Source organism: Apium graveolens, chromosome 6 (genome assembly GCF_009905375.1).
Source record: "Apium graveolens cultivar Ventura chromosome 6, ASM990537v1, whole genome shotgun sequence".
Lineage (NCBI taxonomy): Eukaryota > Viridiplantae > Streptophyta > Magnoliopsida > Apiales > Apiaceae > Apium > Apium graveolens.
In genome coordinates, this window is record NC_133652.1 from 298,652,513 (window position 1) to 298,724,601 (window position 72,089).

The window sequence follows — 72,089 nt, forward strand, 5'->3', positions numbered from 1 at the left end:
ATTTTTCTAAGTATTCCAAGGAATCCCACCTGGAATCAAAATTAAAGGACTAACCAAGTCAACCCCGGAGTCTCATCCCCATTTGACCCCGGGGTTAGGGGGCCACAAATTAAAAAAAACCCCAAAATTTTTCTAAGTACTTCAAGGAATCCCACCTTGAGCTAAAATCAAACGACAACAATAACTACTATACTCCCCCGTCCGGGTGAACCCGCATAAGGGAGTGGGGGGCAAATGATAGCCTATAATAATACAGGCCCGATAATAGGGGCCCATGGCCCAATAGCAAGAGCCCAGGAAGTACTCAGCTTTAACCTGGAAGAGCCCAGGACACGTGGCAACATCACCACCGTCCAGGCACCCGGGATCCAGAACGTTCCTACGGTCGGGATCTGGTAGTACTCTGACGCATCCCAGGCGTCCAGATGCCCTACAGTCCAAAAGGCAAACCTACGGTCCAGATTAAAAGGCCCAATCAGGGCCCAATAGCAAGAGCCCGGGAAGTACTCAACTTTAACCTGGAAGAGCCCAGGACACGTGGCAACATCACCACCGTCCAGGTACCCGGGATCCAGAACGTTCCTACGGTCCGGATCTGGTAGTACTCTGACGTATCCCAGACGTCCAGATGCCCTACAGTCCAAAAGGCAAACCTACGGTCCAGATTAAAAGGTACAAACCCCTAAACCCTAGTAGGAGGCCTATAAAAGGTAAAACAGAAGGAAGGTTACAGGTTACAATCTCACATACTCTCTCACTCACCTATACTTACATACACACACGTACACACCATAAATATACTCGCATAATTCCCGTTTTGCCCCTCTTCCCTTTAAAACCCTTTCTCATTCTCATGCCGGAGGTGCCGCGGGGACGCCACTCCCCTCCGGTTTTGTTTTGTAGGTTCCCACCCTACAGCTACACCACACGCCGCCGCCACTTCCGTCCAAAAGGAGTCTGAGTCCGGGCTCGGCAAGTAAAAGGGCCCTGGGGCGATTTGGGATTATCAGATACAATAAGAAGAAGAAATCCAAAAAGGTTACAATAATGTAGGGACTGTGTTAGGGCAGTCGAAGAAGAAATTCCGTTTTAGTTCAAGGGGTCAATATCTGTTTTTTGTACTCGGCGGATTCAGTGGATCCTTGATAACCCCCTTTAAACGGATGTAAAATATTGGCACAATCTAAATAGCAATGGTAGGTGGAACTGGGGGTGATCCCGGTCCAGGTTTGGTTCGGTTTTTATGTTAAACGGGAACCAAACCACGTAATTGCGGTTTTGAAAAAATTCAAACCAACCCGAAACTTGTAACCTAATAAAACCAAACCACTCGGTTCGGTTTTATTCGGTTCGGTTTAGCGGATTTTGGTAATTTATTACATTTTTTATTAGTAAACTCGAGAAATAAAGTAACATTTATTCTTTCTTTATTTTTGCTAAGCAACATTTCTTTTATTTAAACTTTTCTTCTAATTTACATAATTAATAATATATATATTCTTTCATATAAATATATCACTCGTATTACTTGCAAATTATTAATGTATAATAACATGTTGATCAACTAATTGCAATAATAAATGTTCAATGTAAAAGAAATAAAAAAGTATTCAACATTATTTTTATAGGAAAGTAACAGACAATTTATTAAAAAGTACGATAATTTTGTGATTATTTGATGAGATTTAACACAAATTTAGTTATTGATTATAGGATATAATTGTTTTTCGTTATATAATCATAAATGTAAAACTCTGTGTGTGTATATATATTGATGCGGTTCGGATCGGAAGAGAGTTGGGTTAAGCTCAAACCAAAACCAACCCATTACCCGCGGATTTTTAAAGTAGTTGAACCGTAACCGCAAACCACATTTCGGTTTCGGTTTGGATCGATTAAATATCGGTTCAGTTTATGCGGATTATGCAGTTTAATCCGAACCGTGATCACCCCTAGGTGGAAACCCGAATTGGTTACCGAAATCGTTCACAAATACTCATGTATTCTCTCCGTCCCAATTTATCTGTCATGTTTGACTTTTTGTGGTCAAATTGACCAAATTTTGACCGAAAATTTCATATAGTATATACTCGAAAAAAATTATAAAAATTATATCATTAGAAAGTACACGTAATCTACTTTAATACATATTCTTCGGTTTTTCAAAATAATGAAAGATTGATATTTAATTTACGGTCAAAGTTGAGTCAATTTAACCACAAAAAGTCAAACACAACAGATAAATTGAGACAGATGGAGTATAATCGTAATTTTCTAATAATAAAATATAACTTATGTGTATAAATATGTGTACATAAATTAAAATATACAGAGAATGTCATGTCACATCATTCGCCAAAATTTCTTTTAACGAATTTTGGATACCTATCGCTGCTCATGCTACAGCCCCCGATAATTATTCCAAAAATATCTTTAAATGACATATGCCTTTATTTTATTAGTGAGACTAATTTTAATATACGGGAGATTCATTTTATTAATGAGTAAACAACCAATAGTATAATTACAACTTGACATTTAAAAACACTTTCGGGAACGATTTCGAGACTTTATAATTTATACAATCTAAATCATTTTTCAGGTAAAATCAATTATAATACCACGACCCATAAAAATGTTATAATTTGTACTGCTTTTCTGAATTATTTTCACAAAATCGGATTTAAAATTTGAGAAATATTATTGCTTTCACAAAAATTTTGAATTGTCAAATTCTGCATAAATTCAAAAACTGTTGCTATAGAAATTTTAACAATATTTTTTAGTTATTGTAATTTAACTATTCAATGTAAAAGTTAATAGTATGTAAATTTTAAATTTGTATATTTTTTTACTAAATAGATAAAAATTTGTTCACTAGCAAATAAATAAAAGGAAGAAAACATAATTATTTATAAAATCTAACATTTATGACGGGACATAGAGGAGCTATGGGCAAAAACTATGTCGACCGTGTATATTTTTTATATCGAAACTTCTCGTGATAAATACGAAAATTTATAATTTTGGTACATCTTAATTATTTTTTTTGTAATAGTAGTTTATCCTCATGCATTCAATCCTAATCTATCAATTAAATTAACTTAAAATTATAGTTTTAGCATTTATTATATATCCACGAGCACGTAATAGGAAAAAAAAATTACTCCCTCCGTCCCCCTTAATTCTTTACATTGGGGGACGGGGGCTCGACACGCACTCTAATTATCTTATTAAATGTAGTTTTCTTAAAAAAAATTAAATTTTTTTTTCTTCTAAATAAAAGTATGATGTTCAAATTTTAATAAAAAAAATATTAGAAATAAACTATAGAAAAATATTTTATAATTACCTTAAAATGCGTGTGAAAAAACTGTAAAGCAGTACATAATAAACGATGAACAGAGGGGAAAAGAAAGGCAAGTATGAAGCTGGTTAAGCTAACTTGCGCTGTTGTGTCAGTTTACAGTTAAACCTCGATTAAGTAATATCCGATAAAGTAATAACCTCGCTTAAGTAATAATTTTCATCGGTCCCAACTTGGGCCAATGTTGTAAAGTAATATTCTCGCTAAAAGCATAAGATAATAAAAAATTCGAAAGTTATTAAGGGCCCAAGTAATATGTAAAGTAATAATTCCATAATTATATATATATATATATATATATACTGTATAATGTATATGATTACAAAATTTAATTCTTATTAAAATATGAATCTATTGTAGCTTGTTTCTTCTTTCCACCAAAGCCAAAATTAATCTCGTCCTTGACTTTATGTAAAGCAAAAATAACTCCTGGTATGTTTTGCTCGTGTTGTAACAAGTAATTGTTCAAAGTGGTGAGTGCTTGAAATGCTTCCTTTGATGACACGCTTGGGATGACATTGCTATCGTCGGGTTCAGGATCAGTCCCTTCATCAGTGCTCATTACCGACTCAATGATTTCTTCATCCGTAGGTGATTCCATAACCGCATCATTCTCGTTTGGATAGTTTAAGAGATGCTCGACATCCATCACATTCCTATATCGTAAATTAGAGATAACTTCATTTAATCCTTCGACACCTTCATTTATTTCTCCAAGTTCTTGTTCATCATTTTCTTCTGAACGAATCTTGCAATGCCGAAAACAATTTGCAATTGTGGTTGTTTTCACATCAATATTCCAAGCCATGTTAGCAAAACTAATAGCATTCAAGATATTAACTTTTTGGATATAAGTAATCATAATAAAAGTAATTTTAGATCAAATACATTGCATGTGATTAATTCTAGTTTTTATATGTACATTATATATTATACTGTACCACGTAAACATAAAAATTCGGTAAAGTAATAAAATATTACTTTATCGATAAAGTAATAAAATATTATTATATCGATAAAGTAATAAATTCGGTAAAGTAATATTTTTTCCCGGTCCCAAGGGTATTACTTTAAAGAGGTTTAACTGTATTATAAATCTCAAATGAGACTGTGGGAAGGACATGTGGGTCCCAATGAAAGAAGACGAGACAAAACCTCGAAGTACGTGATGAGTTGTAAGATTGATGAGGGCAGTTCCTCGTCATTTTTGTAATAATGTGTTAATGATGAGTGCAGTTTCCAATCTTTCGTCGGAGTCTGATAGAAGGTTGTTTCATGCATTTATCGTCATTTTGCCTGCCTGACATTAATGATATTCCCAATATATATAATCTGCGAGGTCTTGACTTCTCTAAAAAAATTGAGAGTTTGACTCATGAATTGAGCAATCAAAAAATAAAAGGGAGAAGATACACGGCGTCCCCTCCGAATACTACGACTACTAAATTGTTACTCTCTCCGTCCTGCTGAATTGTTTACATACACTGTTTGCACGTATTTCGAGACTTCAATAAAATATAATTTCATAATATTTTTTTTAATTTTATTTTTTTGAATAAAAATTTAAGCATGAAACTTTTTTTCAGAATTCTTTTAAAAAAAAATATATTATGGAAGTATACTTTAAACGAGCATTGAAAAGCGTGCAGAAAAGTAACGTAAACAATCCTTGAGACGGAGAATGTAAATTAAGAAACATAAAAAAAAATCCAAAAAAAATCATAAAAGGCTTTTTCTCTAGCCCATAAGTATTCAAGGTCATGTGTGCATTAAAACTACTAGAATTATAAACAGAAATAATTTTTCATGAAATCCAATCCCCTGGACATTGGACAGGACCATAGTTGTCACCAACTATAAAATATTTCACAATAAACAAGCCATAGAAAATCATTTCATACCCAAAAGAATAGCCAAATCTAACATTCTCGGCTCTTTTTAAAACTTTAAACAAAGTTCGGAAATAACATGGCAGAAGACCGAGTGATTCTTGTAATGTTTTATGAATTATAGAAACGAATCCTTCTCCAGTAGCTTCACCACTTCTTGCTGGTTGTTCAATTTGGCCACATCAATCGGGGATTTACCGTCCATATTTTGGAGAGTACTGAAAGGAATATATGTAAATTTATTCAGATAAATATATAAAAAACATGACAACGTGTTGACTGGATAATAAGCTTACACAGCAGCTCCATTGTCCAGCAGAAGTGAAACACATTCCTTCTTGCCGTAACCAGCTGCATAATGAAGAGCAGTGTTCTTGTTCTTATCAAGCGCATCCACCTTTGCTCCAGCATCCAGAAGGACCTGAGCACATTTTACCTGAAATATAGCAAGGCTTAGCACCAAAATTAATCTAGACAGAATATGTTAAATGCTAAATGATTTACAAGAAAAGGTGTAAGATAAACAGAGGAAACACGCTCAGTAACATGGACTATGTAGCACCATGTCGTGATAGGAAACAAAATTAACGCAGTGATGTTCTTTAGGAATAGTTAACAACCAAAAGGATCATTTGCTAACATACATATACAAATATGGTACAAGCCAAATGAATCCTGGTTTCTATCTGGTCGGCTCTCCCATGTCTTCTCAAAGACAAATTATTTATGATTACTCTGATCAAGTAGAAAATTACAATTTTCCAAACGAGAAAAATCACTTTAACCAATGACTAAATGCTGGACGGGATAAGACTATTTCAATTATGTTCAAGTGGTACTTTTTTAATAAACAACATTCTTCCCCTACCTTGGCCAAGGTTGCGGCTCCAGGTACTTACTAAAGCATGGTCTTCTGTAACTATTAAGCCAAGAGGAGATGCAATTGGATAGCTGTCTGAGCAAATGGTGTATGCTTTTAGATAACTCAAACTATAAGGGTAACATTTTATAGTTTATCACTCTCGTGCAGCAAAGTTTGTAATAATATAAGCAATGTTAGAACTTTCAATAAACATCTCAAATATTTAATTGTTAGATATGCATGTAAGAAAGTATGGGTCAAAATCTAATAGAGAGATAGAAACTATCTAAATTTGTGAATCTCCAATCTCTATGCTAAATCTCACTTCACCTTATCTCAATTTATATTGATCATAAACTCATGTATGCACTATATGCACTTGAGCTCTGGCCTTGATCTGTTAGTTATGGTTTTGTAATTGAGTAATTATATAGGTTTTTGTTTATTAGAATTATTACTGATTTCACTTTCCTAAATTGTCAAGATATAATTTAACAGCTAAAAGCTGTTCCCAAGGATGGTCATTCTAAAGCTTTTCAACAAATGATAAATGAAGCACAAATGATTCCTTGACTACTTATCCACAAAACCGAACAGTAACTCTAAAAACTGTAAAACAACACAGGGTACTCCCCAAGAGGCAAGAGCAATTAAATTTGTGAATCTCCAATCTCCATGCTAAATCTCGCTTCACCTCATCTCAATTTATATCGATCATAAACTCATGTATGCACTATATGCACTTGAGCTCTGGCCTTGATCTGTTAGTTATGGTTTTGTAATTGAGTAATTATATAGGTTTGTGTTTATTAGAAGAATTATTACTGATTTCACTTTCCTAAATTGTCAAGATATAATTTAACAGCTAAAAGCTGTTCCCAAGGATGGTCATTCTAAAGCTTTTCAACAAATGTTAAATGAAGCACAAATGATTCCTTGACTACTTATCCACAAAAACCGAACAGTAACTCTAAAAACTGTAAAACAACACAGGGTACTCCCCAAGAGGCAAGAGCAATTAAAAGTAATGATCAAGCCAATAAGGTTCTATTAGTTCTTTTGCAAACAAAAATTAGCTAAGACTACAATTCTGCAAACAGTCAAACAGAGGACCAAAGCAGCCTTTAAAACAAGAAACAAAACTATATAACATCCAAACCTCAGGCAAGTATATTTTCCGACAGATCGGATGTTTATTTTAATAATGAACGAAATATTTAGCATTTTGTAAGTGAAATTAAAAAGTAGAACAGACAAGATAAGCTAAACATGGGCTAAGCAATCCACAGGGTTTGAAAATCAAGTTACTAAATGCATAAAAAGCTTCATAGCATCAGACTGCAGGATAAAAGGAGTAAAATTGGCAGAGTAAGCTAGAGAGGGAAGGAGAGAAGAAAAGTAGTGTGCCTGGAGCTACTTGGAAGCTCAAGTAAGTTGTTAAAGATAATATCAATTTCTAAGAAAATCCTTACGAAGAAAAAACATAAAATCCAGCATTAATCCTTTATTTAAGTACTGCCTATCATACCTCGCCATATCCACATGCGAAATGTAAAGCTGTCCTTCCTTCCGAGTCTTCTTCATCCTTATCACCACCAGAAGCTAGTGCCTTCTTCAAACCCTGATATGAATGGAGTATGTAAATGTCAATTAACGTGTATGGATAATAAGATAAGCTCAGCAAGTATTATATGGTATTTTAGGGCCATTGTTTAATATTACACCAAAAATTGACAGAAGACAAGACCTAAAGGCTAAACCTAAAAGCTTTTGGTGACCTGGTGTTGGTATGGTTTAATTATTAAAACAAAGGACTGGTCAAGAAAAAATATTTCGTGGTGAAATTTGGTTGCAAACTGAGCCGGGATAAATATGATGAAAAAGTTGTTGGTGCACAACTTCTATGCTGACCATTCAATAATTTAAACAAGGATCAGAATCCTCATCCTTAATAAGTTTAAAATTTAAATGTAAGAATAATTTTTCTGTGAAACTTCAACCCAAATGCCAACCACATTTACCATCCTAATACAAAATAAAATTCCAAAATGCCAACCACATTTACCACAGAGTACTAGTCTCTCTCTCTCTCTCTCTCTCTCTCTCTCTCTCTCTCTCACACACACACATACACACACCCCTAAAACATACTACATTACTCATAACTAGTTTAAAAATTACAATCCAATTTCCCAAATAAATTCACAACATTTTTAAAATTAAAAAAAACAAGAAACTGAAACCAAAAATTGACAGAAGACAAGACCTAAAGGCTAAAAACCTAAAAGCTTTTAGTGACCTAGTCTTGGTCTGGTTTAATTATTAAAACAAAGGACTGGTCAAGATAAAATATTTCGTGGTGAAATTTGGTTGCAAACTGAGCCAGGATAAATATGATGAAAAAGTTGTTGGTGCACAACTTTTATGCTGATCATTCAATAATTTATACAAGGATCAGAATCCTCATCCTTAATAAGTTTAAAATTTAAATGTAAGGATCTTTACATATCTTAAACCAAAAAAAATGACTACCAAGAGAAAACAATTCCTTCAAATACAAAGACTTGCCAAGTTCCTTTTTCAATACAATTCAGAATCTCATGACTTTCTTGAGTGAGTTTTTCTAATCGTCCAATTTTTTTAACAAGGATCTCATCTTTAATGAGTTCAGAAAGAAGGTTTCCTTCTTCTATTAAGATAACTTTGTTCGTTTTAAATAAAAAACAACTTATCAAATTCTTCATATATAGGAAACGAAAACTCTAAAAAGCTTCAGAAAGTCGCGAATATTTTTAAGTAGCAAGGACTGTTTATTGACATAATTTTTTATGCATCCACTTCTTATGGTCGCAAAATATATAGCATGAATAGTTTTTGAACTTCATCCAATTTCTGCAACTAACATGTTAAGTCCAATATTAAGTGCGTATTCAATCTATAAAGCCATGTAATGCTCCAGAAAATATCTACAAAAAGAGAATCCAGAACTTTATTACCTCCACATCACCAACACTAGCAGTGTTGTGAACAATAGATTCATCCTCATTTCCTACTTCATCCGACTCATCTAATCCAGAAACTTCAGCAGAAGTAGCAGCATCTGCTGGAACAGCAACACCCATAGCTTCACCCAATTTCTTAAGAACGGCCGGGTCATTCCAGTACCTGAAAACACAACAAGAAAAAATTAAGAGAGAAATAAAAAAATATGCTACAAGGAGAAGCTTATTTTATTATTAGATTAAGTGTTAATAATGGTCGGATTACTTATTTATTTCATTCAGACTATTGCGGGGCTTCGTCTATACTTTATTTATACTTGGATGATCATGTTTTAATGTTTAATTATTATACGTTCAATTTTTCCCAACTATTTTTACCTTGTGCACATGGAAAACTCTTGGTGAAGTGATTATTTAGTAGTTCAATCACCCACGATTGCACAGTTTCTTTACTTTTACTTATTGTCCTACATCAATAGTATAACTATAAATGTACATCACATTGTACGGCAATAACATCAAGCTACTCTGTACTATCGTCAAATACACGTCACTATTACCTAGTAAAACAAGTCATCAAATTTTTAATTGCCACACTTCCTAATTTGTTGGCCCCAAATTGTTGTCCACATTCAGTTTATATGGTAATTTTAAGTGTTAAATTTCTTAATTTATATGAAATATACATATTTTAAATAGTTATAAGTGCATTTAAGTGATCGAACAAAACGTGAAATTTTATTCGATAAAAGTTTAAATGGGACAAGGAGTACATACATAACTAATACAATCTGGCAACATTTAAAGGTCATCCATGAGGGTACTATCAAAAGCCTTGTACATTTGACAAATCTAATACCTCAAAACAAAAAACACATATACATGAAAATCGACTAATGTTGTCAAGCGTTCATGCACTAAACACCATTTCCTCATTATATATATAGGGGGCTACTCCAATGGAAACCAATTTAGAATAGAAACTAGAAACCAAATAATTTTTTTTTTAAATTACTTCGAAATATAAAACATATGTTATGCAAATCGATCGTTGTGAGATGTAGAAAAATACAGTGAAATCGGATTTTAAAAAAAACTTACGGTTTGACGGAAAAAATCAAATTAAAAATGGAGGAGAAAAGCTGAAATTGGGTGTGGGAGGGTGCAGAGTAGTTGGGTGGGGTGAGTTAAGGGGGGACCACTAGATTAGGTTGATCTAATGGCTTAGATTAGTTCCTAATTTCTATTTTAATTTTAGTTTGTATTTGATCATTCCCCTATATATATATATATATATCTACAAATTTCACATATATCCATACGTTCTTGTGCAGTCTTGCAATAAATATGGTATTTCCTCATAGATAAACACATGGAACAAATTTCTATATCTCAACTTTGGCACCATTGATATGGGGAAAGCATAATAAATTATCGATTAAGTATATATACTGGATGATAGTTAAGAAAAGAGAAAACTTTAATTACCTCATCATTACAGCTGGACCTCCCTTTTCTATTTCATCTAAAATAGGTTTCAATGAAGGATCTTCTTTGACACGAGCAATTCGTTCTTCAAGCTGGTCTTTTTGTGCTGGATTAGCTAGGCTCTCAAGCATTTGTGACATAGATGGATCCTGGTATATACAAAAATTTAGTAAAAAATAATATAACTTGCGGCTCCAGTTATTTGACATTTCTTATAAGCTCTAACACAACATTGGAGCTAAATATACCTCCATCAAAGCACTACCAAGTCGTTCAGCCATTGACACAAATTGAGGGTTTTTCATAACTTCTTGCATACTAGAATAGTACTGCTGGGCATCAAACTGTGGGATTGCATTTGCATCGCTGACTCCAGGACCCTTTAATGTCTGTTCAAGTTGTGCGGCCATCTGGGTAAATGAAGGATCACTGGCTATTTGTTCTGCTAATTCCCTGACACTTGGATCCTAAAACATCACATTGTATGAACCTTAGCACAGAAGATAAAACAGTACAGTAAATATACATCATGTATTGGAAAAATCAGAATATTATCCTTTAAAGTCTCATAAAGTATCCGGATGGTCTTACATATCTATAACAGCCAAGCTTTTAGTTTTTTTTCACAATTCAAGAATATAATACATTAAATGACATCTTTTCTGCATTATTTGCCTCGTGAGCTTGCATTTGAACGCATTTGAACAACTACATGACCGACTATCATAAAAGGAAACTTAATCAAAATTAAAGGTATAAATAAAATAGCATTGATTAGTACATTGAGTAAGTTGGCCATATTTGAAAAGTCAAATGGATTTCCAGGAATCCCAGCTCCTGGAGCAGGTGAAGCTGTACTTTGCGCAGATTGATTCTCTGCAGAGCTCGATTCAGAGGTCTTGACGGTTGAGCTGGTCTTTTCTTCTAATGAGCATAAAATAAAGGTCAGATCTTTACAAGCAAATTAATAGTACAGAATAATTTAAACCAAGACGATATACTTATCACATAAGAATTTAAAGCCTACAAAATAAAAATAATAATCTACACTATAGTCTACACAAAGATTAAAAGGGCATTGTTGAGTTGACATGATTACATTCTATTTACTTATAACTAAAAATCTACTCAAGCATCGATCGACATACTTATGATCACAAAAAATTACACATTACAGGATAAGAAAACTACGCTATTAATACTCAAAAGGCATTTCCGAGCGGATATGGTTACATTTTATTATTTGTACCGGGAAATCACTCAAGCATCGATCAATATACTTATGATCACATAAAAATTAAACACTACACGATAAAATTATAATCTAAACTATGCAATAGACTCGATAGGCATTCTCGATTAGATATGGTTATGTTCCACACATATACCGAAAAAACTACTCAAGTATCGATTGATATAATAGTCATCGCATAAGAACTAAAAATTACATGATGAAATCATAATCTACACTGTACAAATCTAAAAAGGCACTATCGAGTGAAAATAATTACTGCCTTATTTACTATTCCCCAAAAATCAACCGATTTACGTGTTTACTTTAACCGAAAAAACCTACTGATGTTATCGATATAAACATGAATAGCTTAATTACATGTTAATTAAATCAAAAAAAGGTAAAAGAGAGAGTAAGAATGGTACCTTTAGTTGAGGATGCATCTTTATCAACGACCTAAAAAAACAACACACAAATTACAATATAATTGAAATTCAGTAATTATAATAGAGAAAAAACATCTAATTTCATAATTAATCATTACAAAACACTGTCCACAGATCAAAACAAATTATATGTGTATATGCTTATATGTAAAACTGAAATTATGATTGATCGAGAGAGAGAGAGGGGGGGAGAGGGAGGGGGAGAGAGAGAGAGAAGAGGAGAGGAGGGGAGAGAGAGAGAGAGAGAGGGAGGGAGAGAGAGAGAGAGAGAGAGAGAGAGAGAGAGAGAGATTTACCGGAGACATGATTAGGCAGATCGGGGAGAGAGAGAGAGAGAGAGAGAGAGAGTGTTAAGAGTTTTGTGATAAAGAGAGAGTTTGGAGTGGGGGCAAGTCAATCCTCAAAATCTCGTCATCGTTTTTATAATTTTAATGGTGTAGATTGGGCTGCTTGATTTTCGATTTTGCTTCGTATCATTGTTTTCTAAATCGAATATACCACCTCAATTCTTGTACTTTTAACTTATTTTTACTCATTTTTTTAAATAAAAAAGTAAAATAACTTGGTAAAAGTGTAAACATTGAGGTAGTATAATTTTGATATAATATTAAATATTATTATTCAAGTGATATAAGATCGAATCTTATAAATAACATATTATTAAAATTATAATTTATAATATATAATGATAAAAACGACCGTGTATAGTTATAAACTAGTTTAAATTTTATTAGTGATTTTGATAATTATTCTCTTTTTTGAAATAAATTAATTATTATTATCTTCTTATTCATGTTTTTAAAAATATTTTTTGATTTTTGTGAGGTATATAATATTCGGTAACTATTAGAAGATGCTCGTATAATTGTATGAGAAAAAATTAGGAAATTTACCAAAAATACCACTTTTAGCAAAAAAAAATGCATAAATACGGACGCGGGTTGCATATGAGATTGCAATGGTTACATATGAGGTTGATCCATATTTTTGCAAATATTTTCTGCAACTTGGGTATTTATGAAAAAATCCCAAAAAATTAAATCAAAAAAAAATATTTGAAATAATCTCATAGAAACAATAATTTAAACAACCTCTTCAAAATGTGACATTGGGTTATATTTCTCCGATATTAAGACATAACTAGTTTAAACCATGTGCGATGCACGGGTTCCACTTAATATTATTTAAATATTTTTAAAATTTTATTTATTAATCATATATTAATTTTATCTTTAATATATTTATTAAATAAATATATAATAATTATGAATCTATAATAAAATATATCTAGTAAGGAGTTGTGTTTGTAATTTAGTAGGATACGTTCTGGTCGTAGTTTATAAGGATAATGAGATTTTGTCTGATAGTTTAATAATTTAGCAGTTTGGTATGTATATGACACTGTTTAATATAATCAAAATAAGATGATAACCGCCTAAATTATATCGTATTTCGACTATTATAGTTTAGTATTAGTGTATATTTCTTCCACGGTTAAACATTTTTAAAATAATACGTTGGGAACCACGAAGAAAAATTACTTTCTATAAAGAATAAAAATACAATATCTTTGTAATGTTTGACATCGCAACATTAGATTATTGTTTTATTGTTATTACTCAATCGAGTTAATATATTTACATGAATGTGACAAATGAGGCGTTTAGTTGGGGACTCTTATATCGACTCGTTTTTATTTTTCAAATTTTCTCAATTTTTTGAATTTAAAAATTAATGAATACTACAATTATTTTATATTCTTCGAACCTATCTTTTCAAGTCAAACAAAACTTTTGAAGATTTATTAATATAGGGGGAAAGTAAAAAGTCTATTATAATATGTTTTTAAACTTTCTCTCCAAGTCAAAAACAAATTAATTTTATTAATAAAAGTTACAATTATCTTATATTTTTCTAAACTTTATGTTCAAGTTAAAAAACTTCAAAAAATTTATAAATGTATATAAAGTAATAACTCAAAAGGGTGAAGTGGTAGTGCTCAAAACCCTTCAAATCAATTTCTCTGATAGAGTCTTCCTCAAATTGATCAATTTCCAAAATTCCTGACTTTCAAATCCAATCGGTTTCAATCCTTAGACTTTCCATCTCTCACGCTCAATCAGTTTTAGCGTTTACACCTTCAAAATTCAATATCAATGGTGAATCTAATTACTTATTAATGTATTTGCAGTCATGCACTACAAAAACAAGACTACAAGTAAAGGGGGAAACTTTCCAACAATCATGTTCGTTTTGCTCAGTTTCAATTCACATTTGGAGAACTGTGTGTTTATTTTGTATGATGTTTGGTAGGCATTTATTTTGATTTTTTGTCTGCGAAACTATCCAGTTGTACTAGACACAATTATTGTGATTTAGTATGTATCTTTTCATGTCACCATTGGATCCAAAGTAAAAACTGAATTATAGCGCCCTTTATGTTAGTTCTAAAAAGGTATAATTGTTTGGTTAGTAATATATGACATTTATGCTACATTTAAGAAGAGATTAGGAATCAAGGCAAACTTTTTTCCCCTGAATCTGATTTTTTATGTGTCAGTTCAAGCCTATGTCAAAATTACAATCAACTGTTGGGGACCTGACTTGAAAGATCGAAGGTGACCCATTTTTCCCTAGAATCGGTGTTTGTTTCTGGTTCCATGAAGTCATTGCAGGGCACACCTAAACTATTATTTCATTCTTGTGTGTGGCATACAGATTGTTGTCACAGTTCAAACTGCTTGTTTATTCTTGCATGATAAATCATCTTTCTTTACTTAAATTTAAAGATAACTAAATAGATGCCCTTAACATGCCAGAACTAATTGGGATGTTATATTGATTTACAAGCTATGATTGTAACTATTCCAGTTATTGCATTATAATTGTGACTATTCCAATTATAGTATTATCGGTGTTATGCTATTTTAGCCTGTCCGCCTACAAGTTAGAGTTTACGATTCTCTTTCTTGTTGATCTATTTACATTCTGTTGCTCATTGTGTTTTTATCATATTATTAAAATCGTGCTCCAAATGAACTTCTTTGTGACTATATATGAATAAATGCACAAGACAATTAAGTATTCCGTAGGTTAGAATTCGTTATCTAAGCCTGGTTAAATACTTCAAAAATACATGATCACAATTTACTTCTTTTGTCAACAATTGAAAAATGATATTTTGTAATGATTAACCTTGCCTACAAGTTTTAAGCTATGTAAAAATGTCCACCCAAATTTAAGTAGATGGTTGTTGTAGGTGCGGATAAAGGAAAATTCATCGAGAGGAGCCCATTTTCCCAACTCCCTGCATTTCAAAAAAACATTATTAATGATACCGTAGCTGGGGTGACAATATAGATTCATTTATATCTGCCTAACCACGTGTTTACACATGGATAATTATATGTAGCACTGTCAAGAGTCACTGATCGGGAAGGCTTAGATGCTTACTCGTAGTAAATGCTAAAAAGAGGCAAAAGACCATATTTTTATAAAAAAATATTGTGTACAAAGAGGTCTGCAACAATATTCAGGGATCCACACGGCTGTTTCATGTATATCATCTGTCATTTGTTTGAATAATTGTGGTTGCTTTAGTTAAATAAGAGGTTTTCAACCATTAAGAATGAAAGAGAAAGAGACTTTGCCCAGTGGTGGGGGCATGGCTAATAGTACTATAATTATTTTGTCGAATAGTTTTCAAAATTGATATATTTCCATAGGCACCTAACTAATATTCCACCCAGTTATTTTTCTAATCAAAAGTAAAGTAGAGATTTTCACTTTCCTTCCCTTTTTTTTAAATCTCGGGTTATGCATTTCTATTTTATTTGATTTCCTAATATTTCAAGGTTTAGCACATACAAAATTAAATTAAAATTACACACATAGAAATTTAAACGTCTGAAGAAATTAAAAAATTCTAACCGTGATTGTTCTATTTTGGTTAGGAATTATTAAAGGCCATTTCAAATAATATTTTTGATGTGTTATGTATGCAACTCGTGTATAATGTCATACTCCGGTATCAACACAATCACATTGTGCTATATGTTTAGTTACTCTTGCCTCCTTCTAAATGTATAAATTTGCATCTGTATACGGGTACCATTTTTGTGCATCCGTTATGTTATCCAATATTGAATTTTTATAGTGCTGAATATATACTAATTTTATAGGAGGATACTAAATGAGGAGATTATGTAGATCTATAGCTGACAATTTTGCACACGACACAAAAATTGCTTGAAAATTTCATGTTTGGTATTGAATTTGAGTACACGAACACGAAAGTACACGACATAGATTTTGTGTTGGTTTTGTGTTTACCTCTCTGGTACACAACACGTCACGGGGTACAAGAAATAAATAAATAAATATTATATATTTATTTATTTATAAATATCATTTAAATTTTTTATAATATACAATTTTTAATTTGAAAAATATATCCTTCACATTGCAAAAATAACAATAGTCTAGATATCAAACGCTTTAACATATTGGTCAGACAAAAGAATTAGACTATCAAAATTAAAAATATATAATGAAGTTACGCACACACCAAACACCATACAAACTTTAGGGTTGGACTTAGACACTAAGAATTGGGCAAAGCCTCCGCACTCTCACTCTTCTCAAATCGAAATTAATTGGACGAAAGAGCAACTAACAACATGAGCAAGAAGGATGTTGGAGTGAAAATCCTGTTCTTGGATAAAGACAACTATCACCATTGGAAGGTGAAAATACACCTGCATCTTCTCTCAAGATGAAAGATATATTGATTGCATTGAGAAAGGCCCTCATGTTCCTCAAAGAGCTGCTACAGATACTGAAGGTGTTGTATGCAATGAGCAAAGTGTCCCAAAGCCACAATCAGAATGGACAGATGAAGACATCGAGCAAGTACACAAAGATACGAAGGTTATTAACATTCTGTTCAATGGTCTTGATGGAGATATGTTTGACAATGTCATCAACTGCAAAACTACTAAAGATATTTGGGATACAATTCAAATCATATGTGATGGAACTTATAACGACCGAGAAATTACGCTTGTATTATATCCTAATAAAGATAATTAATGTGTATTATTATGTGATTAAGTGTGTTGAGTCATAAAACCCTAATTGCTATGTGCTACGTGTTGTCTGTTTTGATCGGAATGTGTTTCGAGTATTAATCAAGTGTTTTATTATAAGTTATATGTTTTATATTAAAATCCGTACATCTAAAACAGTGTTTTAAAAGCCCATATTTCAAACAATATCATTAGTCCTATTTTTCCAAGTATGACCTATACCACATCGATATTCTGAACATCTAGACGTTTTACAAATTTACCTTTTTCGCGAAAAACGACTTTTCCGGGCCCCTTCGGGTGTCAAAAACCCCACAAAAATCACATTTTTATTTTTATATGATCATGAAATTATCAAACATCATTTTTCTTTTCATTTTTGTATTATTCATAGTTTTTGGGAATTTTTGGCATATATTTTGTATTTATTGGATTTTTAAAAATTCATAATTAATACCCAAAAATTATAAAAATTGGGGCCAAATAATTTTATTAGATGTGTAATTGGACCCTTAATTTTATTTAGGGGTATTATTTTGGTAAATATAAATAGCTGCATTATTGTTAATTATTAGTTAATTAATTACTAAAAATCAGAAAAAATCAAGAAATTGAGTTTGTTGGTGAAGAACAAGCTGAGAATTAATCTGCAGATTTCATAGTGATTCTGTTGCTCAAATCTTTCATGTGAGTAACCAAACCGATCCTCTTGATCTCCTCTATCTATTCATGTAATCAATTTCATGTGTTGTTGCTTAGATTTTCAATTCATATTTTAGGGTTCATGAACTGAAATTGGGGGTTTTTGATTGTGGGGTTATGGATTGAATTTGATGCTTGGATTAGCTTTATATGCTTGTTTGTGATTGATTTGCATTATTTATTTCATCAAATGATAGCTTGAATTAGTAGTTCATACTTTAGGGTTTATGTAAATTTTGCTTTAATCGTTTTTGGATTTATAAGAATCTGAGGTTATTTTGATGATATGGGATCAATTATAGAAGTCATAAGCTTTAGTTTAAGCTATAATTTGTAACTAGCATAATAACCCGTGCGAGGCACGGGTCATTTTCTAGAGTTTTTTTATACACCATACAATTATAATGTTTTTAGAGCAATTCCAACAATATCCTTATATAGGCTCTTGAGTCAAATTTTGAAGAAATGGAGATAAAATTTCTCTCCAACAAGCTTCATGTCCCCCTCTATAACATTAAAAGTTTCGAATGTTTCCTCACTTTTAGGAGTGAATATCCCATCAACTATTATTATATTATATTTTTCTTACCCATTATTTTATATTTAATGAATGAATATAAACAGGGTAGTAAGTGTACGTTTAAAACGAAACGATTAAACTTAATCTGTAGAATGTCGTTAGTATGTTTACAAATAAAAAGTTAAAAATTAACATACATGTTGAATACAGAGTTGACCAAAATCTTGAATTTTATTTAAATAAACTATATGTACTATTCTATATCATTACTGAGTTCACTACTAACTTACAATTGACATACTCAATTTAAAAAGATAAAAAATGCATAATTGAAGTCAGAATGCCTTGCAATCATAATATACAATAATATAAAATTTACATTATTGTTAATATTTAAGTTGATTTTAATGAAAAATATTAGTTTTTGAAATTTAACGTATGTATGTATCATGTATGTATGGGAAAATGTTAGTTTTTTATTTACACTACTGTTAAGAAAGTAAGATTAAGTTATATGTATGTGTGTGTTAGCATGTAAATTATTGTATGTTATATCTCTTAGTAAATTATGATGGTTTCAATTATTTATATGCTAAATATCTTATTTATGTACATGTATATTCATTGTTAACATCTAGTGAGATAATTGATTACTTAACTAACATGCATTTATAATTATTCAAAAATTCAAATTATGTAATAAATAAATTGCTATTATTTATATATGATATTCACATTATCACTGACAAACAATCCATATCTATTTTTTACGCAACCGGGTATCAATCATGGTTGTAACATAAAAATGAATTATATATTTTTAAGACTTATTATTGATATACATGATTTTTTTTCAAGAATTCGAAAGAAAAATTGTAATTATATCGTTATTTAAACCGGTTTTAAGCTTCTTTCATTATGACTCTAATGTTTCTTCATATAATAATTTGATAACATTTTATACTATTCTCCTAAAATTAAAAAATTTCAGTTCGATAAAGTTTTATAAATATCAGTTGAACTGGTTAATTCCTTCAAATTATTGAACAATATATGTTTTTTTCCTTAAATAATATAAAATGCATTGAATCAAATGCTACAATATAGTATAGATATAATTTTTATTTGAATAATTCAAAATATTAAAATAATTTAAAATATTTGTACAATATTATCTTGATCAATGAATGTTGTTGATCTAAAAGAATTCATTTTTAAAAGCTAGTTTTTTAAAGTGAAAAATGAAAAATAAATCGATTTAGTATATCATTGTAATTTTAACAAATCTCGTAAGATCTCATTTCAAATTTCAAATATTCTTAAAATCGGGACAAATCCCAAAAATAATATTACGTTACCAGTGAAGTTAGTAATTTTAATATAAATAATCAATTGACTTGATCCTATAAAGACCTCAAACACATTAATTTATATTAACACAAGATATTAAAAAATTTCACATTATTGGTAAGCGCCAAGTTTGTAATTTAAATTTACTAAACGTAGAATGTGAGGATGTTTTTCGGCCGGGTCATGTAGTCAAATTTCGAGTATTTTTTGAACAATGGACCAAGTTCTAAAATGCATTGACTCATTATAATTCGAGCTTATCTAAATATGTAATACCAAATATAAATTATTTATATATAAGCAATTCTATTTTTAATATTTTAAAAAAAAATTATATATGTATATTTTAATTACTTTTTATAATAAAAAATATGTTAAAAATATATGAGATATATTTTCAAACTAAAAAATGATTAATAAATAAAATAATAATCCATTTATGTGCTATGCCTAATTTTATATCTAGAATTCAATTCTTTAAAATTAACTGTACAAATATTCAACTAACTATCTTTTTTTGCGTAATTCAAGTAAGTATCTTTAAAGTTTAATAAAATATTAATTTAACACACTTACATATTATGTGTATGATAAAAAACACATGTGAGAATATGGTGTTGTGGTAAGATGTTGTATAGTTGAATGAAATAACCTGAGTTCGATTTCCACGAACCTCATTTTTTATATAAATATTAAAAATTTGGGTAATTTAGTCTATGAGATTTTTTAATCTCATGAAATTATACCCTTGTTGGGCTATTATATATAGAAGAGATTTTTCATGTATGAAATAGTGAGTTTGGATTTTGGCCGGAGTTTTTGCTTGGTTTGATCGGAGAAATCATTAGAGGGGTTTTCAGAATTAGAGGTTGGTGTTATTGAGTTCCTAATGAAATTCTGAATGAAATCGGTACTGGAATCGATCCAAACGGTTCCTGGATCGTCTGTAAAAGGCTCGTCGGAGTTACGATTGGAGTTTGCCGGCGTTCGTGGCGGTTCTAGCCGGGGAACACGACCCAGGTGACGGTGGTTGCAGAGAGTACGACGACTGAGTTCCTGGAAGCATGGGGAATGAAAGCTCTCGACTAATTTCATGGTTTCATCATTGTTTGGTCGGAATCTGGTGGCTGGAACCTCGCCGGGTTCTGGGTTGTGAAGAACACCGGCGGGTTGTTCTTGCCAACCCGGACCTGACCCGTTTGATTCCAATTTTAACCCGGTTTTGATCTTGAGTGTCCCTAAACTGATTTCTAAAAACTGTTTCTGATTTTTAATTATTTACTTTTATTTTATAAATCAAAAAAATAGTTTTGTAAATTCTAAAAATCTAATAAAAACTAGATTTAAAAATTTGAAAATTTTATAAATAAATTCTAAACTATTTTATTAATTTAGAAATTCAAATTATAATTATTTATTTAATTATTTATCTAATTATTTATTATTTAATAATTAAGTAATTAATTAATAAGTAAGATTAAATAATAAGATCGAATAATTCAATTAGTGATTCGATAATTAATCAATTAATGCGAGTAACCCGTAATTATTCGAGTTGTGTTTCGATAATTTGGGAATTGGTTTTCGAACGTCGATTCGTTTATTTATGCGATCAGAGTTGTAATAATTATTGGTATCGGATAATTAATTATAAGTAATTGATTTAATCAAATAATTTGTAATTAATTCTAAAAATTAGGGAATAATTATTTTAAAATGTAATAATTCTTAATTAATTATTTAAAAATATAATTAAGGTTTAGTTAATTATAATTAATTGTTTATAATTGATTTATAATTAATTAAATCTTGTTTATTGCGTAATAATTAAACCGTTAATCCGATTTGAGTGAAACGAAGACCCCTAGACTCAGAAAAATGACCTGATTCCATTAAAAATAATTATAAATCATAATTTCTTTCGAAAGCAAGTCGGCTTATGATAAATAATTATTTATAGACCCTATTGGTGATATAATCGAGTCTAATAAATCCTGAAAAATTAGGAATCGAGCCAGATAGCGTTTGTTAATGTGAATTTAAGTCTAATATCGATTCTAAAAATAATTATAAGTCTAAAATTAATTATGTGCCTTATGTGCTATGTGTTTTACGTGATTATGTGAACCTTATGTGTTATATAATTATATGCGAGTCGGATAGAACCGTATGGGTAAATTATTAGGGCTACGTGGTATCAACCTGAGATTGCGTATGAAGTAAGTCATCTAAACGAATATATTTCCTTGATAGATTCAGTACTAATAAGGCGAATCAAGCAGGAGATAGAATGTGGTGAATCATACGAGGTGAAGTGCGCACCAGGCAAGTTTTTCCCCTATTTTAAGTTCAGAATAGTGAATTACATCCAACTTTCCACAACAATTACACCTTGATAATTCTTGTTCACATATACTGATACACAATTATTGATCCTTGTTTCTATTTTATTTCGATTCTTGATTTCTCCTAATTCATTGAATCATTTATTCATAATCCAATACTTTTACCCTTATTACATATACTCTGATATATCCTGATGTTGGGATACATCGAAAGCATACCGATTGTTCCGGATGCTAAACTATGGACTGGATAGTTACGATACGGGTCGGGTATTAACCGGACCCTTGATTATTAGGACATAGTTGCCTGGGTACCCCACATGTTGGTTCAATCTATGCAGTTGGGTATAGATCTACACTGTATCCTAACTGAACAACAGGTTATAGTGCATATGTTGGTTCTTGTTTCCAGTCTGGTTCATTTGGCACTCGCCAGCAATGGAATTTATTATTCTTTACAGAAACAGATGGTTGTTCAAACCAGCAGATTACCGGTTCATTTATCCTTCTTTCTTTACACTATATATATATATTGTTGCAGGCTTGTTGAACAATTTTGGCTCACCCCCTTTTATTGTTGTTCGCCTTATTTTTCAGTTAAGGTTGAGAATGAAACCCATCAGAACCCGAATAGTCAAGAAGGGGTCAAGCTGCGGGACCCTCTAATTCCAAGAGTGCTTGTCACTATCTCAGAAGAGAGCTTTGAGTTGTCAGAGCAGGTGTAACAGGATAAGTGATAGTTGTAATTTGAATAAAAGATGTTTAGTTTAAAATTTGAATATAATAATATTTTGTAATAAAGAGAGTTCTTGTGACAGTTTGTTTAGAATGGTTTGTAATAAAGTTGGTTTGTTGTTCTTGTTTTCAATCCTTAACCTTAAAAAGATCCTGAGTAGTAGTAGTTCGGGGTAATTATTTATTTATCTTATGCTTGTACAGGTTTAGTAAGTAGTTAGTGTGAATAATGCCCCAAATCTATACCCCAAATTTGGAGGGTGTTATAGTTGGCATCAGAGCTTAGGTTTTGGCCCTTGAAAACAAGAACATTAGAGTTAAGATAAGATAGGAAGATCACATAAGATAGGAGTAATGGTATTAGGGTTGTTAATTTCTTAGATTAGGAGATTGTGAGTTCTAGGAATGTGATTTAATTTTCCTTGTGTTATGATTATTGTGTCAGATGGCGTCTTCATCATCTTCGTCAGAGAAGACAGCATCAGACCCAGTATTACCTCCAGGGTCAGTACAAGTATTTCCACCATTATCACCACCTCCACCCTTGCCACAGGGACCAGTACCAGATCAGCTACCAGCACCAGGGGTACCAGATTTCATTGATTACTTTCCCTACTTTGAGCCAGAGATACCTGAGCTCCCTCCATTAGAGTTTCCAGTATTCGATAATCCTGATATAGACGATTTGCCTCAGTGGGAGGATTTAGATCCGCAGGTTCCAGTAGAGCAGCCCCAGATTCCACAGCCGCAGCCAGAGCCACAAATGTTCGCACCACCAGATCAGCCTGTACTGTTTCCAGCACCATTGGCTATCTATGCCCATGTGCCTGGGGTATATCAGTTCCCTCAACATGAGTTTATGGACGAGATTGTCGACCAGCCAGTGCCATTGCCTACCCGAGGTTCTCGGAAAGATCTTCGCAAGCCCCATATGGTACCTTATCAGCAGTATCAGAGTGAGAGAGAGGAGAGGCAGAGATGGCAGGATCAGTGCAGGGAGATACTCAGATTATTTAAGACTCAAGAGTATGGACCAGTTAGAGAACTCCAGCCAGATTATATATTGAGGGAGGGACTCCGCCAGATACATAGGGCAGGTTCCCAGGAGATTGCCGATTTGAGAAGGGAGGAGGTTCGCACCGATGCCGTTTACCGCAAAGCGATGAGGCTGACGGAGGACGTGCTAGAGGCACTACAACAGGAGTTAGGCCGAGTGCCGCCCATATTTTGAGTTTAGCTGACTGTAGGATGTTGTGTTATATGTGATATATGTAGATAGATGCAGCATGGTATAGTATGACTGGTTTGTATGTGTGTAGCCGCTAGTTTTGACTGGTAGTAGTAGTAGGATGACTGATCTGATGTAGACTCTTTTTGTATCAAGCACTGACACCTGTAGCTGGTGTCATATCTATATATAAAATGAACATTTCCACTTTTTCTTTTATTTTCCAATCTTTCAAACATTTACATTTATTTTACTGTTTTACCATTGCATATTTTAAAATGTTGTTTTATTTACAACCATGTTGTACCATTTATTCTTCCAAAAAATTTCAATTATTTCCAAACGATTTATTTAAACATTGAACTGTATTTAATTACTTATTTTAAATACTTTGTAAACTGTTTTTCTTTCCAATATCAACTGTTTAAATTTTGTTTTAATACCATATAAAATTGTTTCTTTATTCATACCACCTATTTAATAAACTGTTATTAAAAGAACCAATTGTTTTATTATCAGAACCATAGCACCAAAAAGAAAAACAAGAACCGAGTCGTCTAATGGCAATACTGAGGGTCAGAACAACAATAACCAAATGGACCAAATGTTCCACCTTATGCAACAATAGATGATGATGCAGCAGCCTATGCAGCAACAATTTCGGCAATAAATATTATAGCAAGTAGTTCGTCCAGAACAACAAGCACCACCAGCAGTACCTGTAGTTACTTTTAAGCAATTCCAGTCGGTGAAGCCTCCAGAATTCGAGGGGCCAGCGGATCCTACTAAGGCAAGAGCTTGGTTAAAAGAAATGGAGAAGGCCTTTGTGTTGGTTAAAGTTGAAGCAGATCAAAAGACGGATTTTGCTATTTACTTCTTGAAGGGAGAGGCCTATTACTGGTGAGAATCTAAGAAAGCACTGGAAGGTGAGGGTGTAGTGAATTGGGATAGATTTACCAATCTTTTTCTGGAGAAGTATTTTCCTCATTATATGAAGAATCAAATAGAAATCAATTTTTTGGAGTTGAAGCAGGGAAATTTTTCGGTCACGGACTATGAAGCCAAGTTCACTGAATTGGCTAGGTTTGTTCCTGAGCAGGTAGATACTGATGAAAAGCGAGCCAAGAGGTTTCAGCAGGGATTGAAGCCGTGGATCCGTAGCAGGGTAGTAGTGTTCGAACTGACAACCTATACAGCCGTAGTTCAGAAGGCCATGATTTTTTAGGGAGAAAGTGAAGTGTCCCAAAAGGAAAAGGGACCAGGAAGTTTTCAGAACCGCTCCAATGGAAGGCCTGGGTTTCAAGCCCGGGGACATGTGAATTTCAGAAGGACAGAGCAGGGCAACCAGAAGAAGTGCTTCAAGTGCAAGCAGAAGGGACACTACTCTGGGGAATGTCCGATAGGGAAGGTAAAAGTCACTTGTTTCCAATGCGGAAGAAAATGACACATCGCCAAGGACTGTAGAGGAGCAGCAATGGCCTTCAGCATTCCAAGGGTTTTGGCATTACCTCCGCCACCACAACAGAATCAGCCCAAGGCAAGGATTTTTAACATGTCATTGAAAGAAGTTGTGCAGAGTCCGAATATGGTTGCATGTACGCTTCCTGTGAATTCTGTAAATGCTCAAGTACTGATTGATTCTGGAGCTACGAGGTCTTTTATTTCTGAAGAATTTATTCCTAAGCTATATTGTGAGATCCAACGATTAGACGAGACATTAATTATAAAATTAGCAAATGATGATCAGATTGCGGTAGATCGAGTGTGTCCAGGTTGCGATATTGAAATAGCGGGACGTCATTTCTCAGTTGACTTGATACATTTCAAGTTAGGAGAATTTGATGTTATTTTAGGAATGGATTGGTTAGCCAGTAATAATGCTCAGATCGATTGCGCGACTAAGAAAGTAAATTTACGAACCGAGGAAAATGCAACAGTAACGTTTAAAGGTGAAAAGCAGAAGCAGAGATTCTTAACGATGATGAAAATGAGGCGATTGTTACGTCAAGGATGTCAAGCTTATTTAGCATATGTATTGGATACGGAAAAAGAAAGTCCGGAGATCGAAGATATTCCCATAGTTTGTGAGTTTCCCGATATCTTTCCAGATGAACTTCCAGGACTACCTCCGGATCGAGAAATTAAGTTCACTATTGATTTAGCACCAGGAACTGAACCAATTTCAAAAGCTCTGTATCGAATGGCGCCTATTGAAATGAAAGAGTTAGCAAATCAATTGCAGGATTTTCTCGATAAAGGAATACTAAGGCTCAGTGTATCCCCATGGGGTGCACCAGTGTTGTTTGTAAAGAAAAAGGATGGTAGCATGCGACTATGTATCGATTATCGTGAGTTGAACAAGTTAACTATCAAGAACAAATACCCTTTGCCCCAAATCGTTGACTTATTTGATCAACTGAAAGGAGCGGCATGGTTTTCGAAAATCGATTTAAGATCGGGTTATCACCAATTGAAGATCAAGGCAGAAGATATTCCAAAGACTACGTTTCGAATGAGATACGGACACTACGAATTTCTTGTGATGGCGTTTGGACTAACCAATGCACCAGCAGTATTTATGGATTTGATGAACCGAGTATTCAAAAAGTACTTGGATAAGTTTATCATTGTATTTATTGATGACATCTTGATCTACTCGAAGACTAAAGAATAACATGCAGAGCACTTGAGAACGACGTTGGAAACATTGAGGAAGGAACAACTATATGCGAAGTTTTCGAAATGCAAATTTTGGCTAAAGAAAGTGCAATTTCTAGGACATATCATCAGTGTTGAAGGAATTCAAGTCGATCCAGCAAAGATTGAAGCTATTTTGAACTGAGAAAGACCAAAGACTCCGACGGAAGTCAGAAGTTTCTTGGGATTAGCAGGTTATTATAGAAGATTTGTTAAAGATTTTGCAAAGATAGCCACACCACTGACCAAGTTGACCCGGAAGAATGAAAAGTTTGAATGGAATGAGAAACGCGAAGAGAGTTTCCAAGAATTGAAGAATCGACTAGTAACCGCACCTGTACTTGTTTTACCTGATGATCAAGGAGATTTTGCCATTTACAGCGACGCTTCCTATCGAGGACTTGGATGTGTTTTGATGTAACATGGCAACGTAATCGCATACACTTCTAGACAACTAAAGCTTCATGAGCAAAAGTATCCGACACATGATCTGGAACTAGCAGCAATTGTATTCGTAATGAAACTTTGGAGACATTACCTTTACGGTGAAAGATGTGAAATTTACACGGATCATAAAAGTTTGAAGTACATTTTCACGCAGAATGAACTCAACACGAGACAACGACGTTGGCTAGAGCTAATCAAAGATTACGACGTATAAATCAATTATCATCCAGGAAAAGCAAATGTTGTAGCAGATGCGTTGATTCGAAAGGAAAAGTTGAACCTGTTAATATCTTCAGAGGAATTGATTAAAGAATTTGATAAATTGGAAATTGAAGTTCGTGTTCCAGAAAGCTCCACTGAAATGATTTACGCAATGTCTTTTCAACCAGAATTATTGGAAAAGATAAGAAGATGTCAAGAAGAAGTAATGAATCACGAAATCGATAATTTTTCAGGAGAGAAAATTACCAGCCAGAAAGATGACAAAGGAATTTTACGAGTTGCTTCGAGAATCTGGATACCTAATGTACCGGAATTGAAAGCGGAAATTTTGCAAGACGCTCACAGCTCAAGATATTCAATTCATCCCGGAAGCACCAAGATGTATAGAGATCTGAAGGAAAGCTTTTGGTGGCCAGATATGAAGAAAGAGATAGCAGAATGGGTCAGTAAGTGTTATACGTGCCAACAAGTCAAGGCTGAATATCAACGCCCGAGCGGATTATTACAACCACTAGATATTCCAGAATGGAAATGGGAGCACTTAGCAATGGATTTCGTAGTAGGACTTCCAAGGACCAGAGCAAATCACGATGCGATTTGGGTTATTATCGACATATTAACGAAGTCAGCACATTTCCTTCCAATCAACGAAAGGTTTTCGCTTGACAAGTTAGTACACCTATATCTAAAAGAAATAGTGATGCGTCATGGAGTACCTGTGTCCATTGTATCGGATCGAGATCCATAATTTAATTCAAGATTTTGGAGACAATGTTAGTCGCTAAACACGCGTTAATAATACACGCAAGTATACGAGTTCACAAGTAGTATAGAATCTTTTCTAGTTCGTTCCCACATAGACTGTGTTGGTTAACTAACTAATTCATGCACTTAAGCAACAATGTATGGTTATTATTCAATGCTAAGACGATAACAAATTGAGTTATTTATAACTAAGAATTAAACTAAAAATTATAACTAAGAAAATAAGATTGACTGAATTAATATATATGACAAACATGGGATTCTAATTTCATTAAATACTTCATTCAATATCCTTATTATTTTCAACCTTTGCATGCAATGGTGATGACTCTAATCAGATAACAAAAACTGATAAACGCCAACTTTCGTTGCATGAGTACCATACTACCAGATATCCACAAAAGAGATAGAAGCTGAATAGACACCAATTATATTGAGACCCTATATGTCTACAGAATTTGACAACATAACGGTTTAAGCACAAGTTATCTATCATGATTACACAGGGCAAGTCAGATGGTTAAAATTACCTACGAATCATGCATAACAAATATATGAACCTATGCTAGCATGGCAAGTTCTAAATCCTTAAATTCACTTTCGCTTTATTAAGAATTAACACACTATCTTATAAGTTCGCGACGCTCATAAGACGAATACGCACAACCAACGATAACGACTAGCCCATAATTGGACTCATCATCAACGTGGGTTCTGATGAAAGCATGGTATAACAAACGTAGTCTTTATAACGAATGAATAAAACCAAGTACAAAACAAGAGTAAGGTTCATGAGTAAGAAAACTAGAATCCAAATTACAACTTAAAACAAAGATTCACAAGTAAAAACAAGATCTTCTTCGTCTTCTTTGAATTGTGCGAAAAATGGTCTTCTTACAGCTCTCATTGCGCTCTGGTATGTCTCTCTTGCTTGATATCTCTGAAAACCTTCTTATTTGAATATATATATAGCAGCCCTAACTAATTTAGAAGTCTCCCCACTTAGAATCGAATTAGAATCAGGATTCATATTTTTCCCACCAGCGCGGGCGCACGCTATCACAGCGCTAGCGCGCTGCCTTTCTGGAATCCTGGCGCGGTCGCGCCGTCCTTCTGGGAAAAACTCAGATTTTATCTTTTTCCTTGCTGCTTCGAGCCGACTTTCCACGAGCTTTTATTCCAACACCACCTTGACACCAGATTAGCACCAAAACAATGCTAATTCACCTGATTCACGGATTAATGCCTGAAATGCAAAAACACTAGAAAACACGTTAAAATACTTAACAACTTGAGTACAAATGCATCAATTCAAAGCTTATTAGAGCATTATAAAGTGTCATAAATGCCACTCAACATAGCCCCATGCATCAATTCAAAGCTTATTAGAGCATTATAAAGAAACCTGTTTGAAGAACACGAGTTGCTGTCTTTTCTCTACCATAATGTCCTCCATAAGCCATTGAGTGACAATCTCACAAGATCCCCCCCGTTTCGCTGTAAGGAATACATCTCCTGGTGATTTGGTCAGCTCCTTGTCGAAAAAGAAATGGCTCATCCCACATGTATCACTTTACTTCATGTAGAAACTTCTTCCTTTGAGCATAAGATAAGTCGGGAAACATGATATTACTCACAAGGTAGTTCACAATGTCTGCAAACCACGGTTCTTCTTCTTGCACTCCAAACAACTGCTCGTCAGGAAAAGACTCATTTATCAATGTCTTATCCAAAGAAATGGCATTAGGATTTTCTAAGCGCAAGAGAAGATCAGCGACTTGATTTTCAATTCCCTTTCTGTCCTTGATCTATAGTTCAAATTCTTGAAGCAAAAGAACCCATCTAATCAATCTAGGCTTCGAGTCCTTCTTTGAGACGAGATATCGAATTGCAGCGTGATCAGTGAAAACTGTCACCTTAGTCCCAAGTAAATAAGATCGAAATTTCTCAAAACCATAGACAATAGCCAAAAGTTCTTTCTCCGTCGTAGTATAATTCAGTCGAGCACCATTTAGGGTCTTACTAGCGTAGTAGACCACATGAAATATGTTGTTCTTCCTCTGCCCAAGAACTGCTCCAACTGCATAGTCACTTGCATCGCACATCATCTCAAAAGGTTCATTCCAATCAGGTGCAGTTATAATCGATGTCGTGATTAAACTCTTCTTCAATATCTTAAAAGCTGCAAGGCACTCGTCATCAAACTTGAAAGGAATATCTTTCTCTAGCAAACTGCACAATGGCTTTGAAAGTTTAGAGAAGTCTTTGATGAAACGCCTGTAGAAACCCGCATGACCAAGAAAACTGTGAATTCCCTTAACAGAAATGGGTGGAGGAAGATTCTCAATGACCCCTACCTTGGCCTTGTCCACCTCTAGAAACTTACTAGAAACCTTGTGCCCGAGAATAGTGCCCTAACGCACCATAAAGTGACATTTCTCCCAATTGAGAACCAGATTGGTCTCAACACACCTATTGAGAACGTGTCCCGGATTTTGCAAGCACTCATCAAAAGAATCGCCAAATACAAAGAAGTCGTCCATGAACACCTCCACATTCTGGCCATCATATCATAAAGAAGGCGAAAGTACAAAATGGACAAGTGAAGGTAGTTTTCTCCTGATCTTCTGGAGCGATACAAATCTGATTGTAACCTGAATAGCCATCCAGAAGACAGTAATACTCATGACCAACCAATCTATCAAGCATCTGATCAATGAAGGGCAAAGGGAAGTGATCATTCCTAGTGGCTTTGTTCAGCTTCCTATAATCCATGCAAACTCTCCACCCCGTGACTGTTCTAGTAGGAATAAGCTCATTCTTCTCATTTGCTACCACAATAATTCCACCTTTCTTTGGCACACATTGAACCAGGCTTACCCATGAACTGTCAGAATTAGGGTAGATGATCCCTGCATCTAGCCACTTAAGAATTTCCTTCTTCACTACCTCCTTCATGATTGGATTGAGTCTTCTTTGCTGCTCGACCGTAAGCTTTCTACCTTCCTCTAGCATAATTTTATGCATACAGTAAGAAGGGATGATTCCCTTGATATCTGCTATAGTCAATCCAATTGCCGATTTGAACTCTCTCAGAATCCTCAAAAGCTTTTCCTCATCACTACCTGAAAGATCAGATGCAATAATAACAGGCAGAGTAGATGCATCACCTAAAAATGCATACCTTAAATACTTAGGTAAAGGCTTAAGCTCAAGAGTGGGAGCTTCTTCAATAGATGGCTTGAGGCGTTTAGGAGCTTTGTTCAATTCCTCCATTTCAAGAGATTCAAAAGGAATATCTATCTTCCTCTTCCAGGGAGAAGCATTCAAATACTGCAATTGTTCTTCACTTCATCATCTTCACTACCTGAATTCTCCAACAAGGCTTTTTCTAAAGCATCAGACCTTAGCAATTGATCAAGTTCCGATGTGACCACCGAATCGACCAACTCTACTTTTAAGCACTCCTCATTATCAGTAGGAAATTTCATAGAACTGAACACATTAAAAGTCACATCATGATCCAGAACTCGCATTGTGAGCTCACCCTTCTACACATCTATCAAGGTTCGGCCAGTCGCCAAGAAAGGTCTCCCCAAGATTATGGGAATCTTCTTATTATCCTCGAAATCAAGAATGACGAAATCAGCAGGGAAGATGAGTTTATCAACCTTGACCAAGACATCCTCCACAATACCTCGCGGATATATAATAGAACGGTCGGCCAACTGCAAGGTCATATAAGTCGGTTTGGGATCAGGCAAGTCCAACTGCTTGAAGATCGACAAAGGCATCCGATTGATGCTAGCTCCCAAGTCACATAAGCATCTGTCAAAAGACATTTTTCCAATAGTACACGGAATAGAGGCAACTTCTGTTGTAGCACAACACTGCATTCCTCCGTGAGAGTGATTGTCTCTAAATCATCTAGCTTCACCTTCCGAGAGAGAATACCTTTCATAAACTTTGCATAACTAGGCATCTGCTCAAGAGCCTCAGCGAAAGGTATATTGATATGAAATTTCTTGAACACCTCCAGAAACTTCTCAAATTGCTTGTCCAGCTTTTTCTTCTGCAGCCACTTAGGAAAAAGGCGGTGGAGGATAGATCTGTTTCTCCCCTGTATTACTCTCAGGAGGAGTTTGCTCAACAGTAGTCTTCCTTGGTTCCACTTCTACTTCCTGCTGCTCTACTTCTTTCTCAGCCTCAGCTTCTTCAGTCAACTCTTGAGTTTATTCGGGATTCGCAACCTTTGTAGACCTTAAAGTGATTGCCTTTACATGCTCCTTAGCTTCCCTCTTTCCTGGCACTTCAGTGTCACCAGGTAGTGTACCAGGCTGAAGATTTAGCAAGGCATTGGCAATTTGCCCAATTTGATTTTCCAAGGTCTTGATAGAAACGGCTTGACTCTTGCACATAAGCTTCAACTCCTCCAATTTAGATTTTTCATTGGCTTGTTGCAACTGGAGTTTTTATCTTGGTGCATATTGCGGTTGCTGAAAACCAGGGGGGTTGTACTGCTTAGCTGGATATTGCTGATAAGGCTGTTGAACCGCATTCTGAGTGTTGCTTCAGCTGAAATTAGGATGATTGTGGTTGTTGGGATGATAGGTGGCTGGTATTGGTTGCTACGATCGTTGGAAGTTGCTCACGAACTGAGCGGATTCACTAGATATTGCACACTGATCAGTCTCATGGGCACCAGCACAAAGCTCACAAACAAAAGCAATTTGATTAACTCCATAATTAGCCAAAGTATCCACCTTCATCGTCAATGCCTTAAGTTGGGCAGCGATAACAGTTGCTGCGTCCAACTCCGGAATTCCTGCTACCTTTCCCTGAGTCAGTCTCTGGGAGGGATTCCGGTACTCATTAGCAGCCATCAGTTCAATAAGTTCATAAGATTCATCGTAGCTTTTAGCCCACAAGGCTCCTCATGATGCTGCATCAAGCATGGGTCTAGAAGTAGCACCCAATCCATTGTAGAAGCAGTTAATAATCATCCAATCAGGCATGCCGTGGTGTGGGCACTTCCTTAGCATCTCCTTATATCGATCTCAAGCCTCACACAGAGATTCTCCAGTTTGCTGAGCAAACTGAGTAAGAGCATTCCTGATTGCAGCAGTCTTTGCCATAGAGAAGAATTTAGTGAGAAACTTTTGAGCAAGATCTTCCCAAGTGGTGATAGACCCTGCTGGTAGAGAATGTAACCATCACTTAGCTTTGAACCTCAGAGATAATGGGAAGAGTCGCAGCTTGGTAGCATCTTCAATCACATCATTGAATTTGAAAGTGTCGCAGATCTCGATGAAATCCCTGATGTGCATGTTGGGGTCTTCAGTAGGAGAACCCCCAAACTAAACTAAGTTCTGTATCATCTGAATCGTGCTTGACTTGATCTCAAAAGTGTTAGCCCTGATGGCTGGTCTGATGATGCTTGACTGAATGTCATTAATCTTAGGTTGAGAATAGTCCATCAAAGCCTTCAGATTTTCTGCTTGATCACCCATCTCTACTAAAGCTGGTTCTTCAACTTTCTCTTCTTTTTCTACCTTCTTTTCTTCCTCGAAAATTTCCTTACGAAATACTATAACTTCTTCCTCGGCTTTATCCAGTGTTCTCTTACGAGTACGCGAATGCGTATGCATACACCCTCGCTAGAGTACCTAAAATAAACAAGGAACAAATAAGTAACAATGTCCGAGTCAATGAACTTTAACGACCACTGATGGAAAGCACATAAACTATTAATTAACACTGCAGTCCCCGGCAGCGGTGCCAAAAACTTGTTAGTCGCTAAACACGCGCTAATAATACATGCAAGTCTACGAGTTCGCAAGTAGTATAGAATCTTTTCTAGTTCACTCCCACAAAGACTGTATTGGTTAACTAATTAATTCATGCACTTAAAGCAACAATGTATGATTATTATTCAATGCTAAGACGATAACAAATTGAGTTGTTTATAACTAAGAATTAAACTAACAATTATAACTGAGAGAATAAGATTGACTGAATTAATATATATGACAAACATGGGATTCTAATTTCATTAAATACTTCATTCAATAGCCTTATTATTCTCAACCTTAGCATGCAATGGTGATGACACTAATCAGATAACACGAAACTGATAAACGCCAACTTTTGTTGCACGAGTACCATACTACCAGACATCCATAAAAGAGATAGAAGCTGAATAGACACCAATTATATTGAGACCCTATATGTCTATAGAATTTGACAACATAACGGTTTAAGCACAAGTTATCTATCGTGATTACACAGGGCAAGTAAGATGGTTAAAATTACCTACGAATCATGCATAACAAATACATGAACCTATGCTAGCATGGCAAGTTCTAAATCCTTAAATTCACTTTCGCTTCATTAAGAATTAACACACTATCTTATAAGTTCGTGACGCTCATAAGACGAATACGCACAACCAATACTAGGATATCAATCAATCACCACACACTAAGGCATCGAAACAATTTAACTAAAGAAATCCATAAATAAATCCGCTAGAATCCCACGATAACGACTAGCCCATAATCGGACTCATCATCAACGTGGGTTCAGATAAAAGCATGGTATAACAAACGTAGTCTTTATAACGAATGAATAAAACCAAGTACAAAACAAGAGTAAGGTTCACGAGTAAGAAAACTAGCATCCAAATTATAACTTAAAACAAAGATTCACAAGTAAAAAAAAGATCTTCTTCGTCTTCTTTAAATTGTGCTAAAAACGGTCTTCTTACGGCTCTCCTTGCGCTCGGGTATGTCTCTCTTGCTTGATATCTCTGAAAACGTTCTTATTTGAATATATATATATAGCAGCCCTAACCAATTTGGAAGTCTCCCCACTTAGAATCGAATTAGAATCAGGATTCATATTTTTCGTACCGGCGCGGGCGCGCTCTATCACAGCACGGGCGCGCTGCCTTTCTGGAATCCTGGCGCAGCCGCCCGCTATCACAGCGCGGGCACGCCGTCCTTCTGGGAAAAACTCAGATTTCATCTTTTTCCTTGCTGTTTCGAGCCGGCTTTTCACGAGCTTTTATTCCAACACCACCTTGACACCAAATTAGCACCAAAACAATGCTAATTCACCTTATTCACAGATTAATGCCTAAAATGCAAAAACACAAGAAAACACGTTGAAACACTTAACAACTTGAGTACAAATGCATCAATTCAAAGCTTATTAGAGCATTGTAAAGTGTCATAAATGCCACTCAACAGACAATTCCAAGAATGTCTAGGGACCAAGCTAAATATGAGCACTGCTTATCATCCTCAGACGGACGGGCAAAGTGAAATGACTACACAGACAATTGAAGATATGTTACGTGTATGTGCGATAGATTTTGAAGGCAGTTGGGACGAACATTTACTGCTAGTGGAATTCTCCTACAACAACAGCTACCATGCGAGTATCGGAATGCCAACTTATGAAGCCTTATATGGAAGAAAATGCAGATCACCTACATGTCGGGATGAAGTTGGAGAGCGCAAGATTCTAGGTCCAGAACTGATTCAGCAAACCAAGGAAAAAGTAGAACTTATTCGAAAGCGACTCGAAGCAGCGCATAATTGACAACGTAAATATGCATATCCAACCAGAAGGGATGTGGACTATCAAGAACGAGAACATGTGTTACTAAAGATATCACCATGGAAGGGATTGACTAGGTTTGGCAACAAAGGCAAGCTAAAGCCTCGATATGTCGGTCCATTTGAAATTATGAAGAGAGACGGAAAAGTTACATACGAGTTAGCTTTACCGCCCAATATGCAGCATATTCATAATGTATTTCATGTGTCAATGCTTAAGAAGTATAACCCTGATACAAGGCATGTAATAGAGTATGAGCCGATAGAACTTCATACAGATTTATCGTATATAGAACAACCGGTAAGAATTTTAGATCGGCAAGAGAGAGTCTTAAGAAATAAGTCTGTACCATTAGTAAGAGTCTTGTGGAGAAATCCCGTGGTTGAAGAATCAATCTGGGAGCTTGAGAGCGATATGTTAGAAAAGTACCCTCAGATTATAGCATGATTCTGAGGACAAAATCCTATTAAGGGGGGAGAATGTAACGACCGAGAAATTACGCATGTATTATATCCTAATAAAGATAATTTATGTGTATTATTATGTGATTAAGTGTGTTGAGTCATAAAACCCTAATTGCTATGTGCTACGTGTTGTCTGTTTTGATCGGAATGTGTTTCGAGTATTTATCGAGTGTTTTATTATAAGTTATATGTTTTATATCAAAATTCGTACAGCTCAAACAGTATTTTAAAATCCCATATTTCAAACAAAATCATTGACCCTATTTTTCCAAGTATGGCCTATACCACATCGATATTCTGAACATCTAGACGTTTTACAAATTTACCTTTTTCGCGAAAAATGACTTTTTCGGGCCCCTTCGGGTGTCAAAAACCCCACAAAAATCACATTTTTATTTGTATATGATCATGAAATTATCAAACATCATTTTTCTTTGCATTTTTGTATTATTCATAATTTTTGGGAATTTTTGGCATATATTTTATATTTATTGGATTTTTAAAAATTCATAATTAATACCCAAAAATTATAAAAATAGGGGCCAAATAATTTTATTAGATGTGTAATTGGACCCTTAATTTTATTTAGGGGTATTATTTTGGTAAATATAAATAGTTGCATTATTGTTAGTTATTAGTTAATTAATTATTAAAAACCAGAAAAATCAAGAAATTGAGTTTGTTGGTGAAGAACAAGCTGAGAATTAATCTGCAGATTTCATAGTGATTTTGTTGCTCAAATCTTTCATGTGAGTAACCAAACTGATCCTCTTGATCTCCTCTATCTATTCCTGTAATCAATTTCATGTGTTGTTGCTTAGATTTTCAATTCATATTTTAGGGTTCATGAACTGAAATTGGGGGTTTTGATTGTGGGGTTATGGATTGAATTTGATGCTTGTGTTAGCTTTATATGCATGTTTGTGATTGATTTGCACTATTAATTTCATCAAATGATAGCTTGAATTAGTAGTTCATACTTTAGGGTTTATGTAAATTTTGATTTAATCATTTTTGGATTTATAAAAATATGAGTTTATTTTGATGATAGGGTTCAATTATAGAAGTCATAAGCTTTATTTTAAGCTATAATTTGTAATTTTTCATGTATGAAATAGTGAGTTTGGATTTTGGCCGGAGTTTTTGCTTGGTTTGATCGGAGAAATCATTAGAGGGGTTATCAGAATTAGAGGTTGGTGTTATTGAGTTCCTGATGAAATTCTGAATGAAATCGGTACTGGCATCGATCCAAACGGTTCCTGGATTATCTGTAAAAGGCTCGCTGGAGTTACGATTGGAGCTCGCCGGCGTTCGTGGCGGTTCTAGCCGGAGAACATGACCCAGGTGACGGTGGTTGCAAAGAGTACGACGATTGAGTTCCTGGAAGCATGGGGAATGAAAGTCCTCGAATAATTTCATGGTTTCATCGTTGTTTGGACGGAATCCGGTGGCCGGAACCTCGCCGGGTTCTGGGTTGTGAAGAACACCAGCGGGTTGTTCTTGCCAAACCGGACCCGACCCGTTTGATTCTAATTTTAACCCGATTTTGATCTTGATTGTCCCTAAACTGATTTCTAAAAACTGTTTCTGATTTTAATTATTTAATTTTATTTTATAAATCAAAAATTAGTTTTGTAAATTCTAAAAATCTAATAAAAATCAGATTTAAAAATCTGAAAATTTTATAAATAATTTCTAAATTATTTTATTAATTTAGAAATTTGAATTATAATTATTGATTTATTTATTTAATTATTTATCTAATTATTTATTTAATTATTTATTATTTAATAATTAAGTAATTAATTAAAAAGTAAGATTAAATAATAAGATCGAATAATTCAATTAGTGATTCGATAATTAATCAGTTAATGCGAGTAACCCGTAATTATTCGAGTTGTGTTTCGATAATTTGGGAATCGGTGTTCGAACGTCGATTCGTTTATTTATGCGATCAGAGTTGTAATAATTATTCATATCGGATAATTAATTATAAGTAATTAATTTAATCAAATAATTTGTAATTAATTGTAATTAATTCTAAAAATTAGGGAATAATTATTTTAAAATGTAATAATTCTTAATTAATTATTTAAAAATATAATTAAGGTTTAAGTAATTATAATTAATTATTTATAATTGATTTATAATTAATTAAATCTTGTTTATTGCGTAATAATTAAAACGTTAATCCAATTTGAGTGAAACGAAGACCCCTAGATTCAGAAAAATGACCCGATTCCATTAAAAATAAATATAAATCATAATTTCTTTCGAAAGCAGGTCGGCTTATGATAATTAATTGTTTATAGACCCTATTGTTGATAAAATTGAGTCTAATAAATCCTGAAAAATTAGGAATCGAGCCAGATAGTGTTTGTTTATGCGAATATAAGTCTAATATCGATTCTAAAAATAGTTATAAGTCTAAACTTAATTTATGCCTTATGTGCTATGTGCTTTACGTGATTATATGAACCTTATGTGTTATATAATTATATGCGAGTCGGATAGAACTGTATGGGTAGATTATTAGGGCTACGTGGTATCAACCTGAGATTGCGTATGAAGTAAGTCATCTAAACGAATATCTTTCCTTGGTAGATTCAGTACCAATAAGGCGAATCAAGCAGGAGATAGAAGGCGATGAATCATACGAGGTTAAGTGCGCACCAGGCAAGTTTTTCCCCTATTCTAAGTTCAGAATAGTGAATTACATCCAACTTTCCATAACTAATTACACCTTGATAATTCTTGTTCACATATACTGATACACAGTTATTGATCCTTATTTCTATTTCATTTCAATTCTTGATTTCTCATAATTCATTGAATCCTCCATTAATATTCCAATACTTTTACCCTTATTACATATACTCTGATATATCCTGATGTTGGGATACATCGAAAACATACCGATTGTTCCGGATGCTAAACTATGGACTTGATGGTTACGATACGGGCCAGGTATTAACCGGACCCTTGATTATTAGGCCATAGTTTCCTGGGTACCCCACATGTTGGTTGGGTCTATGCAGTTGGGTATAGATCCGCACTGTATCCTGACTGATCAGCATGTTATAGTGCATATATTGGTTCTTGTTTCTAGTCTCGTTCATTTGGCACTCGCCAGCAATGACATTTATTATTCTTTACAGAAACAGATGGTTGTTCAAACCAGCTGATTACCGGTTCATTTATCATTCTCTCTTTACACACTATATATATATTGTTGCAGGCTTGTTGAGCAATTTTGGCTCACCCCTTTTATTGTTGTTCACCTTATTTTTCAGTTAAGGTTGAGAATGAAACCCATCAGAACCCGAATAGTCAAGAAGCGGGTCAAGCTGCGGGACCCTCTAATTCCAAGAGTGTTTGTCCCTATTCCCAGAAGAAAGCTTTTGAGTTGCCAGAGCAGGTATAGCAAGATAAGTGATAGTTGTAATTTGAATAAAAGATGTTTAGTTTAAAATTTGAATATAATAATGTTTTGTAATAAAGAGAGTTCTTGAGACAGTTTGTTTAGAATGGTTTGTAATAAAGTTGGTTTGTCGTTCTTGTTTTCAATTCTTAAACTTGAAAAGATCCTGAGTAGTAGTAGTTCGGGGTAATTATTTATTTATCTTATGCTTGTATAGGTTAAGTAAGTAGTTAGTGTGAATAATGCCCCAAATCTATACCCGAAATTTGGAGGGTGTTATAGAACTGAACAAGTGAGGGAAAATAAAATACAACTACTAATCCAACAATATGAGGACTTTCATTGTAAATATATTGAATCCTTAAGTGACATCTTTAGTAGATTTCAAAAACTACTAAATGCACTAAAACTGCATGGAAGAGTCTATCAAACAAAAGATTTAAACCTGAAATTCCTTCGATCTCCACCAAAAGAGTGGAAACATATGACTGTCTCTCTCAGAAATTCTCAAGATTACAAGAAATTTACTTTAGAGAGACTGTATGGCATTCTAAAAACTTATGAGCTTGAGATAGAACAAGATGAACATATAGAGAAAGGTAGGAAGAAGGGATGATCTATAGCTTTGGTGGCTGAATAAGTGAGAGTGAAAGAGATGAAGGTTGAAGTTATGGAATCTGCATCAAACTCCAGGGTTTGTGAAGGCAAAGGAAAAGGGCTAGTGGCTGATAATGAAGATCATCTCATTGAAGCTGTGGAATCTGTACCAAACTCCAGGGTTTGTGAAGGCAAAGGAAAAGGGCTAGTGGCTGAGAATGAAGATCATCTCAGTCAGGATGAAATGGAAGACATATATGAACATCTAGCTTTCCTATCAAGAAGGTTTTCCAAGCTCAAATTTAAAAAGAATTTTGGAGCAGCCAAGCCAAATAGAAACATGTTGGATAAATCCAAATTCAAATGTTTCAAATGTGGCTTGAGTGGTCATTTTGCAAGTGAATGCAGAAAGCCTGATTCTGAAAGAAAAAAGTTTGAGCATGTGGATTATAAGAAGAAATACTTTGAATTGGTCAAACAAAAGGAAATGGTTTTCTTGACTCAAGAAAATGACTGGGCAGCTGATGGGGTAGATGAAGATGAAGAAACAAGCTATGTAAATCTAGCTCTAATGGCCAAATCAGATGAAGCAGAGGTCAGTTCTTCAAGCAATCAGGTAATCACTACTAATCTAGCACATCTTTCTAAAGATTAGTGTAATGATGCTATAAATGACATGTCAGCGGAATTATTTCACTTGCGTGTTACACTTAAATCTCTCACTAAAGAAAACATAAAAATTAAGGAAAATAATTTGTTTTTAAGTGAAAGAAATACTGTGTTAGAAACTCAATTTCTTGTTTTGAAAATTTGAAAATAGAGTGTAGAATTACTAAAGAAGAACTGACTGAATCTTTAAAGAAAGAAGAGATTTTAAGAAAGAAGTTTGAACGAGAGTAAGAGGTAATCAAGGCTTGGAAGTCATCAAGAGATGTTCATACCCAAATTGCTAAAGTTCAAGGTATAAAGTCATTCTGTGAAGAAGCCTGGAAAAAGAGCAAGGAGAAACTAAATCCTGATTTGGTAGAAGGACTTTCAACGGATAGTGAAGATTATCCGTCGAAAGATCAAAGGAATTATCCGTCAAAAGACAAAGAACAACATCCGTCGAATGAGAAAAAGCCAGTTAGCAAAGCCAAGCTAGCTAAACTCAATGAGAAATATGGATCAATTTCCAAGAACTTTGTTATAGGAGAATCAAGTCAAGCCATGCAGAATAAAAGAGTAAATGTGGGGCATTTGTCAATGAAGCAGTTGAGTGACAGACTGGAGAAAATTGAGGTCAAGGCAAATTCCAAAATGAAGAACAACAGGAATGGGAAAGTCAGAATTAACAAACATAACAACTACACACCTGGAAAATATGAACCAAGAAAAATTTGTGATAAGTGTGGTAGTGTTAATCATTTGTCTATTAACTGCAAATCTGCTATGCCTGCACCCATGTCCGCACCTCCCTCATTTTCCAACATGTCCACATCACAAATGAATTTCATGCCTATTATGCATGCACATAATTTAAATGCACAATTTGCTAATATGCCATTTGCACAGAATCCTTACTATGTTACATATAGTATGCCTCAAATGCCATTTAGCATGCCATACTGGAATAACATGTTTACACATAATATGCCATTTCATGTTAATCAACCTGTGCATGATAATTCTGTAATTATGAATGGTTTTCAAAGCCCTACGATAATGACCAATGTTTAATCTCAATCACCTAAGTCAAACCAGGATAAGCCTAAGAAGCCTAAGAAAAAGGCTAACAAGGCAAGACCCAAGGAAACTTGGGTACCAAAATTAACTTGATTATTTTGATGTGTGTAGGAAAACAGAAAGAATCTTTGATATCTGGATAGTGGTTGCTCAAGGCACATGACTGGAGTAACTACCCTGCTCACTGAGTTCAAAAAGAGAGTTGGCCCACGTATTACTTTTGAAGATGACAACAAAGGATATACTAAGGGATATGGCTTGATTTCAAAAGACAATATCATTATTGAAGAAGTTACTCTAGTAGATGGACTCAAACACAATTTTTTGAGTGTTAGCCAGCTTTGTGACAAGGTCAACTCAGTAACATTCAATCTTGAAGCATGTGTTGTTACTGACAAAAGGAACAACAAAGTGGTTCTCACTGAAGTGAGAAAAGGGAATGCATATCTAGCTGACTTCAACTCATCAAGTGCTAATTCTATTACTTGTCTTTTCAGCAAAGCAAGTCAAGATGAAAGTTGGCCATGACACAAGGAACTGTTCCATCTAAACTTCAAGACTATGAATGAACTAGTCAGGAAAGATCTTGTAAGAGGCATTTCTCAAGTTGAGTTCTCAAATGATGGACTGTGTGATGCCTGTCAGAAAGGAAAACAGATCAAGGCATCATTCAAAAAGAAGCTTGAATCTATAATTGAAGAATCTCTACAACTATTGCCCGTGGATTTGTTTGGACCAGTCAATGCGTTGTCAATCTCAAAGAAAAGATACTACCTGGTGATTGTTGATGATTTCTCAAAGTTCACTTGGACATATTTTCTTAAATCTAAGGATGAAGCTAGTGAAATCATTATCAATTATATAAGGCAAGTCAACAATCATCCTGATCTCAAAGTTAGAAGAATCAGGAGTGACAATGGAACTAAGTTCAATAATTCTGTTATGAGGTTGTTTTGTGAAGAAAATGGAATCATGCATGAGTTTTCAGCAACAAGGACTCCACAACAAAATGGAGTGGTGGAAAGAAAGAACAGATCTCTAATTGAAGTTGCAAGGATAATGCTAGAAGAATCAAAGTTACCAACTTACTTTTGGGCAGAAGCTGTAAATACTGCATGCTACACTCAAAATATTTCTTTGGTTAATCAAGCAAAATGCATGACTCCCTATGAATTATTCAAGAACAGGAAGCCAACACTAAACTTTCTTCATGTCTTTGGCTGCAGATACTATATTCTAAGGAATTAAACTGAGCATCATGGAAAGTTTGATGCCAAAGCAAATGAAGATATCTTTGTTGGGTATGCAGTTGAGAAAGCATACGGAGTCTACAATCTAAGAACCAACATTGTTATGGAATCTGTACATGTTGTGTTTGATGATAAGAAGATTGAAGGACTGGAAGATGATGGTTTCCATGAAAGCCTCAAATTAAACAATGTTGAGATGAACTGTGATGGTAGCGCCTATAGGAAAGTGAGTCTTGAATATGAGTGGTATAGGTGGATTACTTGGTATTTTAATTTATTTTTTTAAAATTTTCTAAATTATAAAAAAAATTATTATATATTATTAAGATTAAAGAAGGTAAAATATTTATGTATTATTTTCTATATATCATATTATTGAAGAATACAAAATTTAGATAATTAAAATTTTAAAATGCCCTCCTACAGTCTATAGGTCACTTCGCAACCTATAGGAAAGTGAGAGTCTTGAATAGGAGTGGTATATGTGGTTTACTTGGTATTTTTTTAAATAATGTTTTTAAATTTTTCTTAATTTATTAATTATTTTGTTATATTATAATTTGAATTACCAAATTAATTTTAAATGTATTTGATTCCCTACAAAAGAGGTAATAAAGAAGTTGAGTGTAATTAGAAATTAAGTTGAATAATAATTGATAGAGTTTGTAGTTATATTAGATACATGATTTTAATTTTTTGAATAAAATTATATTTGCTTAATTTTTTTTTTGAAAGGTGTTTGCATCATTTTTAGGAAGGTGTTAACCAACCGACCAAACGAAACCATATTTCGCTTATAATAATATAGCATGGATAGCATAGATAGCACATATAGATGTGTCTTTAGAATTCTATATTTATTCAGAATTTCATGATCAGCATAAAATCAAAATTTCAAAAAAATTGTAATATAATTTAATTTTTTTACCTAATATTTTAAAAACACATTTATAAGGCCGCTATCTATATATCTATATAAAGGAAAATCTCGCGTGATTGACGTGGCGTAGTCGGAAGCTTCCAACCAATTTTTCTGAATTTCTCACAATTTTGTTATTTTCTTAATTTCTCCATCATGCATTTTATAACTCATGTCTCCTGTATTTTTTAACTCACGTCTCTTCCATTTCTTAACCGAAGACTTTTTGTTTTCTTACTAATTACTCAACATAAACTCTTGACCTTACAAATTCATTTGGGCTGTATATATGTGCACACTATCGCCATGCCACTTCCTACTATAACTGCATACAAATTAATCGTCGTTGTAGGCAAGGGTCCTGAGAGCCTCTACATGCTAAAATTCTTAAGAAAAATTATATATCATATATAGCCATAAACATCATGCAGGTGAAGACAAGTTGTAACAAAGCAGTTCCGTTGATGTTAGTGTTTCAGAAAGCTATAAGAAGAGGAAGCCATCATATGTTATCAAGATACTGCTGAAAATAACAATGAAACTTCAGCTACATGAGCCTAGTGTTTTTACCTGCATACCACTTCACCTTGACATTACATTTGCACTTTCACTACGTATCTTCTGTTTGTTGCATTGCAATTTCTATTTTAGATGTTAGTCAATTTCCATGTAAAGATTGAATCTCTACTAAAATGGTCACATTCTGCCATCTCATGCTTTGGTTCCACACATAAACCTTGGATTTCGGTACCTACCTATGTATAAATATAAATTTATATTCACTATAATATTTTTATTGTGTGTTGGTGTTTAATGTTGAATATTACATCTCATTATAATTTTTTGCGATATTGGGTATTTCTCTATAATGAGATGTAGAAGACTAACAAAAACTGTGTTCATTATGATCGTTGAGATAGGTTCTTCTCACTATATGCTAACAATTAATCATACTATTTGTCGCTAAGATTGGGCTCTCAGAACTCCTGCTTAATGTATATAAGGGCTTTCTTGTCATCACATTCTAATGTCAAGTTTTTGTTTTGTGTCTTTAACTTGCTTTTACACATGATCATTCTATCATCATTATGCAGTCTTCACCGTTCTACTTTTACTAATGTTTATGGGAGAGAAGATGCCATTGAAATTGTTATTCCTAGTGGACTAACAATGAGATTTACAGAAGGGGGGTTGAATGTAAATCTCAAAACTTTTTCAAGTTTTGAGCAGTTTTAAAGACTTTGTGTTCAAGATAAACAAGTGTGTGAATTGCTTTAAGCTAATACAGACAGATATATATTCAAGCACTAATGTAAAGAACACAACAGACCTTAAAAACTTTTCTAGTGGATTGTTGTTCCACCAGAGATGGTATTTCAAAAAATCTGTGATTCAAGATGTTGATCACAGCTGCATCCTAGTACAAACTAGATAATTTTTCTCTCAAGATTTTTCTAAACAGCACTGGAAAAATTCTTATCTAATTACTAGCTGCTACTTGGTTTATATATCACCAAGTGTACAAGTGAAGACAAAGATAAAAATACAATAATAAAATAAGTTATCCACTTGTTTCTTCTCCATATCACTCAAGTACTTTGTTGACTATTGCCTCTTTGTACTAGAGTAGAACGGCTGCTTTTTCTGATGTTCCTAAAATTAGGCTTCCACATTTCAGTTATCTCTGTCAACCCATGTGCCTCTGTCTGCTGTTACAACTACCACTTATCAACTGCTATTTAACAGAACATCCGTTGAAGCCTTCATCCGTTGATGGCTTTATCCGTTGATATGTTAGCAGTTGAAGCTCTATCCGTTGAAGTTTTAGAGACATCCGTTGAAGCTTTGTTTCTCATCCGTTGAAGGTCTTTAAGACATCCGTTGATACCACTTCATTTATACAAAATTACAAGGCATGAAATATTTACAATTGGCCTTCCTATTTGCATATCTTCTAGTAGTCAACATGACTTATATTTTCTCTCAACTTCTAAGAATTATATCTCAAATACAGAGACTGAAATGTGCTACAACACTAGACTTATTTCTAAGTAAAGCTGCACCATCAACGGATAGCCAAAGTGGTCTTATCCGTTGAGGCTACAAATACTAAACTTCTACTTAAGTGTTTTGTTAAACATATCATCAAACTAATGCACATATATTCCTAACAATCTCCCCCTATTTATGTCTATAAGAATTGTAGACATAAATTCAGGGTTAACTTGATGATAACAAAACACTTAACAAATATATTAATTGAACCTAAGTAGAAATTTAAAAGTGCTGCAAAAGTGTATGTACTAGGAGGTAATTGAAGATTTACAAAATTTCCAAGGGTGCTCCTTTAGTCTGAGCAAATCATCTTTTTCTTCTTTGTTCCCTTGTTTTCTTTCCTAGCCCTTTGTCATTTTCCTCAATTTGGAGTTGGAGTTGTCTGTAGAATTCAGCTTCATCTTCATCACTGATATCCAACTTAGATTGCATTTCCTTGAGAGTTTCATTGCTGGCAATCTTGAGTTGATCTTCAAGTCTAAAAAATCTTCTGACTCCTTTATCATCTCTGAATTCCATCAACCAATGAGGTGATTTGTGAATTGTAGTTCCCCTTTCTTGAATGAGTAAGGTTCTGGGCAAAGCATTGGGCTCCCTCCAAGTTTTCCTTATGTTGGCAATCTTGTTGAGAATTTCAGTCTTGGCAGTCCTGGTAAAGCCAGAATCCTTTTGTATGGCTGAAAAGACTCTGATCAAGGTAGAGTAGCCTTCATTCAGAATCCTGTAGAGAGGCCATGTTCTTTCTCCAGCTCCTTTGTATCTGAACACCAATCTCTCTGGTAGCTGTCTGTAGGCAGCTATTCCCCTTACATCCTCCAGCTCATCCAGATAGAGTTCAATGTCTGAAATTTCTTTTATGTCACAGATGTGAACATAATCATCTTTATAAATGGGTGGCTCAGGCTTAGGTTTTTGTTTTTGAGTGAATTTCTTAGAGGTTAGGGGAGGTGTAGATTTGGATTTTCTTTTCTGTTTCTTTGGTAGTGGAAGATTGGTTAAAAAGGTAGGCAATTTGATGGTGTCCCAATCAATAGGTTCCTCTTTTGGGATGATTAGTTCACCATGGATGTTTATAGTGGGATCAGCAACACAAGGTTCAGGTATGGAAGGTAGTGGTTTAGATATTGATTTAGTTTCTTCAGTGTTATCTTCATTCCTTCTATGTGCCTTGGCCTTTCTTCTGTTTCCCTTCTGCCATTCCTCTCTTTCCTCCATACTCTCACCAAATATACTCCCAAAAACCTCATCTAGGTTTGCAATCTTGTCTTCACCCCTGACTTCAATTCCTTTCTCTCCTTCAACTTGACTTGACTTTAGCTGTTGTTCAAACTTTGCTTGTGCTCTTTTGTCAGCCTTGAGTTTTTCAGCTTCTTTCTTCAACCTTTTGGTTTCTTCCCTCTTGGCCTTTGGAAATTTGGGATGTCCTTGCATCACACAGATACTCTTTCCCTCTCTAAAGATAATGGCCATTTTCATTCTTTCAACTATGTCCTTGGTCTCCTTAAGCTTTTTGATGTTAGCACCCAAAACTTTGTCTTCATCAGGCTTTGGAAGAGGAAAGTCCACTTCTTTCATCTGAGCAAAGTCTAGGGGGTTCTTTGTGGAGTCCTTGCTGGATCTAGTGTTGGGCTTGAGAACTATATGTTTTAGATTCTTGAAAGAAGTCTCTCCAACCTTATTCCTCCTTTCTGGCTTGTGCTCCATAATGATTGGTTCAACCTTTGTGCTATGTTTCACATATATTGATTTATCTTGTGTTGAGCCAAACATTTGTTGCACCCTTTCATCAATTCTCCTCCTTTGCTCTTTCACTTGAATTTCAGCTGCTGCTAGCTGAATTAGGTCAATTCCATCAGGCTTTCCTTTGATCTGCATAATTGGAGAAGTAGTGATGGCAGGAACTAGCACTTTAGATATCTGGATTTTTGTAGATGGTTCTCCTTCCCCTTCCCTTTTTCTCTCCCCCTTTTTGTTATCATCAAGGAAAGGGGTCAAGCCTTGTGCCTTTGCCAACTGCATAAGTAGACTTGTTTGAGATTGTTGGTTGTGAAGAATGCTGGCCACATAATTTTCAATAACTTGGACTCTGTCTTCTAACTTAGCCAGCCTCTTTTCAGTATTTGAATCCTTTTTCAATCTCAACAATAAGTCCCTCATTGTACCATAGGGCATGACTGAATCCAATTTTTCAGAATTGTAGGATTTCAAGTCAGCAATATCCTTCTTGAGTTCATCTACACTCAGATTCTGGCTGACTTGCTGCAACTTCATGAGATGCAGTGAGTCCAGGTGAGCTGTAAGGATTGCCTTGGTACCAGCATGTGAAGTTTTCTGAATGGCCTGTTGGATAGTACTGATTTGTTTGACTAAGGAGACATTGAATTGCCCTGGTGTAGACTCCTTTGACAAGGCCCATTCAGGTAAATTTGGAATAGAACTAGGGCTTTCATCTCCCCCTAAGTTCATGCTTCCATCAAAAGAAACAGAGTCATCATCATCAGAATTTACTCCAAATTCCTCAGATGACTCACCAGCTATAAAAGGCATCTTGTTAATAGCAGCTTTATCCCTTTGAAGAGATTCTGTTGTATGTACTAGATGTAGTGTCTTTTCTGCCTCCTCATTGCCCTGAGTAGCCAACAAATGATAGGCTGACACAGGATGAGTAAAAGTGTCAGCATCCAAGGAAATGTTATCAATTACAGCTTTGTAATGTTGCTGAAATTGTCTTTCCTTTTCAGCATCATCCACAATCATTGACTCATTAGCAATGGCCGGATCCACCCTTATATCTGTTGTACCTGCCTTTCTCTCTTTTTCTCTATATTCTTGCATCAGGGGCTCCCCCTGGCTCACACTCCTCACACCCTCACCTTCACCTACTAAGGTGGTACTCCTCTCACTTACTTTTGCCATGCTGGAAGAAATAGCATGCTTATTTGAGCTCTCAATCTCTCCTTTTGCCTGGGAGCAACCCAGCCTCTCACTCAAATTGTCACTCCCTTCCCTCAATCCTAAAAGTGATTGTACAGTAATCATGTCTTCTACACTTGGAATTATTTCAGTTGTGTGTGTAGAGACTATCAACGGATATGAAATAGCCGTTGAAGGTGACACTGATGGTATCAACGGATAACTGCTGTTAAGCTTATCCGTTGAAGAACAACCACTTGTCAACGGATGAGTGATATCCGTTGAAGAAGGAAAAGAAGTAGAAATTGAAAGTGATATAACTGTTGAATCTTTGTGGATTGATTTGAGTTTTGGTGACACAGATCCTTCAATTACATCTGAAAGAATTTGCGGGTGATCCAACAAATCATCTAAAAGATGATGATCACCTGTTTTTGAGTGGGGCTCCTCCCTGAGTTGTAAAGAGGGAGAATCAGGAATTGATGGGAATAACATATCCACATCTAGAGATGGTGATGAAGTGTGTATTGATTGATGTATGTTAATTGTGAGAGAATGGGGCTGTGACTCCACATTTGTTGGAGCCACATCAAACTGAGTTTGAAAAGGCATAGATACAGATGGATGTATCTGTGCAGTGTGTGCACCCTGTGTAGAAGATTGGGTTCTAGCCCTCTTTCTTCTAATAAAAGCTTTTGTTGGTGAGTGTTTGGCTTCTGTGTCCCTCCCTCGTTTGTTCTGTGTTCCTGGTTGGGAACTATTTTCAATAGTTACATCCTTTTGGGAGAATGCAGCTAGGGATGTGCTAGTAACCTTTTCAACCACCACAGCTTTTTGAGAAACTGTGGTTTGGCTAGCTTGGGAAACACTTATCTCTCCTTCCTTATCCTGGGGGTTTCTTTGATGTTCACCCCTCCCCTCACCACTCACACCCTGTTCACTCCCCTCAGGGTTAAGGGTAGGTGTTACAACTGTTGTCTTTTGAGAAACAACAGAGGTGGTTTTCTTTGTCTTTGATTTTAAAAGTTTAGTTTTGGTGACCTTGGTAGGAATCTGTTGGGGCATTGTCACAGATTCCATGGGCACACTAGATGATAAAGAAATAGAGGGGTTGGAAGAAGTAGGAGTTGTAGAGACAATTACCTCACTTACCTGAGGTGCATCCATGATTGGTAAATATACCAATGGTACACTGCTGTTGAGATCCATTCTCAATAAATCTGCAAGAACTCTTTTCTCTTGTGCCCAGCACTTGAGTTTGTTATTCTCATTGGTTATGACCAAACCTTCAGCAACATGGTTAGCCAATAACATAAAGAATCTAGCATAATAGATGTTATTAGGTCTATTAGCTTTGTTACCTAATCTAGTACCCAATTCTAGCATAACATAATTGCTAAAGTTAAAATACCTATCAGAAACAAGCATATAGAGCATATTAACAAGAGATGAAGTTATGGCATCAAAATTACTAATTTTCCCAGAGAAAACCTTGATAAAGGCATCCCCAAGAAAACTCCATTCTTTCCTAAGGCCTTTTCTTTTAATACTCCCTAAACTAGCAGAGTTAAGAGAATAACCTATGGAATCTAACATGCTGGATACATCATTATCAGTGTGTGGTGTCATGGCATTGTTCTCAGGTAATTTAAAACATGCTAGTAAATCATCACAGTTAACACAGTGATTTTTACCTTTGAGAGTGAAAGAGATGGTCATATCTATGGAGTTGAACTCAGCAGTTGTCCAAATCTCCTCAACTACTTCACAGTAAATCGTTGGGGCTTCCAGCATTGCATAGATAAGTTTATAGTTTTTGATGAAGTCCATCATTTTGTGATAATCTGAGTGGGCTTCATTCTTTGCTACCAAAGCTATGAAATTGTTCTTCTCATAGATGAACCCAGATTGAGATATAATTTTTACTACTGGTGCCATTGTTGTAAGTAGAAGTTGCAGAGAATAACTTGAAGGATTTGCAGAGAGAAAATGGTAAAAGCTTTGAAATTTCAAGAAAGCGTAAAGTAAAAATGAAAAATCAGAAGGGCTTTTATACTTTCTCAAATTAAAAAGCATAAATAAAAGATTAAACAATAAATATATGTAAGTGAGTTTCAGCCGTTTAAGAATAAACTGTAAGTATTCTAAACACTACCTTTAAAACAAATACATACAGCTGTATGTATGAGTATCAACGGTTAAGAAAATAGAATCAATGGCTGTGAAACACCTGAATCGACTGATGTGACATTTCAACGGATAAAGTAAACTGTCATCCGTTGAAAGGTACTTCAGTTTTATCCGTTGACGGATAAAAATTCCAGAAATGTATATGTCTTTCAACGGATAATAAACATCCGTTGATAGAACAATTTTGACTTTCAACGGATAGGAAATATCCGTTAATGGAATAATCTGTGTTAAAAAGTCAAATTTGTTCTAGCAACTAATATATTTCAGGCTTCAATTCAAATTGCAATAAGGACATAAATTTTATGAGTAATTAAGCATACCTAGCTCACTTACCAATCTTGTGAATGTTGATTCATCAAGTGGCTTGGTAAATATGTCTGCAATTTGTTGTTCACTTGGAACAAAATGTAGTTCCACTGTACCATTCATGACATGCTCCCTGATGAAGTGGTACTTGATATCAATGTGCTTGGTCCTTGAGTGCTGCACAGGATTCTCTGTTATGGCTATGGCACTTGTGTTGTCACAAAAGATAGGAATTCTATCAAAATGAAGTCCATAATCAATGAGTTGATTCCTCATCCATAACACTTGAGAGCAGCAACTTCCAGCAGCAATGTATTCAGCCTCAGCTGTAGAAGTAGAGACTGAATTTTGCTTTTTGCTAAACCATGATACAAGCTTGTTTCCCAGGAATTGGCAGGAGCCTGTTGTACTTTTCCTGTCTATTTTGCAACCTGCATAGTCTGCATCTGAATAACCAATTAGATCAAAGCCAAATTCTCTAGGATACCAAATACCTAAATTTGGTGTACCCTTGAGATATCTGAAAATCCTCTTGATAGCAATTAAGTGAGACTCCCTAGGATCAGCTTGAAATCTAGCACACAGACATGTAGCAAACATTATATCTGGTCTACTGGCAGTTAAATATAAAAGTGAACCAACCATGCCTCTATAACTTGTAATGTCCACAGACCTTTCAGTCTTATTCAATTCAAGTTTGGTGGCAGTGGCCATGGGAGTTTTTGCAGATGAACATTCCATTAAGTCAAACCTTTTTAGAAGATCATGAATATATTTAGTTTGACTAATGAAAATTCCATCACTAACTTGTTTAACTTGTAAACCAAGAAAATAGGTTAGTTCTCCCATCAGGCTCATTTCATACTTACTTTACATTAGCTTAGCAAACTTTTTGCAAAGTTTATTATCTTTAGAACCAAATATTATGTCATCTACATAAATTTGAACAAGTATACTAGAGCCATTAACATTCCTAAAGAAGAGAGTTTTATCAACAGTACCTCTAGTGAAGTGATTCTCCAAAAGGAATTTTGATAGGGTTTCATACCAGGCTCTAGGTGCTTGCTTCAGTCCATAGAGTGCTTTCAACAGATAATACACATAGTCTGGAAAATTTGGATCTTCAAACCCTGGAGGTTGACTTACATAGACTTCTTCCTCCAATTTCCCATTTAGAAATGCACTCTTGACATCCATTTGATAGACTTTGAAATTGGCATGGGCTGCATAGGCTAGAAAAATTCTGATGGCTTCAAGTCTTGCAACAGGAGCATATGTTTCATCAAAATCTATTCCCTCTTGATGAGAATAGCCTTTAGCAACCAATCTGGCTTTATTCCTTATGACGATGCCATTTTCATCCATCTTGTTTCTGAATACCCATTTTGTGTCAATAGGACTCTTGTTCTTTGGTTTGGGTACCAGCTTCCAAACTTTATTTCTCTCAAATTGGTTCAGCTCTTCCTGCATAGCTAATATCCAATCTGGATCCAATAAAGCTTCTTCCACTTTCTTAGGTTCCTCCTGAGATAGAAAACTACTATACAGACATTCATCTTGAGTAGCTTTTCTTGTTTGCACTTTAGATGATGCATCACCAATGATCAGTTCAAAGGGATGATTCTTGGTCCATTTCCTTTGAGGTGGAAGATTTGCTCTAGATGAGGTGGCCTCAGTATTGTCATGATGTGAGACAGAGTGTTGATTAGTTGAAACTCCCCCTGAGTTGTTGGTTCTTTGCAGGGAATTTGGAGTTCTATCAACTGATGATGTAAATCGATTATCCGTTGATGAACTATGATCAACGGATGCTTCATTTTGTACTTCAACGGATGATGCACTATGTCTTTCAACGGATACTGCATTGCCTCTATCAACGGGTGCAGAATTTTTTGCATTATCCAAGGGCATATTTTGAATCCCTTTTGAAGTGTCATCTCCATCAATCTCCTCTTCACTATCATCACAATATATCTCAATGTTGTCAAATTTGAGTCTCTCATTGTGTCCCTCATCTGTTAGTCCATCAATCTTTTTATCATCAAACACAACATGCACAGATTCCATAACAATGTTGGTTCTTAGATTGTAGACCCTATAAGATTTTCCAGCTGAGTAACCAACAAATATCCCTTCATCAGCCTTTGCATCAAACTTCCCTTTATGGTCAGATTGATTCCTCAGTATAAAGCATTTACATCCAAAGACATGAAGAAAGTTTAGAGTTGGTTTTCTTCTCTTGAACAACTGATAAGGAGTCATGCCTTTAGCTTGATTGATCAAAGAAATATTCTGAGTGTAGCAGGCACAATTAATAGCTTCAGCCCAGAAATATGTTGGTAAGTTTGATTCTTCAAGCATTGTTCTGGCAGCCTCAATCAAAGTTTTGTTCTTTCTTTCAACTACCCCATTTTGCTGAGGTGTTCTTGGAGCTGAGAACTCATGCATGATTCCATTTTCTTCACAGAACAGCCTTATTGACAAATTCTTGAACTCAGTTCCATTGTCACTCCTGATATTCCTAACCTTCAAGTCAGGATGATTATTGACTTGCCTGATGTGATTGATAATGATTTCACTTGCTTTATCCTTTGATCCAAGAAAATAGACCCATGAAAACTTTGAGAAATCATCTACAATCACTAAGCAATATCTTTTTCTTGCAATTGACAATACATTGACTGGTCCAAACAAATCTATATGCAGCAGCTGTAATGGTTCATCAATTGTTGTTTCAAGCTTCTTTTTGAATGATGCTTTCCTTTGTTTGCCTTTCTGACAAGCATCACACAAACCATCCCTTGAGAATTCAACTAGAGGAATTCCTCTAACTAGGTCCTTTTTGACTAGATCATTCATTGTCTTGAAATTCAAATGGGATAGCTTCTTGTGCCATAGCCAACTCTCAACTGAACTTGCTTTGCTGAAGAGATAAGTAATAGATTCTGCATCTGTAGAGTTGAAGTCAGCTAAGTACACATTCCCTTTTCTAACTCCAGTTGGAACCACTTTGTTGTCTTTCTTGCTGGTGACAACACAGGCTTCTGAATTGAAGGAAATTGTATTCCCTCTATCACATAGTTGACTGATACTCAATAAGTTGTGCTTGAGACCATCAACTAATGCAACTTCATCAATGATGACATTCCTTGTTGAAATCAAGCCATATCCCATAGTAAACCCTTTGCTGTCATCTCCAAAGGTTATGCTAGGGCCAGCTCTCTCCTTAAACTCAGTGAGCAGGGAGAAATCTCCTGTCATGTGTCTTGAACAACCACTGTCCAAGTACCATAGATTTCTTCTTTTTCCCTGCACACCATAAAATCAATCAAGTTGATTTTGGTACCCAAGTTTCCTTGGGTCCATTCCTGTTAGCCTTTCTCCTAGACTTCATTCCTCCTGCATCTTTAGACTTAGGTAACTTTGAGTCAACCTTGATCTTAGATGTAGTTGGTTGAGGTGTAGGGTTAGTCACAGAATTATTTAGCACATTTGGAATTTGATAAGGCATGGATTGTGCAAGCATGTTATTCCATATTGGCATATTGTATGGCATTTGAGGCATACTAAATGCAGCAAGATAAGGATTGTTAAAATAAGGCATGTTTGCAAAATGTGCATAAGGATTCTGTTGAGACATAACAGGCATAACATGCAGAGGTGATGCAGACATATTAGGCATGGAAGAGGGCACATGTATGGGAGTTTTCTTAATAGATTTGCAATTAGTAGATAGATGATTAACACTACTACAATGCACACAGCTTTTTCTAGGAGCATACTTATCAGGTGTGTAATTGTTATGTTTGTTAACCCCTACCTTCCCATTTCTATTAGATTTCCTTTTAGTTTCCTTTTTATCCTCAACCACTTTGAGCCTATTCTTTAACTGTTCTAAGGTCATGTGTCCTATATTCACCTTACTGAAATCTTTGGATGTGCTTGCTTCTTCTTTGACAAAGTTCTTGGAAGTTGAACCAAACTATTTGTTGAGTTTCTTTAAATTTTCACTTTTAGAAACATCTGCCTGTTTTAATTGAGGAACCTTCAACGGATGCTCCTTTTCTTCCTTCAACGGATAACTTTCATCATCCGTTGATTCCACATCCGTTAAACAGCCCATCAATTAATTCCAGTTTCTTTTTATTTTTATCCCAGGCAGTCTCACAGAATGATTCAATTCCTTAGACCTTGGAAATTTGAGCACCAACATCCCTAGATGTCTTCCAGGCTTTAATCACCTCTTGCTCTCTCTCTAATTGATTGGAAAGTATTTCTACTTTCTTAACAGATTCAGCTAGTTCATTTTCAACAGATATACAATGTAGCTTAGTTTTCTCTAGGTCAATCAACTTATCTTCTAACACAGCATTTCTATTACTTAAAAACAGATTGTTCTCTTTAATCCTACTATTTTCTTTAGCAAGAGATTTAAGAGACACACGCAAATGATACAATTCAGTAGACATGTCATTAAAAGCATCATTGCACTCTTCTTTAGTAAGCTGTGTTAAATCAGTAGTGATTACCTGGTTGCTTGATGAACTAACTTCATTTTCCTCAGAATCAGCCATGAGAGCCAAGTTGACATATTCCACATCTTCATCCTCTTCTTCTCCATCAGCTGCCCAATCTTTTTCTTGAGTAATGAAAGCCCTCTCCTTTTGTTTGAGCAGATCAAAATATTTCTTTTTGTAATCTACTTGGTCAAATTTCTTCTTTTCAGAAGTTGGCTTTCTGCACTCACTTGCAAAGTGTCCACTTATACCACAATTGAAACACTTGAATTTGGATTTGTCCACCATGTTCTTATGAGGTTTAGTGGCTCTAGTGTTTTTCCTAAATTTCATCTTTGCAAATCTCCTGGACAGAAATGCAAGATGCTCATCAATACCATCAGAGTCATCTTGGCTGGAGTTGTCTTCATTCTCAGCAACTTGCTCCTTACCCTTGGTTGATTCTGATTTGCTTGTGCCATCTTTGGAGTTTGATGTAGATCTCACAGTTTCTTGTCTGCATTCTTTCTCATTTTCAGCTACCAAGGCAACTGAACCTCCTTTCTTTCTTCCCTTCTCCAATACCTCATCCTGTTCCAGCTCTAATTCATAAGTCTTCAAGATTCCATATAATCTTTCAAGAGTGAAGTCCTTATAATCTTGAGAGTTTCTCAAGGAGACAGTCATGGGTTTCCATTCCTTTGGCAAGGATCTTAAAAATTTAAGATTTGAATCCTTCACCTGGTACACTCTACCATACAGCTTCAGTCCATTCAACAGCTTTTGGAATCTATTGAATGTATCATTTAAAGATTCATTTTCTTCAAAATGAAAATACTCATACTGTTGAATGAGAAGCTGCATTTTGTTTTCTTTTACTTGTTCTGTACCTTCACACAGTAGCTGAACTGTGTCCCAAACCTCTTTGGCAGTTGTGCAATTTATCACATTATCAAACATATCCTTGTCAAGACCATTAAACAAAATGTTCATAGCCTTCTTATCCTTGTGGACTTCTTCTGTGTCTTCCATTGTCCATTCTGCTCTAGGTTTTGGAATGGATTGACCAACAACAATTGTGGCCGTAGCAACTGTGGCTACTTTGTGGGGAATGTGAGGACCATTCTCAATGCAGTTTACATAACCTTCATCTTGGGAGAGTAGATGAAGGATCATTTTCACCTTCCAATGGTGATAACTGTCTTTGTCAAGAACTGGGATTTTTACTCTAATATCCTTCTTACTCATCTTTGTTAGTTTCCAAGATCTTTAAACTCTTTGTGTGTCAAGAGCTTGCTCTGATACCAATTGTTATTCCTAGTGGACTAACAATGAGATTTACAGAAGGGGGGTTGAATGTAAATCTCAAAACTTTTTCAAGTTTTGAGCAGTTTTAAAGACTTTGTGTTCAAGATAAACAAGTGTGTGAATTGCTTTAAGCTAATACAGACAGATATATATTCAAGCACTAATGTAAAGAACACAACAGACCTTAAAAACTTTTCTGGTGGATTGTTGTTCCACCAGAGATGGTATTTCAGAAAATCTGTGATTCAAGATGTTGATCACAGCTGCATCCTAGTACAAACTAGATAATTTTTCTCTCAAGATTTTTCTAAACAGCACTGGAAAAATTCTTATCTAATTACTAGCTGCTACTTGGTTTATATATCACCAAGTGTACAAGTGAAGACAAAGATAAAAATACAATAATAAAATAAGTTATCCACTTGTTTCTTCTCCATATCACTCAAGTACTTTGTTGACTATTGCCTCTTTGTACTAGAGTAGAACGGCTGCTTTTTCTGATGTTCCTGAAATTAGGCTTCCATATTTCAGTTATCTCTGTCAACCCATGTGCCTCTGTCTGCTGTTACAACTACCACTTATCAACTGCTATTTAACAGAACATCTGTTGAAGCCTTCATCCGTTGATGGCTTTATCCGTTGATGTGTTAGCAGTTGAAGCTCTATCCGTTGAAGCTTTAGAGACATCCGTTGAAGCTTTGTTTCTCATCCGTTGAAGGTCTTTAAGACATCCGTTGATACCACTTCATTTATACAAAATTACAAGGCATGAAATATTTACAATTGGCCTTCCTATTTGCATATCTTCTAGTAGTCAACATGACTTATATTTTCTCTCAACTTCTAAGAATTATATCTCAAATACAGAGACTGAAATGTGCTACAATACTAGACTTATTTCTAAGTAAAGCTGCACCATCAACGGATAGCCAAAGTGGTCTTATCCGTTGAGGCTACAAACACTAAACTTCTACTTAAGTGTTTTGTTAAACATATCATCAAACTAATGCACATATATTCCTAACAGAAATTCTATTTCGGATCAACCCAGGTCTGGATGCATTTTTAGCTATAATAGAACAAAACATGACTATGATACGCCATTCTCTAATCGACTCGGAGAGTAAGACGTAATAACAAATTTAGTCAAACGAGGTAAAAAGGATATTTAGCACTTTTGTTCTTCATATATTAATGTACTAATTTTAATTCATGAAAAATCCTAGATTGTACTATTAATTAAAATATAGAAATAAATTATGTTTGTTGTTCAACGGCTTGATTCTATATAACATTGAAAAATAGGTTATGATTCTACCAAAGATATTAATTATGGTTATAAGAAGATTTTTTTAAAAAGGTACGATGTAAATATTATTAAGTGAGTAGCCTATATTATTTTATATTATTATTGTTGCCTTTTTTCAAAAGATATTACTACTCTTACCTTTGACGGCTATACATGTATACATATAATTCTACAAAACAAATAAAATTATATCGTAAAATGGGTAAAAAGAAAAAGAGACGACTATGATAAAATATCGAAAAAAAACGACAATCAAGAATACACTTTAGTAATGATAAATTTTTAGAGCATCGTAAATATAAGATTATTTGAATTTTGTTACAATTCTTCCATATTTCAATTTCCTTATCTGCGAGCATTATAACATGTATTTTCTATAATATAATGACCTCTAAACTTGAATATTGGAAAAATTAAATTTCAAGGATATTTATCAATGACATTAAGTATACAAAATATAATTTGAGGAAACAATTGATCGCAAATATATAACCCGTACGATACACGGTCATTTTTATCATTATATATTATTAATTTTAATTTTAATAATATGTTGCTTGTAGGATTCGATCTTATATCACTTGAATAATAATTTTTAAAATTATATATAACGATTTTTATCAATTTGATCTAACGGTTCTAAATTGAGTGACCAAGAATATGTTGCTTGTAGGATTCGATCTTATATCAATTGAATAATAATTTTTAAAATTATATCTAACGGTTCTCATCAATTTGATCTAATGGTTCTAGATTGAGTGACCAAGAACCAACAACCAAACTTTTAATATCCCGTCTTTAATATAATAGTATAGATTATATACTTAACAAATGAAACTCTTATAATATATATGATATATAATTAAAAATATATTTTTAATTAACTATTGAGCATGGTATTTGAATTATATTTAGAAATATTTTTCACCAACCGCGCGAAGCGCGGTTTTTCCACCCAGTTTCAATATAATACAAAAAATTGAATCAAAATAAACATGATTGCTAAATGCAGTAAAAATTTGCTATGTGCAGTAATCAGCAATTACACACTAGCCCCTGTCAATATTAAATAACATGAAAGCTCATTAATGGAGTTTGACTTAATCAATTTGTGTAAGTTAGTGTAAACATTTAGGTTAGTTAAGTCACTGTATTGTTAGTCGTGCTATTTAGGTGTACAAATAATTTTTTTATGTAATAACTTATTTAACATAACTTGTTATTATTTTTAACTTTTTAATCTGAATTCTTTGCTAATCGTCCTATTTAAGGGTATAAATAAATTTTTATGTAATAACTTATTTAACATAACTTGTTATTATGCCTTGATGGCAAATGCTGATAGCAGTTCTGAAACTGCTGAATTGAAGGTACCTCAAACAACTCTTGCTGTTCATACTGATGATATTACTGAGTTGAGATTATATCTTAAAACCATGTTCATTAGTTTTAGAGTTTAGACTTTAACAAATGAAAGATTAACTTCTGAAAATCTTGCTCTTAGAAACAGAAATGACTACTTAGAAAAGGAGTTAGTTTTTCTTCATCAAATTCAGAAAGAAAGAGATGATTTTGTGTATGTTAAGAATGAATTGCTAAAACTGAATGAATCTCTAAAAACTGAATTAGAAAAGGAAAGAGAAATCATCAAAACTTGGACTAACTCGGCAGAACAACTCAGAATATACTAAGTAGTGGAAACTGGAAAGAGTGCTTAGGTTATGAAGATGATAAAAGTGAGAAAGAAACTTTATCAATTAAGCCAATTACTGTTAAACAGACTGTTAAGCCAAAGGTAAATCCTGTTAAATTTGTAGCAAAAACTGTTAAGTCTGATTCTGAAAAGATGAAAGATTCTAAGACGGGAGTCAAAGAAAAGTCGACTTCCGACAAATTAAAACTGGATAAACCAGCTGAAGTTAACATAGGCTTAATGACAAAGAAACAACTTAAGCATAAGCTGAAAGAGATTAGAAATGTGAACAAGGTCAAGGAAGCTAGGAAAAATAGGAATGGAAAGGAAGGTGTGAATAAAAGCAATAATTATATGCCTGTTCCTAATGCTCCTAGAAAGAAATGCTATAATTGTGGAAACTCTAACCATCTTGTTTCTTTTTGCAGGAAAAATAAAGATATAAATTCTTTACCTCCTAGACCAGGAGTTAAGAGTCAGCCTGTTAGGTTTAAACCACAAAATCCTTGTTTTCATTGTGGTAGTTTATGGCATTCCATTTATACTTGTAAGGAATATCATAGTTTGTACTATGATTATTATCAAATAAAACCTTCTTTAAAGAAAGTTAGTGTAATTCCTTCTAGTGTAAAGTCTGATGCAAAGTCTGATATAAAGTCTGATAAACAGCATGTTAGCATAAACTCTGAAATTAAATTCGATGCAAATGCTAACAAACTTAATAAGGCCAAAGGATCCAAGCAAGTCCGGGTCCTTAAAACTAACCAATAGTGGTCTTTGTGATTGCAGGGCAATAGGAAAAACATCCTAGTTCTGGACAGTGGATGTTCAGGATATATGACTGGAAATAAAGTCATGTTATCAGACTTTGTGGAGAAAGTTGGCCCAGGAGTTTCTTATGGAGATGACAATATGGGAAAAACTCTGGGATATGGCAATATCAATCTTGGGAATGTCATCATTGAATCAGTAGCTCTTGTCTCAGAACTTAAACACAATCTGCTAAGTGTGAGTCAAATCTGTGACAGAGGTTATCATGTGGATTTCTTTGAAGAACACTGTGAAGTTGTAAGTAATTTTACAGGCATAGTGGTTCTGAAAGGTTACATGCATGGTAACATTTATGAATCCATACTTTCAACAAATTCTGATGGTTCTGCAATCTCTCTATTAAGTAGAGCATCAATTGAAGAAAGCTGGAATTGACACAAGAGAATCTCTCATTTAAATTTCAACAACATAAATGAGCTAGTAAAGAAAGATCTTGTGAGAGGACTGTCAAAATCAGTATTTGCTCCTGATGGTCTTTGTGACTCGTGTCAAAAGGCAAAACAAAGAAAATCTTCATTCAAGAGCAAAACTGAATCCTCAATTCTTGAGTCTTATCACTTACTACATGTTGATTTATTTGGTCCAGTCAATGTCATGTCCATTGCAAAGAAGAAATATGCTATGGTTATAGTGGATGAGTTCACAAGATACACTTGGGTGTATTTCTTGAACAAGAAGAATGAAACTGCATCTACACTAACTGATCATGTCAGACAGCTGGATAAGTTAGTCAAAGACTCTGTTAAAATCATAAGAAGTGATAATGACACTGAGTTCAAGAATTCAATCATAGAAGAGTTCTGCAAAGAGCATGGAATAAAGCAGGAATTTTCTGCACCTGGAACTCCACAGCATAATGGAGTTGTAGAAAGAAAGAATAGGACCCTTATTGAAGCTGCACGAACTATGCTTGATGAAGCAAAACTATCAACCTATTTTTGGGCTGAAGCTGTGCAGACTGCTTGTTTTACACATAATGCTACACTAATAAACAAGCATGGAAAAACATCATATGAGATGGTGAAGAAAAAGAATCCAAATCTGAAATATTTTCATGTATTTGGATGCAAGTGTTTTGTTCTTAAGACTCATCCTGAACAGCTGTCAAAATTTGATCTAAAAGCTGATGAAGGAATTTTTGTTGGATATCCCCTTTCCATAAAAGCCTTCAGAGTCTACAATTTAAAAACAAGGGTTGTCATGGAATCTATCAATGTGTCTTTTGATGATAAGAAGATTACTGGACTTGAAGATTTCAATGATCATGATCAGCTGAGATTTGAAAATGAAGATGTAAATTCTGATTCTGTAAATTCTGATGACCTAAGTTCTGATCCTATTAGTTCTGACGGGTTAAATTCTGATGTCATTGAAACTGTGGTAACTGCTCCAAGGGAAAATGCACCTGTTCAGGGGAAGCAAGTTGATGATCATACCATATCTCAAGACTCTCAAGAAGCATCAGAACCTGTCACTGGCTCTTCAAGTTCTGATTCATCAAGTTCTAATAAGCCAAATTCTGATTATTCTGGAAACTCTAATTCTTCAATTCCTGAAGGATCCAACTCAAATTCTGGAATCTCAGAGAGCATAACTTCAGGGGGAGCATCAGAAAATGTTTATGGAGACAATATGGATTATGGGGGAGGATCCAGTTCTAGAGATCAACTTTCATCTGCAAGGAAGTGGACTAAAGCACACACACCTGGCTTAATAATTGGAGATCCTGAAGCAGGTGTCAGAACTAGAACCTAAACATCAAATGAATGTCTCTATCATTCCTTTCTATCTCAGACTGAACCAAAGAAAGTGGAAGAAGCTCTTCAAGATGTTGATTGGGTGCAAGCAATGCAGGAAGAGGTAAATGAATTTAAAAGAAATAAAGTCTGGACCCTAGTGCCAAGACCAAAGAACAAATCAATTGTTAGCACAAAATGGGTATTCAGAAATAAAACTGATAGTGATGACATAATTATAAGAAATAAAGCAAGGTTGGTTGCTAAAGGTTACTCTCAACAGGAGGGTATTGACTATGATGAAACATTTGTTCCAGTTTCTAGATTGGAAGCCATAAGAATCTTTTTGGCTTATGCTGCTCACAAGAAGTTCAAAGTCTTTCAAATGGATGTGAAAAGTGCTTTTCTCAATGGAGAATTGGAAGAAGAGGTATATGTTGAACAACCTCCAGGCTTTGTAGATCCAAAATTTCCACATCATGTCCGCAGGCTTGACAAAGCACTTTATGGCCTTAAGCAAGCTCCAAGAGCATGGTATGAGACTTTAGCTCAATTTCTTCTGGAAAGTGGATTTAACAGAGGCACAATTGACAAGACTTTATTCTACCTCAACCATGGAAAGGACTTACTTTTGGTACATATATATGTTGATGATATCATCTTTGGTTCTATAAATGCCAAACTCTGTGAAAGGTTGGCAAAGCTAATGCAGTCAAGATATCAAATGAGTATGATGGGAGAACTTAGCTATTTTCTGGGACTTCAAGTCAAGCAAACTGAAGAAGGTATTTTCATAAATCAATCCAAGTACACCAGAAATTTACTCAAGAAATTTGGAATGCAAGACTGTTCAACTGTATCCACTCACATGGCCACTGCAACCAAGTTAGATAAAGATACTGGAGCATCAGTAGATATTACTAACTACAGAGGTATAATTGGCTCTTTACTCTATTTAACTGCAAGTAGACCAGATATCTTGTATGCTACCTGTCTTTATGCAAGATTTCAGGCTGATCCAAGAGAACCTCATCTAATAGATGTGAGAAGAATTTTCAAGTACCTCAAGGGTACAGCTGATCTAGGATTGTGGTATCCTAGGGAATCAGAATTTAAGCTAATAGGTTACTCAGATGCAGATTTTGCAGGATGCAAAATATACAGGAAAAGCACTAGTGGAAGCTGCCAATTTCTTGGAGGCATATTGGTTTCTTGGTTTAGCAAAACAGAAATCAATTTCCATATCAACTGCAGAAGCAGAATATATTACTGCAGGAAGCTGTTGTGCACAGATTCTTTAATTGAAGAATCAGTTACTGGACTATGGGTTAGAATTTTATAAAATACCCATTTACTGTGATAATCAAAGTGCTATTGCTATGACAGGTAATCCAATTCAACATTCCATGACAAAGCACATCAGCATAAGGTACCATTTCATAAGGGAACATGTAATGAAAGGTATAGTGGAATTGTATTTTGTAACAACAGATCAACAACTAGCAGATATCTTCACAAAACCACTATGTGAAGCTACCTTTACAAGACTAGTAAATGAACTTGGAATGGTTTCAGGCTCTTTCTCAAAATTTGTTTAGTTTTTGTTCTCATGCATCAGACTTTATGATCAGTGTTTACAGATTGTCTTATCTCCATGTAATATGTGCTTAAATTGTAACATATTAAATAATGATTGTTATCTGATGTGATTCTATAAACTCTGAAAGTGTTTTGAATGTTCTGTGAATATTCACTCCAATGAGGATTACTGTGCTAGATACTGACCTAGTAGTCTTTAACATACTATATATCCCATGTTTGAATTAGTTATTTATGTGGAAATCTCAAACACAAGCAAATTCTGATTTTGATCTTAGTCAAATTTACTTTGTGTATCTTATTTCTAAGTCACAAACTAGATTATTGCTTCTTATCTGTCAAATTCTGATGTCAGTAAATCTTAAGGATGAACTACATGCTTGATAAGCCTCACTTATCTGAAGAAAATATATATATATATATATATATATATGAGAGCTGATTTTTTTTGAAATCAGGTACTCCTTTGAGATTTAGAGTAAATATGTGAAAGGGAAGACCCAAATGCATTGCTGGTATTAAGTAATATGCATTAGAAAAGCAAATTTTTCTTGGTAACTTTTCATATTCTCTGATTATTGGAGAAATATTCTGATAACAACATAAATTCTGATAGCAATTGTAACTCATTTACACTGAGAAGCCACTGTAAAAAGAATGTCAAAAGATGCATAAAATGAGCACAAACAGTTGAGGTGGATTCTTGCATAAATTTATTCTATAGTAGACCTCAAAATTAAAGACAGATTTTAAGCACTTTTCGTAGTTATGCCTTATTTCTAGGATATACTGAAGTTTATCAGACTTTAATCTTTATCTGATCATTTGCAAATGCACACACTCTCACTCCATATGAATGATGAAAATTACTGTGGTGATTAAGTTGTTTCTGACAAACAGTTAAGTATTATTTGCATAAATTCTGAGGACAAGTTCTGATTATGTTTTGATGATTAAACTCTAAAGAAAGCGGTCACTATTTGTGTGAAGAAACACAGAAACAGACGTTCACTTTTTGAGTACAGAAGCCATATTCTGATGACCGTTAAATTCTGATAATAGTCAAGTTCTGATGCAAATCTGGATGGAAACTCTGATGCTTACGTGGCATTATTTATTTACTTGACTTATTTGTGGTATTTACTGTAACGGTCATATTTATCAGAAAATGATTAAGTGAGATAAAAACAATGATAAAAATTTGGTTAATGGGTTGCGTATTTATTTTGATAACAGCATGTGAGCAATAATTACTGCACGTTTACCGTGCCCACTCATTACTGTTTTGACTGTTTCCATGCTGACAGGTGTAAAAAGACTGTTCTGCTTCACAAAAATAACCGTTGTCACGTGGGGTGTATAAATAAGAGAGTTAAAAGATTTTACAATCTTTTACCTACTTTTCTCATTTTCTAATCTCTCTTATTCTCTCTCACTCTCTAATATTCTCTGAAGCTATTTCTTACAGGCATTTTATCAAACACCTTGTAAACACACAACTTTTTCACTTAATTTCTTACAGAAATGGCATCAAAGGACATCATCTTTAATGGAGCCAAGTTCGTCCCCAATAACTACATGGCTATTCTCACCAAGGACGATGATCCATCAGATCTTCACTTCATCTGAGACTTTCTTGCTCGAAGTGAGATTAGGTATGCTCTAACCCAACCACAATTACTCTCAGGAACACAGATACTGGAGTTTTGGAGGAGTGGGGTTTATGATGATGGTGGTGAAGCTGGGTCCCCAAGTATTATTTTCACAATAGGGGGAGATGAGCATCTGGTTACTTTGTCTACTGTTAGACAAGCTCTACATCTACCAGAAAATTGCAATTTCAATGCTCATATTGAAGAACCACTTCTACAGGGTATGATGGCCAATCTTGGCTATGAGAAGTCGTTGTCTAAGCTGGGACAACTGAAGAGGCCCCACATAAGAAGGGAGTCGAGTTTTTTCTTTGACTGCATCACCAGAGCTTTTGCCAACAAACGCTCAAACTTTGATGCCATTCCCATTCTGAGTCAACAAATAGGGTATGCACTTCTAAATCAAACTCACTTTGATTATGCTACTGCTATTTTTGGTTTTATTGGGGATAGGATGAAGGAGGACACAAATACTGTTTATTTTGCTAGATTTTATCAACTCATTTACAGTTTTTGTTGTTCTGATGCACCCCAAAACTTTAGTGAGTCAATTCCACCTTTTAAACTTGTTAAAAGGGCCTTCACAAACTTGTTATCTACTGATAATAAGAAAGAAATACTAAGACCCCTTCAAATTCCTACATCAGTAAAACAGTTCTAAGTAAATTCTGATCCTCACACATACAAACCCATATATCCTGATATTGCACCCACACAACCTACCACCTCTCAACCTCCACTAACACAATCATCACAACCACAACTATCACGGCCTACTATCAGAACCTATTTCCAACCAGCACAATCCTCACAACCACAACCATCAGCACCTGCAATCAGAACCTCATCCTCTAGGCCCAAAAGGACTATCTCAGTGCCTAGATCTCCACCTAGGAGAAAAAGAAGGATTATTCTAAGGGATGAATCTGATGAGGATGAAGAAGCACAGGTTCTTGCATCAGAACCTGTGGTAGTAGTAGCTGAAGAATCAATTCTTCAGAAGGAGTTAGAAGCTGAAGAGGTAACTCCTCAGAAACAGGTTGAAGCTGAGGGTTCTGATCTTCAGAAAAGAAAAAGGTCTTCAAACTCTGATACATATAATGTTTCTCCTTCACAACCAAAATCAAGATCAAAGAAGAAGATATCAGGTGTGAGAATAACACAAGCTCAATATGAAGAAGCTGAGGAAGGGGATCAAGAATCTCTGATCTCGACAGAACTAATTGTCATTGAAGCCCTTCCAACACCTAAAGACACCGTTCCAGACACAGTGATCACACCTCCTCTCTCTCCAGTAAAAGAAACTGCTACAGTTGAAGATTAAGGATTAAGTCCTGAAATTGATATTAACAGGCTGAACATACCAACTATCTTGTTTCTGGAAGCACCACAAGGATAAGAGACAACTCCACTTGTTTCTCCACTAAATGCTGAAATACCAACTACTCCAATTCTGGATGTGGAAACTGATGAAGTTGTACCAGAATCTCATACAACCACACACACTCTTGTGTTGTCAGAAGATGCTGAGATTTCTTCAAGTTCTGGAGACAGTGCTCCAGCAAGTGCTCCAGCATTGTGTTAGGAATGTATGTGCATTAGTTTGATGATATGTTTAACAAAATACTTAAGTAGAAATTTAGTGTCTGTAGCCTCAACGGATAAGACCACTTTGGCTATCCGTTGATGGTGTAGCTTTACTTAGAAATAAGTCTAGTGTTGTAGCATATTTCAGTCTCTGTATTTAAAATGTAATTCTTAGAAGTTGAGAGAAACTATGAGTCATGTTGACTACTAGATGATATGCAGATAGGAAGGCCAATTGTAAATACTTCATGCCTTGTAATTTTGTATAAGTGAAGTGGTATCAACGGATGACTTAAAGACCTTCAACGGATGAGAAGCTAAGCTTCAACGGATGTCTCTAAAGCTTCAACGGATAAAGTCATCAACGGATAACATCCTTCAACGGATGAGTGCATCAACGGATGAAAGCTTCAACGGATAACATCCTTCAACGGATGAGTGCATCAACGGATGAAAGCTTCAACGGATGTTCTGATGATTAGCCGTTGATAAGTGGTAGTTGTACCTACAAACAGAGGCACATGGGTTGATAGAGACAACTGAGATGTGGAAGCCGAATTTCAGGAACAACAGAAAAAGCAGCCGTTCTTCTTTAGTACAAAGATGCAATAGTCAACAAAGTACTGGAGTGAACAGGAAAAGAAGCAAGTGAAGAACTTATTTTATTACTGTATTTTATATTGGTCCTCACTTGTACACTTGGTAATATATAAACCAAGTAGAAGCTAGTAATTAGACGTGAGATTTTCCAGAGCTGTTTAGAAAAATATTGAGAGAAAATTCATCTAGTTTGTACTAGGATGCAGCTGTGATCAACATTGTTGAATCACAGATTTTCTAAAACACCATCTCTGGTGGAACAACAAATCCACCAGAAAAGTTTTTAAGGTCTGTTGTGTTCTTTACATTTGTGCTTGAATATATATCTGTCTGTATGAGCTTAAAGCAATTCACACACTTGTTCATCTTGAACACACAACTTTCATAAACTGCTCAAAACTTGAAAAAGTTTTGAGATTTACATTCAACCCCCCTTCTGTAAATCTCATTGTTAGTCCACTAGGAATAACAATTGGTATCAGAGCAGGCTCTTGACATACAAAGAGTTTAAAGATCTTGGAATCTAACAAAGATGAGTAAGAAGGATATTGGAGTAAAGATCCCAGTTCTTGACAAAGACAGTTATCACCATTGGAAGGTGAAAATGCACCTTCATCTACTCTCCCAAGATGAAGGTTATGTAAACTGCATTGAGAATGGTCCTCACATTCCCCACAAAGTAGCCACAGTTGCTACAGCCACAGTTGCTGTTGGTCAATCCATTCCAAAACCTAGAGCAGAATGGACAATGGAAGACACAGAAGAAGTCCACAAGGATAAGAAGGCTATGAACATTTTGTTTAATGGTCTTAACATGGATATGTTTGATAATGTGATAAATTGCACAACTGCCAAAGAGGTTTGGGACACAGTTCAACTACTGTGTGAAGGTACAGAACAAGTGAAAGAAAACAAAATGCAGCTTCTCATTCAACAGTATGAATACTTTCATTTTGAAGAAAATGAATCTTTAAATGAAACATTCAATAGGTTCCAAAAGCTGTTGAATGGACTGAAGCTGTATGGAAGAGTGTACCAGGTGAAGGATTCAAATCTTAAATTTTTAAGATCCTTGCCAAAGGAATGGAAACCCATGACTGTCTCCTTAAGAAACTCTCAAGATTATAAGGACTTCACTCTTGAAAGATTGTATGGAATCTTGAAGACTTATGAACTAGAGCTGGAACAGGATGAGGTATTGGAGAAGGGGAGAAAGAAAGGAAGTTCAGTTGCATTGGTAGCTGAAGATGAGAGGAAATGCAGACAAGAAACTGTGAGATCTACATCAAACTCCAAAGATGGTATAAGAAATCAGGAATCAAGCAAGGGGAAAGAGCAAGTTGCTGAAAATGAAGACAACTCCAGCCAAGATGACTCAGATGGTATTGATGAGCATCTTGCATTTCTGTCCAGAAGATTTGCAAAGATGAAATTCAAGAAAAACACTAGAGCCACTAAACCTCACAAAAACACTGTGGACAAATCCAAGTTCAAGTGTTTCAATTGTGGTATAAGTGGACACTTTGCAGGTGAGTGCAGAAAGCCAACTTCTGAAAAGAAGAGATTTGAACAAGTAGATTACAAAAAGAAATATTTTGATCTGCTCAAGCAAAAGGAGAGGGCTTTCATTACTCAAGAAAAGGACTGGGCAGCTAATGGAGATGAAGAGGATGAAGATGTGGAGTATGTCAACCTTGCTCTCATGGCTGATTCTGAAGAAAATGAAGTTAGTTCATCAAGCAATCAGGGAAATGGAAGAAATCTATGGTACTTGGACAGTGGTTGTTCAAGACACATGACAGGAGATTTCTCCTTGCTCACAGAGTTCAAGGAGAGAGCTGGCCCTAGCATAACCTTTGGAGATGACAGCAAAGGGTTTACTATGGGATATGGCTTGATTTCAACAAGGAATGTCATCATTAATGAAGTTGCATTAGTTGATGGTCTCAAGCACAATTTACTGAGCATCAGTCAACTATGTGATAGAGGGAATACAGTTTCCTTCAATTCTGAAGCCTGTGTTGTCACCAGTAAGAAAGACAACAAAGTGGTTCTAACTGGAGTTAGAAAAGGAAATGTGTACATAGCTGACTTCAACTCTACAGATGCAGAATCCATTACTTGTCTCTTCAGCAAAGCAAGCACAGTTGAAAGTTGGCTATGGCACAAGAAGCTATCCCACTTGAATTTCAAGACAATGAATGATCTAGTAAAAAAGGACTTAGTTAGAGGAATCCCTCTAGTTGAATTCTCAAAGGATGGTTTGTGTGATGCTTGTCAGAAAGGCAAACAATGGAAAGCATCATTCAAAAAGAAGCTTGAAACAACAATTGATGAACCATTACAGCTGCTACATATGGATTTGTTTGGACCAGTCAATGTATTGTCTATTGCAAGAAAAAGATATTGCTTAGTGATTGTAGATGATTTCTCAAAGTTCTCATGGGTCTATTTTCTTGGATCAAAGGATGAAGCAAGTGAAATCATTATCAATCACATCAGGCAAGTCAACAATCATCCTGACTTGAAGGTTAGAAATATCAGGAGTGACAATGGAACTGAGTTCAAGAATTTGACATTAAGGCTGTTCTGTGAAGAAAATGGAATCATGCATGAGTTCTCAGCTCCAAGAACACCTCAGCAAAATGGGGTTGTTGAAAGAAAGAACAGATCTTTAATTGAAGCTGCTAGAACAATGCTTGAAGAATCAAAGTTACCAACATATTTCTGGGCTGAAGCTGTTAATTGTGCCTGCTTCACTCAGAATATTTCTTTGATCAATCAAGCTAAAGGCATGACTCCTTATCAGTTGTTCAAGAGAAGAAAACCAACTCTAAACTTTCTTCATGTCTTTGGATGTAAATGCTTTATACTGAGGAATCAATCTGACCATAAAGGGAAGTTTGATGCAAAGGCTGATGAAGGGATATTTGTTGGTTACTCAGCTGGAAAATCTTATAGGGTCTACAATCTAAGAACCAACATTGTTATGGAATCTGTGCATGTTGTGTTTGATGATAAAAAGATTGATGGACTAACAGATGAGGGACATAATGAGAGACTCAAATTTGACAACATTGAGATATATTGTGATGATAGTGAAGAGGAGACTGATGGAGATGACACTTCAAAAGGGATTCAAAACATGCCCCTGGATAATGCACAAAATACTGCATCCGTTGATAGAGGCAATGCAGTATCCGTTGAAAGACATAGTGCATCATCCGTTGAAGTACAAAATGAAGCATCCGTTGATCATAGTTCATCAACGGATAATCGATTTACATCATCAGTTGATAGAACTCCAAGTTCCCTGCAAAGGACCAACAACTCAGGGGGAGTTTCAACTAGTCAACACTCTGTCTCACATCATGACAATACTGAGGCCACCTCATCTAGAGCACATCTTCCACCACAAAGGAAATG

At 34.9% G+C, this 72,089-nt stretch overlaps 2 protein-coding genes and 1 non-coding gene across 4 annotated transcripts; 1 reads left to right on the forward strand and 2 right to left on the reverse strand.

Annotated features, from left to right (window-relative positions):
• Window positions 1–3,695: 3,695 nt before the first annotated feature.
• Window positions 3,696–4,175, reverse strand: LOC141666284 (uncharacterized). The gene has a single exon (XM_074472274.1). It carries the CDS (start codon window positions 4,173–4,175, stop codon window positions 3,696–3,698), a length of 480 nt encoding a protein of 159 aa, XP_074328375.1.
• A 909-nt stretch (window positions 4,176–5,084) lies between these two features.
• Window positions 5,085–12,711, reverse strand: LOC141668437 (ankyrin repeat domain-containing protein 2B-like). 2 transcript variants are annotated; one of them, XM_074475328.1, is made up of 9 exons: window positions 12,585–12,711; window positions 12,268–12,298; window positions 11,390–11,532; window positions 10,857–11,075; window positions 10,609–10,757; window positions 9,115–9,283; window positions 7,647–7,739; window positions 5,553–5,692; window positions 5,085–5,474 (listed from the first exon to the last, which is right to left on the reverse strand). In XM_074475328.1, the coding sequence occupies exons 1-9, from the start codon at window positions 12,591–12,593 to the stop codon at window positions 5,375–5,377; spliced, it is 1,053 nt and encodes a 350-aa protein (XP_074331429.1). In that variant the 5' UTR covers window positions 12,594–12,711; the 3' UTR covers window positions 5,085–5,374. The 2 variants fall into 2 exon arrangements, with proteins under 2 accessions (XP_074331429.1, XP_074331430.1); XM_074475329.1 differs by having other exon boundaries at window positions 11,390–11,529; window positions 12,585–12,693.
• Window positions 12,712–33,399: 20,688 nt separating this feature from the next.
• On the forward strand, window positions 33,400–33,506 carry LOC141670193 (small nucleolar RNA R71). Its single transcript, XR_012554435.1, has one exon. It is a non-coding gene; the product is annotated as a small nucleolar RNA R71 (small nucleolar RNA).
• The last annotated feature ends 38,583 nt before the right edge of the window (window positions 33,507–72,089 follow it).

Bases quoted from the DNA above. Each gene is read 5' to 3' on its own strand.
- LOC141666284 (XM_074472274.1), bottom strand. From the start codon at position 4,175: ATGGCTTGGAATATTGATGTGAAAACAACCACAATTGCAAATTGTTTT.
- LOC141668437 (XM_074475328.1), bottom strand. The intron at 11,533-12,267 runs GTACCATTCTTA...TATGCTCATTAG, and splicing joins AGATGCATCCTCAACTAAAG to AAGAAAAGACCAGCTCAACC. The intron at 7,740-9,114 runs GTAATAAAGTTC...CATTCATATCAG, and splicing joins CTAGTGTTGGTGATGTGGAG to GGTTTGAAGAAGGCACTAGC.